This window comes from Meles meles, chromosome 6 (genome assembly GCF_922984935.1).
Source record: "Meles meles chromosome 6, mMelMel3.1 paternal haplotype, whole genome shotgun sequence".
NCBI lineage: Eukaryota > Metazoa > Chordata > Mammalia > Carnivora > Mustelidae > Meles > Meles meles.
This window is the reverse complement of record NC_060071.1, coordinates 127,132,029-127,204,117: the sequence shown is the minus strand read 5'-3', so window position 1 is coordinate 127,204,117 and position 72,089 is coordinate 127,132,029.

The following is a 72,089-nucleotide window of genomic DNA, read 5'->3' as shown; positions in this document are numbered from 1 at the left end:
GGGAGGGGCAGAGGCAGAAGCAGACTCCCTGCTGAGGAGTATGTATGTGTGTGTGCGAATATATATTTACGCTGGGACATTGGACGTTTCATTATTTTTAAGATAATTTATTTTGCAGAACACTTTTCGATTCTCAGAAAAATTGAGAAACTAGTGGACAAACTGCTAATATACCCCACGGTCAATTTCTCCTATTGATAACATTGTACATTATTGTAATATATTTGTTAAAATTGATGAAACACCACTGATACATTATTATCAACAAAACCCCATGATTTATCTAGCTTTCCTTAGATTTAACCCCATTTTATTTTCCTGTCCCAAGACCCCATCCGGGATTCCACATTACATTTAGTTTTCATGTCTACCTATGTTCTTCTTAGCTATGGCAGTTTCTCAGAATTTCCTTATTTTTGTTGACTGAATTTTAAGGAGTACTAACTAGATGTTTTCGAGAATGTCCTTCTAATGAAATTTTTCTGTTATTTTTCTTACGATAAGACTGGGGTTATGGGTTATTGGAAGATCTTGAAAATAAGGTGCCATTTTATTGTATCTTTTGAAGTGTATATAATATTAACATGATATGACTGTTGATGTTGGTCTTTATCACATGACTAAGGTGGTGTTTGTCAGGTTTCTTCACTGTAAATTTACCCTTTAATCACTTCCCTCACTTTCCAAACTATACACTTTGGAAGGAGGTCAATTCTTAGTTCATACCTAAAGAGTAAGAGTTATGTTCTCACTCATTGAAGGTAAATTATCTCCTCTCCCAAATATTAATTTATTTGATCATTATTTATATCAGTACACAGTTGTGAATATTTATTTTATACATACTTATAATGGACTCATTTTTAAAATATTTTATTTATTTATTTGACAGAGAGAGAGAGAGAGAGAGATCACAAGTAGGCAGAGAGGCAGGCAGAGAGGGGATGGAGGAAAGCAGGCCCCCTGCTGAGCAGAGAGCCTGATGTGAGGCTCGATCCCAGGGTCCTGGGATCATGACCTGAGCCGAAGGCAGAGGCTTAACCCACTGAGCCACCCAGGCGCCCCAATGGACTCATTTTTTAAATATGAAAATTATAATATTTCAGCATCCATATTTCAATATAAGAACCCCAGACAATGATATGAAATTCTTTTGGGAGACAGTGTTCCAGGGGTGTTTTGTAATTCTGTATATTTTTCTAGAAAAGACACTAACTTCCTTTTGGTTCTGGATCATATTTTCAGAGATGCTTAGCCAGCAAAGAATTTTAGAAAGTAGCGATAGTGTTTCCTTCCAGAGCTGAGGGTAGATTATTGTTATTATTTTTACTGTCCGATATAAAAGATTTGGGTTCCCTCAGCTCAGGATTGCTCAGATGTGCTGCTAACCCACTGTGAGTGTGGCATCCATCTGGGCTTCTTTGCACTGCCTCTGGAACTTGGCGGGGGCAGAACAAGGTTAACAGGTGCTCATGTTGACTGCTGTGTTGTGAGTAGTAAATTGCTTTGTTTTTGACATAGGAGTCTCATTTCTTATACAAGAATTTATAAAATTGCATTATGCTAACTCATTAGCTTGTGAACAAGGTAAAATATCAGCCCTTCTCAGTTCTTGGTAGCCTTCAACCAAGGACTGTCTTCACACAGGCAAAGTGCTTGCAAACCAGTGTGCCTGCTACACCTATCATACTATGTTACAATTTCTGTTTGGCTGTCAGCTCCCCGTCTCCAGACTGATGGCAACAGTTCTCAGAATCACTATCAGGAGCCTCAGATTTGTCCTGGCTGATGCCCCCATAGTGAGTCAGTGCCTGTCTGAAGGGCATTGTTCCTCATTGCTCACAAATCTGCCATTCCCTGGAGTCAGACCACTGCTGAGCAAAGAGAAGAAGTAAAGAAAATGTCTCCCTTTCTCATTCCAAGTTCCACACAATGTAGTACATCTACTTCAACATGCTTTTTCATTTTGTTGTTGTTGTTGTTGTTTGTTTGTTTATTTTTCAGAGAGACAGAAAGAGGAGGAAGGGGGTTGAGAAGGAGAAAGAGAATCCTCAAGCAGATTCCCTGCTCAGTGTGGAGCCCAATGTGGGGCTTGATCCCTGGATGCGTAGATCATGACCAGAGCTGAAATCCAGAGTCCGACACTAAACCAGCTAAGCCAACCAGGTGCAGCAAACCTGCTTCTTTTATTTAACATTCCCTACAAATCCCATATGTACATGCTTCTCTTTTCTGCAGCAAGATTTAAAAACTATTTGGGAATAGCCTAACAATAGTTACCCCATGATGTTTGTATCTCCTCCTCTGTCCAAGGGCTTACTCTAAAAAAGGAGAAGAAAGAGTGTGCAATTTGATTTCAGATGTGACTTTGTGTATCATTTAGGGTTTTTCTGTTATGAATAGTAAAAACCATGACTAAAATTGACTTAAGTTACAAAATCAATTTACTTTTTTTAATGTATATGGATGGTATACACACACACACACACACACACACACAAAGTCATTTAAGGTTTTATCCAGTAGCTTAAATATGTACATAGCTTGTTGTTCTTAACGTCAGTCTCTTTCCAGCCGGGAAAGGGTCAGCTTCCTCTCAAAGCTGACAACTCGTGTTGTTTCAAGATGTCTGTAAGCAGCTCCTAGGGCCAGATGCTCTCTCTTTTCCTCCTTTATATTTTGTGAATGAAAGAGAACTTGTGTCTCCCTATAAACTCAAATAAAACTGCAGGCTTAACTTAGTTGTATGTGTCCATCGTGAACCCATCACTTTGATGCGGGCATCCTTTTCAAAAGATTATTTTACATCAGTGAGGGGACAGGACAAATTCCACTCAAACCTTTGGCAGGTACACAATGGGAGATGCATGTAGTATATACTAAACAGGCAAATATATTCATTATTGTGATAGAAATCACCGCGGTTAGGAAGCCAAGAGGCTCAGCTCTGCTACAAACTAGCTGTGAGACTGTGGGTACATTGTTCAAACTTAGTTAAATGATCATAGGTGTGAGTGAAGTTTATAATTCCTGAACTTCTCTTTCTACACACACGCACACCACATTTTTTTTAAAACCATTTTTTTAAACCAGAGCTCACAGTGTTATTTTATATATCAAATGATCAAATAAAAGTAAAAAAAAATATTAGAAAATAATGAAGTATTATATACATTTGCCTCTCAACTGGCATTAAAATACCCTCCTCATTTGTCAGATCTATACTTGAAGGAGGCCAACTGCTCATAAATTATCCAGTAATCATCAGTCAGCTTCAAATATTGCAGCATCAAAGTTTTTTTTTGTTATGAATAGTAAAAACCATGACTAAAATTGACTTAAGTTACAAAATCAATTTACTTTTTTTAATGTATATGGATGGTATACACACACACACACACACACACACACACACACACACACACACACAAGTCATTTAAGGTTTTATCCAGTAGCTTAAATATGTACATAGCTTGTTGTTCTTAACGTCAGTCTCTTTCCAGCCGGGAAAGGGTCAGCTGTCCTTCCAATTTTCATGCAATTATCAGATATTTTCTGCTCAGACAGTAAAACCTGTTTCTCAAACTCCAAGGAAACGATTACTTAGAGCTCACCACACACAGAAGGAGACAACATGCTTATGTATGAGATGGATAGAAGGCAGTATCAATCAATATTATAATGCCAGTGATACAGGAGAAAATAAATACTAGGTGATTTGATTACTCTTTCTCCCAAGTATCAAATTCTCTTTAAAGTTTCTTACTGAAATCACTCTTTATCTTTCCCATTAGATAAGGTATCGGTGGCAGCCAAGAAAGTAATGGTTTTGTACGTGGTGTCCGATAAACAGAGCTTAAAAGTTTATTATCAAACATATTGCATGCTGCAATAAAAGTGATCTATGCTCCTGGAGCGTATTCAGCACGTAGAAAAATGCTGAAGGGCCAAGATGGGTGTTTGTCAACCCCTTGGAAAAGCAGCTCTTCACAGAAGGAAACATCATCTTGCCGGAATACATTCTTTCACTCTCAAATACAAAATCAGTTCCAATTGAAAATGCTTTAGAGAACATGCTATGCAAATAGAATGGATTTAGCATTTACCGAATGAATCAAATCTGGGCTCTCTGCAAGGGCCCGGATCTGGATCTACATACTGAAACCTGAAGACTAATTCCATCAATTTCCTAAAAGTTCTTATCTTTGCAGTCCTGTGGCATTCTTCTTTTTCAAATTAGAAGTGGCACTCTGGTTGCCAATGAGGGCATTCTTGTTTAGACGTGTGCATTTTTGGCTTGCACAGCGTTGGTTTTTTTTTTGTTTGTTTGTTTTTTAAGATTTTTTTATTATTTATTTATTTGACAGACAGAGGTTACAAGTAGGCAGAGAGAGAGAGAGAGGAGAAGCAGGCTCCCCGCTGAGCAGTGCCCCATGCTAGGCTCGATCCCAGGGTTCTGGGATCATGACCCGAGCCGAAGGCATAGGCTTTAACCCACTGAGCCACCCAGGCGCTCCTTGCACAGCGTTTTTAAAAAGACCGAATAATAAATATATTGAGAGCTTTTACACTAAAGCTCAAATACGAGTTTCTCTGGAAAAGTCAAAGCTCTGGCTTTCATGGCTCCTTTTCCTCACAGGGTCACAACAGCCTCCCCTCACAGATAGGACCAGAGCCCATGTAGTCTGGGATCCCTGTGCTTCCCGTGGTTTCCTGATGGGAAGCAAAGGTCAGTGGAGATTTGTCCCTGTGCCCACACCATTGCTTTTTCTACCGGAGAAATATTATTGCTCTGTGCGCATGTTCCAAAGAGGAAAGGCATGAGAGAAAATACAAAAGGGAAAGGAGTTGTTTTCTTTGTGGAAATGAAGAATATTTCTATCTGTTTGATAAATAAAATTATTTTTTTTAAGTTAGTGCCTTCAGGAAAAAAGCATAACCTCCAACTTGTTTCTCTAATTTACATCAGCACTGTTGTCCTTAAAGCATCTGAGTTTATAAACTATGTCCTCGTTAAACCGAAATTCATGTGAAATGTGTCTTCCTGCCATATCCTATGTATATCTTGTATCCCCTCTGCCTTTTAATTCACAGAACTCTCAGTTGCTGGCATGACCTCTTCACCCCTTCACCCTCTCAAAATCACAAGTTTCTTCACTGACAGGCCATGCCCCATTTTCTCTTTGAAGCCTATACCATGCTCATGATGATTGGCAAGTGATGATGAGCAGGATGACTTCTCTCCTTTAGGTGACTTACATGTTTAAATTCTTATCTTATCACACCATCATGTTTATAAACTCTAGAGAAGAAGCTCCAGTTGCTGCATGTTTCTTTTCTGCATTTTGCATACCCAGTATTTTTAAATTGATTTCCTAATTGATTCTTATTCGAGCAGCAAAGAGCAGAGAACTTGTCCGATCTCCAAGGCTGTGTCGGCAAGTTTAAAACAGTGAAGCCAAATGGTGTAATTCTCTTCCCCTACCTTCTGTGTGTGTGTGTGTGTGGTTTTTTTTTTCCTCCCCTCTCCCACACAGGCTGAAATAGCATCTAGACACAAATGCATCCTACACCCACATCTTGGACCAATCTGGTAATCACCTGGATCCAAACCTGAATGCATGGTATGAATTTTCTCTTATAATAGACAATACAATGAGTAGTTGAACATGTGTAAACATATAAAGCAACCAGAGAAAAGTGATCCCTAAGGAAACAGACTGCTCAGTATGTTTTGAAAACATTCAGCAGGAAGACAATGCCAAAGGGATTTCACTAGGAAATTCCATTTTATTTCCATGGCTTCTTGAGTAGCTAAAATTTAAATATTTAGGTTTGAGGATTTTACGCTTTGCTATGTGGCTTCTTATGTTTAGTGTCTGCCTTTTCATATATGTCAGATAGAAATGGTCAAGTTCATCCTTTAGCAAAGCACAAGCAATAATTCTCATCTTTTGCTGAAGGTTTTTGTTCATGAAGAAAGCCTGCAAATCCCATAAAATGGAGTATTTTCAAGAACTCCTAGGCCTAGTTTGATGCTTTGATCTGGAGAACAATGCCATCTTTCTTGCCGTATTTGGGTATTTGGGATGATTCCATTCCTGGTTCCAAACAGGAATAATTGACGTGTACAAAAAAAAAAAAAAAAAAAAAAAGGCAGCACCATTGCGGACCTCCCAAAAAGTTTGGAGTTTAGGTCCGTGTGGTTTATTTTTATTCTTGTTTTACTCAAGCTGGTTTGCCTATTCCATAAGCATATGCACCATATGTGACTGAAGATTGTTAAAAGACTTTTAAACAGAAATCCCAGAAAGAAAAAAAAACATGAAATTAAACAGAAAGAAAATGAAATTAGCGGTTCTCTGCAATGTGTGTTTAGAGGGAAAGTCTGACAAGAGAGAATTAATGTGCCTAAATTCTTGGTAGATGCAGTGGTACATTCATAACGGGTGGGGTGCAAGAAATAAATTTAAAAACAATGTAACTCCTTCAAAAACACAGCTCCCTAAATGAGAGCCAAGAATACACACAGAGACCCACTGCCTTGTTTTTTCTGATAATTGGGCTAGACTTTACATCATCGGGTAGAATGTGGAAATATGCGATTAAAATCATCTGACATTTTTCTTTGTTCCTTAACATATGGAAGATGTGCAGTCCATGAACATAGATTCAAAAATCCAGAAGCCAGATTTTTATCTAATAGGCCAATAAATCAGGACTTTTGAATTTTTGTCTTATGGTCATAGAGGCAAGTCAAGCAACTTACTAACTTTAGTTCCAGTGTATTAAAGGAGGGAAGAAGAATCAATACTTAAGGACTCTGTGAAGATAAATAGCACTCAGCACCGAGTAAGCACTCAGCAAGCGAGTTTTGAAATGGACTTTAGATGTGGAAGCTAATATTTTGTAGATGCTTGTCATTTGAGACGAGTGTTTTTTACAGTCATCATTATGTGGTGTGATTAGTAGGCTTGGCATGAAGTTGGAGACTATTAACTCAATGTCACAAAGAAAATTAGAAGGCAGAGGGCAACCTGGGAATCCTGCAAGGTCATACAAGTAAGGGCAGAACCAGTACAAAAAAATAAACGTTGTTCCTTCAATCTATATCTGGTCCTATCCACCAGTTACCTAAGTGCCCCTAAGTACCAAACAAAACAAAACTCAAGTAACAAAAAATTACCCACATGAGATGTGTTTGCGATGCACCTTGCTGTCATCTTTGGCCTCACAAACATCTAAGCCTCAAAGTAAATTGCTGTGTATGTCTAGGATACTGGGTCCCAAGCTTTATCCTTTGAGAGGCTGGTTTTCACAGAGTTCAGAAATGCAAACTCAGAACAGACTGTTGAGGTTAAAATCCATCTTCATCATTGTATTAGTAGTCCTCTATTGCCACGTAATGCTTTTCCATGAATTTTGTGATGGAAAACGCCACACATTTATTATCCTGCACCTTTTGAGAATCAGGAGTCCAGGCTCTACCGAGCTGAATCCTCTGCTCATGGTCTCCCAAGGCTGCAATCAAGGATTTGTCCAGGCCATGTTGTCATTTGACACCAAGGTTTTTCCCCCAGGCTCTTTCAGTTTGTTGGTGGAATTCAATTCTTTATGGCTGTGGAACTGGTGACTTGCTTCTTCTACGTCAGCCAGGAAACCCTGTACTTGAGGAAAGCCCCCAGTTCCTCTTTTAGGGGCTTTCACTAGATTAAGCTGGACCTACCTAAGATTATCTCCTTTTTAATTAAATCAGTATCAAGTTATTGAGTTCCTGAATTAAATAGTTAATCCTCTTCACCATTGCCATATTCTGTTGGTCAGAGACAAGTCACAGGTTTTGGCCACACTTAAGGAAAGAGGGTATATATAAGGGTATATATAACCCACTGGGAGTCACCTTAGGGTGGGTCTGTGCCGATTACTTCTAAAATATATTTTGAGGGGCGCCTGGGTGGTTCAGTGGGTTAAAGCCTCTGCCTTCGGCTCAGGTCGTGATCTCAGGGTCCTGGGATCGAGCCCCGCGTTGGGCTCTCTGCTCAGCGGGGAGCCTGCTTCCCTTCCTCTCTCTCTCTGCCTGCCTCTCTGCCTAGTTGTGATTTCTCTGTATCAAATAAATAAAATATTAAAAATAAAATAAAATAAAATATATTTTGGGTGAACTAACATCTCAGAAGCATCAATTTCCAAATCTGTGAAAGGAAACTAACAGATGAACCTGCCTCCTAAAACTGCTTTGAGTACTAAATAAAAACATATATTTTGAACACTTCATATAATGACAGCATGTTCATAGAATGTGTTAGCTTTGGTTTTCAATGGATGTATTAAGCACAAGATAAACCACTTTAAACAGAGTTTGAGTTGTCTTGAATTATTTTATGTAGGTGTACTAGGTATAACAAATTAATAGAGTACATAAATGTGTATAGATGCGTGTTTATGTATACATATATATTTTATATGTCTATGTGTGTATATAGACATATGAATTATCATATACACACACATGAACAAGTCTCATCAAACCTTTATTCTCAGGTCCTGCCTTAAGAGCAATTATGGGTAGACGTGTATATCGAATTAATAAATTATCTCTGCAACTTCTAAGTGCAAGTTCTTTTAAATAAATGATAAACCTCATTTATAAGATTCTGGTAAATAGAAATATTCCCAAACTGTGTTTCATGAAACTCTTTTATTGTAAGGACTAGATCATGAGAGGATCACACAGTTAAATAAATTCAGAATGTTTGGGTTTAAGTGGTATTTTAATATTTTCTTATTTCAGGCGAAACTTCTAAAATGTTGTTGAACAGGGAACCCTCTCTTCCCTTTTTAGGTATCTCTGCAGCTCCTGTTCTTCAAAGGGTCATCCAGGAAATTCTGGTTTAGATGTTCACACCAAAAGAGAGATCCTCAAACACATATCTGTGATGGTGACCACTTTTCCTTTTTAGGTCCTATTCATTCTTCACAGGATGAATCATTTTTCTTTTAGCACTTACCAGTAGACTCCTGTATGCCAGATTATTATGGACTGAAATTTCACAGTTCCTACAAATTCATATGTTGAGGCCTTAACCCCAACGTGACAGTACTTGAAGATGTGGATTTTGGTGAGATGAGATTATAAAGGTGGTGTTCGTTTGTTTATTTGTTTGTTTGTTTTTGATGTAGTGTTTCAAGATTCATTTTTTATATGTAATACCCAGTGCTCCATGCAATACATGCCCTCCTTAATACCTATCACTGGGTCAAACCATCCCTCCAAGGTGCTGTTTGGTTTAATGGGCTGGGTTATTGCCTTATATGTAAGGAGAGATGCCAGAGAGCTTGTTTATGCTCTTTCTTTACACATACATGTTGAGGAAAGCCATGTGAGCACACAGCATGAACACTGTTGTCTACAAGTCAGGATGAGAGCTCTTACCAGAATGTGACCATGTTGGAATTCTGATCTCAGATTCCAGTCTCCAGAACTGTGAAAAAATACATTTCTACAAAGATGCTTAAGTCACCCAGTCTATGCATTTTATTATGACAGCCCAAGTTGACTAATACATTAATATGTCCCATAAGTCTCCTCACCTCATTTTCATAATACCTCAAGGAAATAAATAATCTAAGCTTCATTTTGTGGAGCCCTAGGAAGGCTAGGGAGCTTTCCATGTTCCACAATTAAGAGGAGCCAAGGGTTGAAGTCAATTCTTTCTAATCTTGTGTACTTTCTATCACATCATTGCACTGTTGCATTTCTAAAGAGGAAAACCATGATTTTTTGTGACCTAATGTTGAGATATAGCAACAGATAAGATGCACAGATAATCAAAGTATTACCTCTTGCTGGGGGAAAAGGGCTTGAAGTAAAATAAGTATCTTGAAATCTTGAATCAGCACCAATGTGTGGGTTGGTAATAATTTGTTATATAATGAATTCTACTAGATAGCCAATAATATTGTGATGAGTTTCTAATAGTATTTCCATATGAATAAGGTTCAGTGTGATATCCCTTACAATAATAAGGAAAGATGGGAAAAAATTTAGTTCACTATGAAAACAAGTCTTCAATTTTCATAATTACTTTAAAGTATGATATCTACCTTAATAATTTTAAATAAAGGTTTTTGTTTGTTTTTAGCTAAGGACTCATGAGAAGGAATACACTTGCATATTTAAAAATAGTCTGCTAATCGATAAAAGAAAGGAGGGGTGCCTAGCTGGCACAGTCAGTAGAGTATCCAACACTTTAACTCAGGGTTGTGAGTTAAAGGCCCACATTGGGAGTGGAGCTTACATGGAAAAAAAAAAAAAAAGAATGAAAAACAATATGAAGAAAAACGCAGTAGCTTGGACATCTTTTATGGGGAAAACCAAAAATAAAAATATAACACACTGATAGGTGTTAACAATGAAGTTATTTCTAAACTTTCTGATACACTACATTTCATCTTTGTGAAAATGTCTTTCTTGGGGCGCCTGGGTGGCTCAGTGGATTAAGCCGCTGCCTTCGGCTCAGGTCATGATCTCAGGGTCCTGGGATCGAGCCCCGCATCCGGCTCTCTGCTCCGCAGGGAGACTGTTCCTCCTCTCTCTCTGCCTGCCTCTCTGCCTACTTGTGATCTCTCTCTCTGTCAAATAAATAAAAAAAAAAATCTTTAAAAAAAAAAATGTCTTTCTCACACTCTTAGGTAAGGAAAATGTGTCACAGACAAACTTCCAGAGGTCTTAGCATGTTGTAATACTCAGGTGTTCTAAGTACTTTGTAGAAAATAAGGCAAGTGACTTCAAATAAAAAGAAAATAATAAAAATGAAAGAGAAAGATAAAGGAAATGAGATTATTGTGACTAAAACCAGTTCTTATATTTTTCACTATCCCTGAATCAGCTGAAACACAGTTGCCCTTCATTAGTTTATTTTACTAACCAAGATATATATTTTAACTTTTATATCTCATTGCCCCCTTTCTTCATTCTTTTCTTTGTATGCATCCTTGATGTTCCCTCTCACCTGAAATAATCAGAGGGATAATTAGAGGAGGGAGCTAGAAGAACTCAGAATTATTTATTTCAGGCCCTGGATCAACCCCTGAAATTTATGTTCGTCCATCCCAGGAATAGACTTGTGTTTCCTGTGGTTTGTTTTCAAACATTTCATTATCTCACAATTTACTATATGTCATTATATTTTTTAACATATTTATTTGGTTTATATGGCTGGGACTCAATATGTAGATACTTTAAAGTTATTGAAATGAAAAACTTTAAATGTCTATTTTGTTGCAATAAGGAGTATCCCAGTTCTTGTCCTATGGATCAGCTCTGCCCAACAGAAATTTCTGTGGTGAGGGAAATATCTACAATTTCTGCACTGATCAATAGGTAGCCACAAGCCGCATGTATTATAATAACACACAATTGTAATAACAGAAATTGAGCTCATAAAATGTGCGAGGGTGACTGAGGAGCTGCATTTTACATTTTATTTAAGTTAAATTTAAATAGCCACATGTAGCTAATGGCTACCATATTGAAACATGTGGAAATGTATTTGTAATATACTTCTATTATTACTCTTATCAGTTAGGGTAAGTTTTGTTTCTGAGCCATAGTTGATTTAAAAAGGCAGAAGATTACCATTTTTCAAGGTCAAAAATTTCAGAGGAAATCTGTTTGAAATGGTATGGAGACAGGATGGTACTGGGAGAGGTTAGCCATCCTTACTCTATATAGCATTTCATTCTGCCATATGAAATTCCTACTCCCAAGACCAAGATGATGGAACTCTTCATTTCAGCCAGAAATTAGGTAGAGGCAAAGAGCAAAACAGAGCCAAGCGTGATTGCCAAGTATGAACTTTTAAGTATGTTTTCTACAACCTGGTCCCAATACTTCTGCTCATATCCCATTGTCTACAGCTAATTTCTAAATTACACTTGATTGCAAGGGACAATTGGGAATGAGTTTTTATTATTATAGGTAATTATTTACCCATAAAAGGGAAATTAGGACTTCTGTAATTTTGGAAGGAAAGGGGAATGTAGGTTGAAATGACTGTTAGCCTCTTCCTCATCATTTAATAAGAAGAAATATACACGTGGATGGAACAGAGGGAAGGATTTATGGAGGGGAAAGGTTGGATGCTGGAAAAAAGCAGCAGGAAAAAAAAAAATAGCTGTAAAGATGAGGTAATATCACTCAGTGACACTTCCCAAGATGGCGTCCGTTCTGTATTTGTAAATTTTACAAAGATGAATTTGGAAACAACTAGAAGTAATTGTTTCTTTTGATGCTAAAAATTCATGAAGATCCCAATTTCCCCCTCAGATTATAGGTTATTGTTTAAAATTGTTCTGCACATGGGCCGTGAGAGCTCACGTGCGTGCACGCATAAATACACACACACACAAATAGCTTTTCAGTTCTGAATTCTACCAACAACTACTGCTTGAGTGCTTGAAGGAAAATTTCTATACTTCTACAGAAATCAGAAAGCAGCCAACTTGTAACTTGCTGCAATTTTGGTTAATGCAGAGAAACAAAGGTAGTCCTGACTAAACTCTGTGTATGTATAGCATTTTTTATTTTTTTTAAAGACTTTATTTTTATTTGACACACAGAGAGAGATCACAAGTAGGCAGATTGACAGGCAGAGAGAGAGGAGGAAGCAGGCTCCCCACTGAGCAGAGAGCCCCATGCGGGGCTTGATCCCAGGACCCTGGGATCATGACCTGATCTGAAGGCAGAGGCTTTAACCCACTGAGCCACCCAGGCACCCTGCATTTTTTTTTTTTTTAAACAGTGTCATTTGCTCTGGGATTTTCTGACTGCTTTCAGAATTCTCTATGGTTGTGCTACTCCAAGTGTGTTCCACTTACTGGAGAATTTCCACAGAATATGAAGAGATAAATAACAGAAATTGTAAGCACTTAGAAACCCGTAGAGTAGCTTGACAAAGGAAAAATCTGTTGAATCTAATAATAAAAATTGGGAGCTTATATTTTGCATGTTTTTTTATTTCATTTTCCAGTAACTTTCATTGGATTCTACAAAAGCTATGATCTTCAACATATTGGAAATTTAAAAGGATAAAAAACCCACAAAAACAACAGTAGTCACTTGCCTCGGGTATTTACACTTTCTTTTCCACCTTGAATTTTTGCTATGGAATGGATTTTTCCCAGCAAAGTTTCAACTGCCACAATCAAAAGGTAGTTTTTTTTTTTAATTATTTTACAAATGTTAAAATGCAGGAAACAAACTGCCAATAATTAAGTACCCAAATACAAACTTTCCTGATTTGAACACAGAAAGCGTGGTACCCCCCTTGCTCAGGCTCCGTCCCTGCAAAGTGTGCCTACTGCCTGGCTGCATTGTTTACTTGAGCTTTAATCTAAAAATTACGAGGGGAATGGGAAAATCTAGATTTGCAGGCCTATGACTCTTGCATGGGTTATGTGCAGTGTTTTTACACATTCAAATAGTGCTAAGGAAAGAAAACTCCCAGAGTTGACTCCTTGCTAAAAGAAGGGACACTATCAATGCATGTCCTAAATTTAGGACCAAATCACAGCCTTTGGTCCACCCTGGTTGACTCATTCACCTCAATTTAAACATATGTAAGCCATAGAAACCCAGCCTCCCCACAGAGTGTGTCTACAATGACCAAATCTCTCATTATCACTCACAGTTTAGAATTTTCTCACTCAAACCCTAAAATAAAGTTTAAAATAGTACAAGAAGCAAACCTGGAAACACTTCTAAACATCAGAAAAGCAAAAACACAATTTAAAACACACCATTTCTCTTAAAATGAAAAAAAAAATGTCTACATCAATGTACAAGGATAATATATTTAGCTGTTTCACAGTCTTTATAAAATCCCTGTCCTCCAAACTCTTTTTTAGACTGTCTTGATCTGTTTGGGCTTCTATAACAAAAATATAAACTGGGTGGTTTATAAATAACAGACATTTATTTCTCACCATGTTGGAGGCTGGGAAGTCCAAGATCATGGATTCTGTGTCTCATGACAGTCCACTTCCTAGGAGGTTTTGTGTGTGTGTGTGTGTGTGTGTGTGTGTGTGTGTTTGTTACCTGGGGAATTATTGGAGGCCTCTCTTGTAAGGATATGAATCCTACCCATGATGTTTCCATCCTCATGACCTAATCAGCTCCCCAAAGCCCCATCTCAAAGTACCATTTTATTGGTGACTACGTTTTCAGCATATGAATTTGGGGGAGACATAAACATTCAATCTGTAGTGCAGATGAAATATACATGGATGAAATTATTTAAAAAGTAAATCTCTTCATGTAGTTTTTTTTGACATTGTTACTTGTTTAGCTATAGAAAAAAGGTAAGAAAAATAGGAGGGAATCAACTTTTTAGTCTTAAATTCAAGTGGTTGTAGAAATTGGTTCCAATCTATTTCTCCCACCTTTTGTCTGCCCACATGCTTGCTGTGCCTTACCTCGGCTACTTAGTACCACACAAGCTCCTCTTGAATGCTTTCTTTCGCTTCTGCCTACAGTTCTGATTGAGTTCTGATTGAGTTCTCATTGAGTTTCTTGAGGACAAGAACTTTTATTTATCATCTTCATCCTTGTGTATACAGATAATTGCACAGGGTCTGGCTCATGGAAGGCACTCAATTTTTTTCATTCTCTTTTTCTATTCAAGTGGTCCGACAATTCCCTCTGGGCTTACTGAATTTGCAGAGAACCTCTTCCAACACCCCCTTTTCCTCCAAATTATTAAAGTAATTAAGCACGCATACACAGACACATGCACGAACAAACCGTATTCATTAGATGTGAGGAAAGCAAAACAAATTAAAATAGCACCAATTTTCCTTCTCTTTCTTGGTATCAGAATATCCTCATCATTTACCCATAGTTTTCTAAGAAAAGGGTTTTTCTGGCAACAAAGCTGATGTTAATGAACTTATTTGTATTAAGGACACAATGGGTACATATCCATTTTTAGTTGCCTTATTTTGTTCCTAAAGGGAAGTTGCAAGAAAAATGTGTCTTAAAGTATCTTTGAGACTGCAAATTGTTTACCACATCAGGGTTAATTCCCAACTTTTATGGTACTTTAACTCCTCTCTTACTCTTGTCGTTGGCTTCAGGCGGCTTTACACTGGTCCATCTCCCCAAACGCTATTAAACCAGACAAAGGAAACTTCTCTCTCCTGTGTTTCATTCCATTCCAAGAGGTCGAAAAAGAACAAGACATGCTGCGAATTTTAGCTCAACTATTTTAACGTGAATAGGGAGACACATTTATTAAATCACACTATCCTTCCTGATGAGTCATTTGCACAAGTTAAAAGATTATATTTGATTCATGATATATTCTGAGTTAAACGAGCGTTTGAACACTGACAGTTAGTTCGATGGTGGATTTTTCCAATCAATATCTTTTTTGAAAGGGAGTGGGGTGAGAAAGAAGTAGTTTCTACCAAAAAATGATCAATTTTAACCCAGCACGAATGAGTAGAATATTCAGTCAAATCTTTATATATTTTTGGAAAACCCATTTTTTCATGTCCAGTTCAAATTCTATTTCCAATATATAATGTTTGAATCACTTCAGTGACTTTCTTTGCTGGCTGGCTTTTCACAAGACTTTAAATAGAGTGTCATTTTGGTTTTGGTCATGGGGTGAGGTTAGAAGACAAAGTGGTCTCCTAAGTCACACAGCCACCTTGAAAGTCAGGGCTCAGAAAAGCTTTGTATTCTGAGCGCCCAACACATAAGAAGCACACGGTAAATTTAATACATAAAATTGACAGAAAAAAATTAAGTTTCTAGTTACCTAGTGTCCTGGCACTCACTTCTAGGCAACATCTCATTCTTAAAGTCATATTACTCACTAATAGAAGGAGTGATTTGGTCTCCCCACACATTCCAGAACATATGAAGATATTGTTATTTTTGTAATACAATTAAAAATCACAGAGGGTCAAAACCAGAGGCAATAGAACCAGACTGCTTAATTCCAAAGCTTTTTTGCTATTGCCAAGTAGCACTTCATTAATCAGTTTCACTTCTCTGTGCCTCAGTTTTATCTTGAAGAAAGACGGAAAAAATTAATGGCATATCCTTCAGAAGACAGTGAGGATTAAGTGGAATGATGCATAGAACATGTGTAGAACAGTGTATGAAGCACTCCCTCCCAAGATGACTACTATTACTGTTGCTGCTGTTACTGTTGTGGGTTTACTATCTAAGGAATTTAAAGCTGTTCTCCGCTCTCACATCTTTAGCTGAATGTAACCATTCTTAGCCTGCAATTCCCTACTTCCCAATTCTTAACACAAATTCTATTGTAAGAAACAGTATTCACAAAGCACTCTGAAGGAGATGCATCCTTCTCCTGGTTCATTATTTTCAAACTGTGCCTTTTGGAATACTGTGAGTCCATGCTCACTGCATTAACTCTCCACTCTAAACCACCACCTCCAATCCTCTCCCTTTTGTAGTTGTTGGTATTATTTTTTGAATTCATTTAATATGACCTTTGGTATGATTCTATTGGAACAACATCTTATTTGAATAGAAACCCTAGGAACAACTACTCAATCTATTCTTTCGAATCCTTAGGTCTTTCTGAAGATTTGCATAACTGAATGACATTTCCTGATGTTTCATAAAACCATGTGTAGGAATTTTGTTCTAACATTTCATCACTATGGTAATGAAGGACATTATCATAAATATCTTATCGCACTTTACTATATGCATTTCAGCAACGTCATTTCGTAGAGCTCACCTGATATATCAGGTGCTGTGCTAATGGTTTCACATGCTTTCATTCAGTTTGTCCTCATGGCAGTTCTGCAGGGTAGGTAGGAATAACATTGACCTCCTCTTGAATACAAAGGAACTGAGGATTAGAGATACAAAGCATCTTGCCTAAGATCTCACAACCAGTAAGTGACGTGGCCAGGATGCAAATTCAACCAGAGTGTACTAACATGAATAGTGCTCTCCCAAAATTCATGTCGAATGGGAACCACAAGATGTGGCCTTATTTGTATTTTCTTCCATCACTTTCATCAATATTTTATGCATTTTAGTGTATAGATCTATCACCTCCTTGGTTAAATTTAGTCTTAATTATTTTATTCTTTTGATGCTATTGTAAATGGATTGGAACAATTAATATTGTTAAAATGTCCATACACCCCAGCAAGCTATAGAGTCAATGCAATCCTTATCAAAATTTCAATGGCATTTTCAAATAAGTAGAAAAAAAAATGTTTAGAACAACAAAAGACCACGAATAACCAGAACAACCTTGACAAAGAACAAAGCTGGAGGCATCATACATCCAGATTTCAAAGTACATGACAAAGCTACAGTAGTCAAAACAATATAAGTTTGGCATAAAAACAGACAAATCAGTAGAATAGAATAAGAAGCCCAGAAATAAACCCTTAAATAAATGATCAATTAATCTTCAATAAAGATACCAAAAATATTCAATGGGGAAAGGATAATATCTCCAATAAATGGTGATGAAAAAACAGGATATCCACATGTGAAACAATGGTTTTACACCATACACAAAAGTCAATGAACAGGATTAAATACCTAAAATCAAAAACAAACTGAGAGTTCCTGAAGGGGAGATGGATAGTAGGATGGGCTACATGTGTGATGGGCATTAAGGAGGGCACTTATGATAAGTCCTGGGTGTTATATGTAAGTGATGAATTACTAAATTCTACTCCTGAAAACAATATTACACTGTATGTTAACTAACTAGAATTTAAATAAAAAATTGAAATTAAAAAATAAAAGACAAAAAAAGCTGGACCACATCAAACCAAAATGCCTCAGCACAACAAGGAAAACCATCAACAAAATAAAAAGGCAAACTATGGAATGGGAGAAAATATTTGTGAATTACGTATCTGGTAAGGGGTTAATATCACAAATATACAAGAAACTCACACAACTCAACAGCAAAAAACAGTCCAATTAAAAATGGGCAAGCGACCTGAATAGGCATATTCAAAAAGACATACATATACATGAAAAGGTACTCAACATTACTAATCATCAGGGAAATGCAAATCAAAGTGACAGTCAGATACCACCTCATACTTGTTAGCACAAAAAGAGGTAACAAATGCTGGTGAGAAGGTAGAGAGAAGGGAAGCCTCATGCTCTACTGTTAGTGGGAATGTAAACTGGTGCAGCCACTACAGAAGACACTGCAGAGTTTTCTCAGAAAATTAAAAAGAGAACTGTTGTGTATTTGATAATCCCACTTCTGGGTATATATACAAAGGAAACAGAATCACTATCTTGAAGAGGTATCTGCACCCCATGTCCTTTGCAGATTTATTCACAATAGCCAAGACATGGAAATACCCAAAGTGTCCAGCAACAGATGAATGGATAAAGAAAGTATGATATATATGTGTGTGGGTATATGTACTTTTTAAAAAAAGATTTCTTATTTATTTGAGAGAGAGAGAGAGAGAGTGATCGAGAGAGAGAGAACACAAGCAGGGGTCGGGGGAGTGAGCTGCAGAGGTAGAGGGAGAAACAGACTCCCTGCTGAGCAGGGAACCTGATGCAGGGCTTGATCCCAGGACCCCAGGATCATGATCTGAGCTGAAGGCAGATGCTTAATGGACTGAGGCACCCGGGTGCCCCTACTTTTGTGTACACACACACACACACACACACACACACATCTATATATATATATATATATATATATATACACACACATGTACATAAATACACATGTATACACACCTATATATGTATATGCACATGTATACCCACACAGATACACAGAGGATGGACTATTATTCAGCTGTAAAAAAAGAAGGGATTCCTGGCATTTGTGACAACATGGTTGAACATAGAAGACATCGTGCTAAGAAAAATATGCCAGATAGAAAGACAAATACAGAATGGTATCACATATCTGTAGAATCTAGAAAGAAATCACATTCATAGAAAAACAGAATGGAATGGTGGTTGTCTGGGGCTGAGGGTGGAGGAAATGGAGAAAGTGATAAACTTTCAGTTATAAGATGAATAAGGTCAGGGGGCTAATGTATTAATATGGTGATTATAATTGATAATATTGTATTGTATAATTGAAATTTGCTAAGAGTAGAATTTAAATGTTCTCATCAAAATAAAAATAAATGATAATATATGAGATGACAAATACATTAATTAACAATTATGGGAACTTTTTTTACAATGTACACTATATATATCAAGTTATCATGCATATTTAAAAATTAAAATTAAAATTATGTGAATTGTACCTCAATAAAGTTGGAAAGAATAAAAAGAGAGAGAGAGAGAATGTGGCCTTATTTGGAACTAGGGTCTTTGTAGATGTAGCCAAGATGATGTCGTATCAGGTTAAAGTGGGTCCTAATCCAATTACCAGTGTCCTTATAAAGAACAAACAGCGACACAAGGACATGTGCAGAGGGAAGATGGTCATGTGAAAACAGAAGCTGAAGAGAGGAGTGATGGAACATCAAGCCTGGGAATGCCAAGGATGGCTGGCAGCCACCAGCAGCTAGGAGAGGCAAGGACGGATTCATTCCCAGAGATTTCAGAGCAAACATGGCCCTGATCACACTTTAACTTCAGACTTCTGGTTTGAATAAATTCCTATGGTTTTAAGCCAACCAGTTCTGGTAATTTGTTATAGCAGCCCTAAGAAATTAATGCACAAGTTTATAGATAAATAAGCATTTTTTAATTATAAAAGTTTCCACTATAGATGTAATTACATCTATGTGTCCTGTCAAATATATTTTGCTGATTTGAGAATTGCAGTCATTCTACTTGCTCAATCCAGAAGCTAATAATAGCTACATTGATTTATCCAATAAGCAAATATTGAGTGTTTATTATCTACAAAGCATGTATCTATTAAGCACTGATGATATAGAGATGACTGAGACACTGAGGATTCCTGACCTCAGGGAGTTTAATATCAGAGTGACGAAAGAAAGATCTGGAACATTGGAGTATATAAAGAAATGAGATCTATTTTGCATTATAAGCAATCTGTTTTGTATTCTTCCATGGACATTGTAAAACCAAGATAACAATTATGACAAAGAAAAAAAATAGTTATATTCCGTTGAATCTCCATGGATTAGTGAGACCCAAACAATAGATAGTGCAATGCATTGATTCCTTTTTCATTTTCAAAACCTCATACACATACTTCCAAAGACAGTGCTTTCTTTTTTTTCTTTTCTTTCTTTTTTTTTTTTTTTTCTTATACTGATGCACAGCATTAGCTTTCCCTTTAAGGAGATGGAGTCCTGCTGTCCACTGTTCTTTCTATGCTAAACAAAATGAGAATAAATCCTACAGTAGTTAGGGCTCCGTTTTTAAGGGACTCATTAAAAATAAACAGTAGAGTACAAGCAATTACTGTTAACAAACACAGGCATAAAAACCACAAATAAAGGGCCATTAACAGGGAAAAATAATTACTCAATCTTTCCTCCAGATGCTTTTGTCAGTTTCATTTGCTGACACTGACTAACAATTTCGTGAGAGGTTGCTGTAGCCTGCAGTTTGTCCGTTCAGTATTTGCCTTTGTGTGCCTCACAAGCAAAGGAAAATGATCAGGAATGTCAGTGAATTCTCACAAACTATTTGAAATGTGATGCTTGTGTCTCTCTTTGTCTTTATTTCTTTGGTGAGTTTTGCCAGATTTTATGTTACTTGTGAGTACAAAGTGATGGTGCAAAAACTTATTATGATAGTTGTTTTAATGAATGACTATAAAGGGAAGGTAAGACAAACTTTCTTCCTTTTTAAGGATAGGGAATTTAATAGAAGAGGGATTTAAGTATGGAGAAGAACACAGAAAATATGTGAGATATATTTTGTCACCAGAGAGAGTATCTTTGCAATTGTTTGTCCTGATATATTTTGTAATTAAGCCTTACTCCGTGTGTGTGTGTGTGTGTGTGTGTGTGTGTGTGTGTGTGTGTGTCTTTGAGGAAGAAAAAGAAAGAGGCAATATATTAATGTTAATACATTTCTAACTCTCTGGAAAAAACAAACAATGTGAAGTTAATTTTCAGGTTCGTGTTTGATCAGTTCAGCAAATCAAGGTCATGTAGATTTCACAGAATGCAGTATTACTAAAGATTTGCACTAATAAGCTCAGGGTTCAACCTGTCACTCCTTACATTAAAATCACCTCCATCATTGCCACATTACACAGTGGAACATCCTGTAAAAATCCAGCTCTTGCACAAGATCCTGAATGATGCTATCTTGAGAGTTCCCAAGAATTGGCTGGTAAAATCCAATCAACCGTGAAGTTCACGATTCATTTATGAAAAAAAAAATGCCAAGAATTGTGATAAAAGTAATAAATAAAGCATATGTACTTCTAGCAAGCTGCTCATCACACACCAGGTTTCAGCATCTGCCTTTCCTAGCTCATGTGACTCCCACCAGTCATGAAACGCGGGTGAAAAAATGAAACAACTTACACAGAGTAATAAGCCTTTTTCTCAGTATCCAGACAACACATCTCAATGCAGATTAGAAAGAGCATTTCACGAGTTGTTCAGTGACCTGAGCTTTGCTCTTAACTTATGATGATGTGGTCTTGAGCATGGCGCACATTGCCTTTCAGCCCTGAACATTCTCTCCAGGATGAGGGTATTCAACAGAGTGATCTTCAACTTCTTTCCAAGTCAGACATTTTATGGTACTGAGACGTCAACATAAACCTGGTTAAGGCTTCGACCTAGTCCTCCACCCACCTCTTGACCTCTTGTTAATGGCTAAGAACCTATTTATGGAGAGAGAGCTGGAGTCTAATCATCTCTGCCCTTGGGCTGCAACTGCTGGGAGAAGCAGCTGGATGAGTAAATCTATATATGACCCAAACTAAATGTTTATAGAGGAAAATGCATGTCACTTTATAGGCCACTTTGACTTAAATCCACAATACATGATACGTGGAGTTTTTAAAAAGAAAAATGTACTTTGCACATGGTTCTACGGAAGAGGTCTCTGCACAGTCAAATAAACACCAGCACTGCCTTGTCTCAACACTTTAGCCACCTTAGCATTGTATGGTTTTGTCAGATATTCTCCGTGGTAGCATGGAAAAAAGAGCAGAAATGGATTTGAATCCTAGCTGAGTAATTTACTGTCTCTATGACTTTGAAGAAATTGTTCTCCCATGTCTTCATCTGCATGTCAGGAATTATAGTACATATTTCATAGAAAGTGATCAAATTAGAGATGGTTGGAGATGACATAGAAGTATCAGAACCTCAGTAAATGACAGCTCTTCTTGGTAGTCTGGGTCTCCAAGGTGGTTAGAAAAATGTTGCCCAAAGATCATGTGTTTCAGTCACAAGCCATGCCATACAAGATTTTGTAGCCACAAAATCTTTTCCTAAAAGTATCTCGTATATCAGGCTATTCTTTTCAACATCATTAAGTGATCACCTGCTAAACAAGAAACTTGAGCATACTTTACTTCAGAATATTGGTATATAAAATAGTCTAGAAATTTCCTCTAAGCAGGGCTTGTACCATATTCAAAACTAAATCCTAGTCCATGTGCATATGATGAGAAAATTTAGAATCTGATGAAAATGAAAACAAAAATCTTTCAACCTAAAAATAATGGAAATCAAGTTGGTAAATTAGTTGAGAGAAGAGAGGATATAACAATTTGACCCAATTCTTGTCCCATTATAACTACCCAGTCATAGGAAGGCAGACTATATGGCTAAGAACAGGTACTCTTTGGTACATGATATTCACTATTTTAACAGGTGTGAGTTTTCTTGAATGCTTCCATTGAGTTGAATTTGACAGGTTATTAAAAGGGGAGGTGATCTTCCATGTACAGAATTAAGAGAAAGAGAAAGAAGGAAAGAGAGAGAGAGAGAGAGGCAGAAACAGAGACAGAGAGAGAAAGAGAAGACATCCAATATAATGTAAACTCCATACTACCATGGGATTCAGAAGTAATTTTTATATTGAAACTGTGACTATTACATAAACTCAGAGAGACGTTATTCAAGGAACACTGTGCGTTTGTTCAGCAGGATTTCGGTGAAATGGACAATTCACTGAGCTTAAAACCTTTTGGAAACAAGAAATCATCAGGCTGTCATTTCCACTTAGAGCTTTCAGTTCTGTAGCTGTATCACCTGTAGTAGTTCATTAAAAACAGTTTTAAAATTCTTTTCACTATTTTCCTTAACACACTGGCAGAATAGTAATCGGTATCCTTTTCCTCAATTATTAGGCATAACGACATAACTAGTAAAATTATTTTAAAAGTTACTTAAGAGTCTTTTTCTTAAGAAGAATTTCAAGTTAATCTTCTAAAGAGGCAATTATTCAGAGCAGAGGCCAGAGAGGAAAAATAGTCATCTATGTCTTACAGATCCTCTGACCAGGCTAGAGTTCTAAGAGACACTCAGATATCCTCAGTAGGTCTCCTTCAGCCTAAACTAAAATTTTATATTATTTTCCCAGTGACCAGATGGTTCTTTAATCAGTACAAGAGCCAATGTCTTTATCTGAATGCTGTCTGGAGCATGGATATTCAGCAACTGACTCATGTGGCTCTGTCCACATTAATAAAGAAATAAGAGTGTAAAAATAAATTGATTTGGCCAGGAAGTGCAAAAAAAAAAAAAAAAAAGAGAGAGAGAGAGAGAGAAGAGAGAGAGAGAGAGCTATAGGGGCACCTGGGTGGCTCAGTGGGTTAAAGCCTTTGCCTTAGGCTCAGGTCATGATCCCAGGGTCCTGGGATTGAGCCCCGCATCGGGCTCTCTGCTCAGCAGGGAGCCTGCTTCCTCCTCTCTCTCTCTCTCTCTGCCTGCTTCTCTGCCTACTTGTGATCTCTGTCTGTCAAATCAATAAATAAAATCTTTAAAAAAAGAAAGAAAGAAAGAAAGAAAGAAAGAAAGAAAGAAAGAGCTATAGATACTCTTGCATCAGGTAACTTAAAGGGCCAATTCTGTACAAACGTTGCTTCCACCTACATTCTAGGACGACCACTGTCTATGAATACACCGACAGTGAGGAGAATGGAATAGGTAGGACAGTTATTCCCTACAAGAAGGGAAAAAGATCAGTGAGCTTCTAAATGGTCTCTGCCAGCATTGTATTCTCGTTATGTCTTTTATTCAAAGCAATCACTGACTGCTGATGCCAAAGATCCAATACTGAGCGGACCACCCAATTCTTTCCTTTCCTGAGAACTCAAAGAGAAAAGGTATAAAAACTCTGTATGAATGTTCTCAGATACTTGGGTGTCAGGAACATGTAAAATTTCATAATATTTGACAAGTTTCAAAAAAATACTATCATCTGGAATCACAAATACTTCATTAAAATGGAAAGGGCAGCTTAACCATTAAATATAGAAAGAATTGAATCTCATAATAAAAAGCAGTCCTTGAAATTAAGTATACCTGTCTTTATAGAAAAGTCACTCTTTGGGGTGCCTGGGTGGCTCAGTGGGTTAAAGCCTCTGCCTTCGGCTCAGGTCATGATCCCAGGATCCTGGGATTGAGCCCCGCATCGGACTCTCTGCTCTGCGGGGAGCCTGCTTCCTCCTCTCTCTCTGCCTGCCTCTCTGCCTAGTTGTGATTTCTCTCTGTCAAATAAATAAAATATTAAAAAAAAAAAGATTAAAAAAAAAGTCACTCTTTGTTTTTATTTGTTGTGGACTGAGGACACTTTATCATAGCACAATTTACCATTTGAATCAACACTGCAGAGCCCCTCCTGTGACAGGGAAAACACTGTCTCCCCAGAAGCTCACTGTATTTTTAGGTATCTCACTTAAGTTTTCTTTATAGTTAACTGATAATTTAACTCTCAGCAGAGCACTTGATCAGTCTAAATAAAACACAGGCTTTGAGCATGTAACAGCTTTCTAGAAACACAGTGATTCTCTGAGAGAGCCCTTTTACTCTCTTACCATAGGGAATCAGTTATGATGTCCTTTAAACCTTATTTTTTGGCATAATTTTTTTTTTGAATTATGTCCAGTCATATTGCCTTATGGTTAAAAAAAAATGGTGACCTGTAATATTTCTTCTTTGAGTTATTCATTGAAACACACCTTGTTAAGTTCGTGATTAATATTTTTGAACACTCCATGATACTTAAAAAGGAACTTGGAGTATACTAATGTTCAAAAATATAATCTGTACTACCTTTCACCTCTAATCTGTACTACCTTTGGAGAATTTTACTCCCCTGCTTCATTGATGTTGAATTTAGTCCCATGACTTGCTTTAGCTAAAAGTGTGTAGAGTATGCATACCTTTATTCTTGAATTGGGGACCAACCTGTCTTATTTGGTCAATGGAATGCAGATGGAAATGACAGTGCACAAGTTACAACATTAAGTCTTAATAAGTATTAGTTTCCACTTGCCACTTATGCTACTACCATTGCCATGAAAAAAATATGCTGACTAGCCTGTGGGTCCAAAGAGACTAAGAGACATATGAAACAGACCTGACTCCAGATTCTTCTTCTTTCTTCTCCTTCTTCTTCTCCTTCTTCCCCTTCTTCTTCTTCTTCTTCTTCTTCTTCTTCTTCTTCTTCTTCTTCTTCTTCTTCTTCTTCTTCTTCTTCTTCTTCTTCTTCTTCTTCTTCTTCTTCATTTTATTTTATTTTATTTCTTTTCAGTGTTCCACAGTGCTCCATGTAATATGTGCCCGCCATAATACCCACCACCAGGCTCATCCAACTCCCACTCCCCTCCTCTCCAAAACCCTCAGTTTGTTTCTCAGAGTCCACAATCTCTCACGGTTTGTCTCCCCCTCCAATTTCCCCCGTTCACTTCTCCTCTCCATCTCCGAATATCTTGTTATTCCTTATGCTCCACAAGTAAGTGAAACCATATAATACTTGACTCTCTCTGATTGACTTATTTCACTCAGCATAATCTTTTCCAGTCCTGTCCATGTTGATACGAAAGTTGGGTATTCGTCCTTTCTGATGGCTGTTTAATATTCCATTGAATATCTTCTTTATCTATTTGTCCATTGAAGGGTATCTTGGCTCCTTCCACAGTTTGGCGACTGTGGACATTCTGCTATGAACATTGAGTACATATGGCCCTTCTTTTCACTACATCAATATCTTTGGGGTAAATACCCAGTAGTGCAATTGCAGGGTCATAGGGAAGCTCTATTTTTAATTTCTTAAGGATTCTCCACACTGTTTTCCAAAGTGGCTACACCAACTTGTATTCCCACCAACTGACTCAAGATTCTAATCTCAATCAAGCTTACCCTAAATTTGCTGACCCCCAACCAACCTCCAGATGTATAAAATGAGTACAGACAAGATTAACACAATCATTCCATGTGATCTGAAGACATAAGAAATAAATGTTTATTTTTATATGCTGTGAGATTTTGAACTGTCTGTTAGCCATTAGCAGCTGACTGATACAGTGTCAGAATGCTCTATTTGTGGAGTACAAAGTTTTACACATATATTAAATGAAATATGCTAATATGATATGAGATTTTCTAATTATCCTCATCTATTTGATCTGTAAGGGCTAAGAAAGGTATCTAAAGATCTTACATGAAGCTAATTTCATATTTCTAATAGTTTTGCACTATGTATTTTTATGCCCAAATATAATCTTTTAAAGGTGTTTCAAAGATTTTGGCCAATTTTAATTCTGTAAGAATCTCCCTCGAGAGATACTGTATAATTATTATCCAAAATCCCCTTCATTGTTAATTGTATTTTAACAGTGATTTTTGAAACATGAGGACTGTAAGTAAAGGATACACCTGAAATAATGTAATTTCACAGACTCTGGAAGGCAGATGGAGGATTTATTTTGAAAATAATGTCTTTCGATACCAGATCTCAAGTAATATTAAATATGCGACCACTTAGCTTACCTTTTGGGATAGTCTTGATAATGAAATCTGGAGACATATGTGAAATGGGATAACTTTGGAAGGATAAATTCCTTTAGTGGGTAAAATGAAATTCAATTTAGTGAAGTACATATTGGAAATGTGGGCTTTTTTTTTTTTTAATGGGGGCATTAACAGAGGATGGTTGTTTTGTTTTTCACATAGGTGTCTACCTATTTTTGCTTTGTGTATATTTCATTGTGGCATTATAAATTAGGAAGGGAACTGTCCTTGTAATAAAAACTAAAATTCAGTGCTACCAATTTGTTTTCCTAGCTGGAATTTTCTCTTTAGATCTGAGTCTTATTATTTAATGCAAGTTTTCAAACATTTAAAGTATATATATTTATTTATTTTCTTCTGAACTTTTGGCTTAAATGTTTGAGTGTATCTCTTTGGCATCTTGAAATGTTTTCTGGCTCCTTGATTTATAATAAGCACAACTTTGAGAGAAGCTAAGACACTCTACATGAATAATATTTATTGAAACTTCATACAATTGCCACAGTTTTACCTAATTGAATTTTGGTTGGGATTTGTTTTAGCTTCAAGTTATGTAAACATCCCATATTTGTTTATAATGGAAAAGGATTATTAAAGCACTCACTCATGTAATTATATTTTAGCACTGGAAAAATAGGTATTAGATTACTGTGACCCAAAATGGGAACACAAATTTGACTATGGTTCTTATAAATAGCGTATTTCTCTTCTTTTAGACACAGACAAATGTCAGGAGTCAATGTTTATGACTATGTAAAACTCTAGTTAACCATTACCCCTTACCTAAGAAAATCAAGTTTGTCTTACTTATTAGCAAGTTAATAGCCTTTTAAAAAATATTCTCATGTAGTGATATATTAAAATTTAATAATTCTTATTTCTAGATTTATAGTACTTATTTAAATTTAATGGGATGATTTTCCAGTGGACTTCCTTATGTGATATGCAGCTCTTTAGCATAGTAGCAATAATGTGGGATACTTGCATGAACATTTAGAGTTGCTGAAGTACACCTTGTGCTTGTCAAATTGTAGGTATTTCTAGAAAACTAGATCACTACCCAATTTTAGGTACTACTCTTTGTCTTTTTTTAAGGCAGAAGATATAGAATGACCCTAGACCCAAATTTCTCCATGATCCACCCAAAACTGTTGGGTGGGAGAGTTCTTTGATCACTACAGCTTGTGAAATCTGCAGCTTCTTCAGCACAATAGGATTACATTACCTGTCCTAGTTGTAGCTATGTACTGGCAAATAATGGGGTTCTCTTCAGTGAAATGCAGGATTCAGTCAATGGATTGGTTAAAACTATACTTTTGAAAATCACAGGTTTTAATCCTAAATTAAAAATAGTGATATTTTTTTATCACTTTATTTATTATATTTATTTATTATATTTATTATATTTATTATATTATAATTATCACAATATTTATTATATTTATTTAAATAAAAATAATTTATTAAAAATAAATTAAAAATTAAAAATAGTGAGAAATCTTATTATGTCAAATAATTGAGCTTTGAATTTTGACAAGTCTTGGTTCACTTTTGGAATTGGGTTTTAAGTGTTGAAATTATCATTTATCAGACACCATTATTATCTTAAATATAGAATGAAATTTCTCAAAATAATAGAAAAAATGGAAAACAAATTTGGACACTTTTAGGCCTGTCCCATGAAAATCTGTCAAGCTCTATCATACATGTATGTCATACATACAGTCTACTTGGATGATTCATGTTTAAGCTTCATGTTGAAAATGATGGAGTCTCAAGAAAGAAGAAGCCTCTATCACCCTTGGAGGGAGTCTCAGCTAATCATGAATGCCCATAGCAATATTGGGATTTGCATAAGTGAGAGAGAAACTTTTGCTGGTAGATTGTTTCCAAATGTAGGAGGGGGTCACAATAATTCCTCCCACCTAGCATCTCCCACATATAGATGCATACCAAATATAAGAGACAATGCAAGGAGATTCCTTGTGCATTTTACGATTAACCCAGTGGTTCCATTTTGCTGGAGTGTAGTGTAATATTACAAAGAGGACCCTGGTATCTATATAATCCACCAACAGCGTTTAAATTCAACAGTTTTGCTTTTGTGTGTGTGCATGTGTGTTTAGTTGTATGCATTTTATCATATGTGTAGACTCATGTCACCACAACCACAGTCAAGATTCAGAACAGTTCAATCACCTAATGTTGTCCTTTTTATGACATACTCTCCTACACTTTCCCAATTTTGCCCCTAATCTCTGAAAACCACTAATTTGTTCTCCATCGTTAAGTTTTGTTATTTTTGTTAAAGATTTTGTATATTTATCTGAGAGAGAAAGAGAGCCTGAGGGAGCACAAGCAGGGGGAGCAGGAGAGAAAGCGTGTCCTGGGATCATGACCTGAGCTGAAGGCAGATGCTTGACTGACTGAGCCACCAGGTGCCCCTGAAGTTTTGTTATTTTTAAGAACATTTTACAAATGGAATCATACAGTGTATAACCTTTTGGAAGTGGCATTTTTTGCTTAACTTAATTCTCTAGAAATAGATCCACATTGTTGTGTATATCTACAGAACCCCCCCTTTTTTTTTCATGCTTAGAAATATCCCATAGTCTGACTATACCAGGTTTAACCATTCATCCATTGAAGGGCATTTGATTGTTTCCAGTTTAGGACGATTCTAAATAAGGCTGCTATGAATATTTCATACAGATTCTTGTGTGAAGATAAGTGCTCATTTTGCCAAAAGAAATGGGCAGGATTGCAATTGGTAAGACATGTAGTAGTTGCATGTTTAGTTTTTTTAAGGAAAATGTAAAAGTTTTTCAGAATGGTTGTATCATTCTATTTTTTTTTAAGATTTTATTTATTTATTTGACTGACAGAGATCACAATTAGGCAGAGAGGCAGGCAGAGAGAGAAGAGGAAGCAGGCTCCCTGCCAAGCAGAGAGCCCGATGCGGGCCTCGATCCCAGGATACTGGGATCATGACCTGAGCCAAAGGCAGAGGCTTAACCCACTGAGCCACCCAGGTGCCCCTGTATCATTCTATTTGCCAATCAGAAATGAGTAACACATTCTCTGCATTCTGACCAGGATTTGATGTTTTCATTTAATTTTTATAATCCTGATAAGTATGTAGTGATATCTCATTGTGGTTTTAATTTGCATTTCCCTGATGGCTAATGACATAGAACACTTCATATGCTTATTTGCCATCTGTATATCCTTTTCAGTAAAATGTTCATTACTATTGGCTTTTGAGAGTTGTTTACATATTTTACACATTAAACTTTTGGTGAATATATGGTTTGCAAATATTCTCTACCAATCTAGATTGTTTTTTCATCTTTAAGCTTTTGCAGACCAAGTGTTTTTAATCTTGATGAGATCAAATTTATCAAACTTTTCTTTTATGAGTTGTGTTTTTGGTATCAAATCTAAGAACTCATTCCCTCCTTTTGCTGAAATACTTTCTTAAATTTTTTTTTCTAAATGTTTTATAGTTTTATACTTTATATTTAAGTCCATGATCCATTTTGAATTAGTTTCTGCATAAGGCATGAGATTTTGGTCAAGTTTCATTTTTTAAACTTATGAATGTCTGGTTGCTCCAACACATTTGTTGATAAAGCTATATTTTCTAAAGTGAACTACTTTTGCATTTTTGTCAAATCAGTTGAGCATATTTGTGTGATACTATATCTGAATTCTGTATTCTGTTCCAGTCATCCATTTGTCAGTCCTGCCAACAGTAGCATACTCTTGATCACTGTAGCTATATAATAAGCCTTCACATCAGGTAGAGGGATTCCTCCCACTTTATTCTTACTTGCCAAGATTGTTTTTGCCACTTCAGGGCCTGTTCCTTTCTATATGTATTTTCGAATAAGCTTGTCTATTTCTATAAAAATTCATACTGGAATTCGGTAGGAATTTTATTAAACCTAGAAACAAATGAAGGAAGAATAGACATTTTTACTATGTTGAGTTTTCCAATTCATAAACAGTATTTTTCTCCATTTATTTAGGTCTTCTTTGATTTCTTCCATCAGTGGTTTTGTCATTTTCAGCATATCGATCCTGTACATGTTTTGCCAAATACAAATTTCAATATTTCATTTTCTTTGGAGAGGTGTATATGTTATTCTGTTTTTCATTTTGGTTTCCACATGTACATTGTTCACGTACATAAGTATGATTGATTTTTGCACATGGGTCTTGTGCCCTGCAAACTTGCTGAACTCACGTATTAGGTCTAGAAGGTATTTTTGTTCAGTCCTTGGAAATTATTACTTATGTACACAAGCAGTTCATTTGCCAAGAGAGACACTTAATTCTTCCTTTTCAATATATCACTTACTTGTTTTTCTTTTTTATCAAAGTGGTTGGAATTTTCAATACTATGTTGAATAATATTAGTGAAACCAGACATCCTTTCATTGTGCCTTATGTTAGAGAATAGTCTGTTTTTCACCATCAACTATGACGATAGGTCTAGGTGGTTCATACATGCTTTTTATCAAATTAAGGCAATACTTCTCAGTGTTCTCAGTGTTTTTATCATGTTTATGTTTGGAACTTTATCAGTGGATAAGATCATTGAGTTTTCTTCTTTAGCTTGTTGATATGATGAAATACATTGATTGGATTTAGGATGTCAAATCAGCCTTGAATATTTGGAATAAATCCCACTTGGTCATACTGTATAATTCTTTTTATACACTGTTGGATTCAGTTTGTTATTTTTTCCATGAATTTTTGTTTCTAAATTGATGAAAGATATTTATCTATAGTTTCCGTTTCTTTGTACTATTTTTATTTGTTTGTTTGTTTAGTATTAAGGTAACAATAGCTTTATAAAATTAATTGGAAAATGTTCCTCATTGTTATATTTTCTGGAAGAGATTTTATAAAATTTGTAGCAATTCTTTACATTTATGTAGAATTTGTTTATAAAAATGTCTGAGCTTAGAGATTAATTTTTGAGGAGACTTTTTAAAAAATTTATTTTATAGGGAGAGAAAGGGAGAGAGAGAGTACACACACAAACATGCAGGGGGTATGGGGAGGGGAAGGAAAGGTAGAGAGAGTCTTAAGCAGACTCCTTACTGAGCTTGGAGCCCTATGCAGGGCTCTGTCTCAGGACCCTGAGATCACTACCAGAACTGAAACCAAACCAAACCAAACCAGAACAAATAAACAAACAAACAAAAAAAGGGACTATGACTCCTGGGTCCCCATAATTTTTGAGAAGACTTTTATGTATTCCCCACTTAGGACCACCTTTGCTGTATCCCATAGGTTTTGGACTGAAGTGTCTTCATTCTCATTGATTTCCATGAATTGTTTAAGTTCTTCTTGTATCTCCTGGTTGATCCAAACATTCTTAAGCAAGGTGATCTTTAGCTTCCAGGTGTTTGAATTCCTTCCAAACTTTTTCTTGTGGTTGAGTTCCAGTTTCAAAACATTGTGGTCTGAGGATATGCAAGGAATAATCTCAATCTTTTGGTATCGTTTGAGTCCTGAGTTGTGACCCAGTAAGTGGTCTATTCTGGAGAAAGTTCCATGTGTACTCAAGAAGAATGAGTATTCTGTTTTTTTTAGGGTGAAATGTTCTGTATATATCTGTGAGGTCCATCTGGTCCAATGTGTCATTCAATACTCTTGTTTCTTTATTGATTTTCTGCTTGGATAATCTGTCTATTACTGAGAGTGGTGTGTTAAGATCCCCTACTATTAATGTATTCTTATCAATATGACTCCTTATCTCGATTAACAGTTGTCTTATGTAGTTGGCTGCTCCCATAGTGGAGGCATAAATATTTATAATTGTTAAATCTTCTTGGTGGATAGACTCTTAAGAATGATGCAGTGTCCTTCTTTATCTCTGACTACAGTCTTTAGTTTAAAATCTAATTTATCTGATATGAGAATTGCTACCCCAGCCTTCTTTTGAAACCCATTGGCATGAAAGACGCTTCTCCATCCCTTCACTTTCAGTCTCAGTGTATACTTAGGTTCCAAATTGTTCTCTTGTAGACAACATATGGACAGGTCCTGTCTTTTCATCCAATCTGCAACCCTGTGCCATTTTATGGGACTTTTAATTATAATTCAATTTCTAGAAGATTCTAGGGCTATTCAGTTTATGTAAATCATCTTGTTTAAATTTTGGTACTTTGTGGATTTCAAAGAATTAATCCATTTCTCCTAAGTTGTCAAATTTATAAGTGTGAAATTACTTTAGTATTCTTTTGTTATCTTTTTAATGGCTATGGACTCTGAAGTGCTATACCTTTCACATTCCTAATACTGATGATTTATACCTTCTCTCAATTTGTTTACTTTAGTTTTACTAGAGGTTTGGCAGTATAATAGATGTTTTCGGTTTTATTAATTTTCTTTGTTGTTTTCCTTTTAATTTCATTCTTTTTCTGATATTTGTCATTACTTTGTTCTGCTTATATTGGGTTTATTGTGTTCTTTTATTTATTTTTCTTTTATGTTAGGGACATAGATTATTAAACTGAGAACTTTCCTTATTTCTTATTTATTTATTTATTTATTTATTTATTTATTTATTTGAGAGAAAGAGAGAGAGGGTGCCTGGGAAGGGAGGAAGAAGAGATAATCCAAGCAAACTCCCAACTCAGCATGGAACCTGAGCTGGGGCTTGATCTCAGGACCCTGAGATTACTTAACCAACTTAACCCAGGTGCCCCAGAGAATTTTCCTTATTTCTAATGCCCAGTCGTGCCTTTTTGTAATGTGACTTTGCCACTTCTACCATCAAGAAGTAGAATCTCACCTTGTTTTGCAAATTTATTTGGTGAACAAAAGATAAAATAATTTATCCTTTAGGACATTTAATCTAAGCCTTATAAGATTAATAGTACTGTGTTTTTTGTTTGTTTGTTTGTTTGGTTTGGTTTTTGTTTTTTTAATTAGAAGGTTATTTGACACACAATGTTATATTAGTTTTATGAGTATAGCATAGTGCTTCAGCAATTAGATACATTACAAAATGCTGACCTAAGAAATGTAGCTACCATCTGTCATCATACAAAGTTATAATATTATTGACTATATTCCTTATGCTGTACTTTTCATCCCCATAATTTAAATATTTTATAACTAGAAGTTTGTACTGCTTAATCACCTTCACCTATTTTGTGCATCTGCCCACCTTTCTCCCTTATGGCAACCAGCAGTTTGCTCTCTGTATTTATGAGTTTGTTTTTTGTTTGTTTGTTTGTTTGTTTTTGAAAAGTGAAATCATATGGTATTTGTCTTCTTCTGTCTGACATTTCATTTAGCATAATACTCTCTAGGTTCATTCACATTGTCATGAACAGCAAGATTTTGTTCATTTTTGATGATGACAGCTTTGTAATAGAGCTTGAAGTCCGGAATTGTGATGCCACCAACTTTGGATTTCTTTTTCAATATTCCTTTGGCTATTCGAGGTCTTTTCTGGTTCCATATAAATTTTAGGATTATTTGTTCCATTTCTTTGAAAAAAATGGATGGTATTTTGACAGGGATTGCATTAAATGTGTAGATTGCTTTAGGTAGCATAGACATTTTCACAATATTTATTCTTCCAATCCAGGAGCATGGAACATTTTTCCATTTCTTTGTGTCTTCCTCAATTTCTTTCATGAGTAATTTATAATTTTCTGCGTATAGATTCTTAGTCTCTTTGGTTAGGTTTATTCCTAGGTATCTTATAGTTTTGGTTGCAATTGTAAATGGGATTGACTCCTTAATTTCTCTTTCTTCTGTCTTCTTGTTGGTGTACAGAAATGAAACTGATTTCTGTGCATTGATTTTATATCCTGACACTTTACCGAATTCCTGTACAAGTTCTAGCAGTTTTGGAGTGGAGTCTTTTGGGTTTTCCACATATAGTATCATATCATCTGTGAAGAGTGATAGTTTGACTTCTTCTTTGCCAATTTGGATGCCTTTAATTTCTTTTTGTTGTCTGATTGCTGAGGCTAGGACTTCTAGTACTATGTTGAATAGCAGTGGTGATAATGGACATCCCTGCCGTGTTCCTGACCTTAACGGAAAAGCTTTCAGTTTTGTGCTTAAATAATATTCCATTATGTATGTGTGTATATGCGTGTGTGTATCACATATTCTTTACACATTCATCTTTATCTATGAATGTTTAGGTTGCTTCCATATCTTGGTTATTGTGAATAATGCTACAATAAAGATAGTGCTGCATATATCTTTTTGGATTAGGTGCTAGGATTCAGTATTTTTTTTTTAATTTTCTGAGAAACCTGCATATTATTTTCTATAGTGACTGCACCAGTTTACATTCCTATCAACAGTAAATGATGGTTGCCTTTTCCACATCTTCACTGACACTTGCTATTTATTGTCTTTTTGCTCTAACCATTCTGTGAGGTGATAAAATGTTGTGGTTTTGATTTGCACTTGCCCTTTGATTAGTGATGTTGAGCATTTTTTCATGTGCCCATTGCTATCCATATGTCTTCTTTGGAAAAGTGTCTATTTAGGTCCCCTCCCCATTTTTTTATTTTTTTTTTAATTTTTTTTTAAAGATTTTATTTATTTATTTGACAGAGAGAGAATACAAGTAGACAGACAGGCAGGCAGAGAGAGAGAGAGGGAAGCAGGCTCGCTGCTGAGTGGAGAGCCCGATGCGGGACTCAATCCCAGGACCCTGAGATCATGACCTGAGCCGAAGGTAGCGGCTTAACCCACTGAGCCACCCAGGCGCCCCCCTCCCCATTTTTTAATCAGAATATTTGTTTTTGTTTGTTTGTTATTGAGTTGTATGAATTCTTTATATATTTTAAATATTAACTCTTATCAGACATATTATTTGCAAATATCTTCTCCCATTCAGTAGGTTGCTTTTCATTTTGTTGATGGTTTTCTCTGTTATTCAGTTTTTTTTTGTTTTTTAATTCCTATTTTTTAAAATATTTTTGCTTTTGTTTTCTTTGTCTGGGGAGACAGAAGTAGAAAAATATTGCTATGGCCAATGTCCAAGCATTTACCTTACATGTTTACTTTTAAGAAAGAAGAGACTGTCTTTGTTGTTGAAGAGGCTTTGTTGAAGAGAGTGTCTTTTCCTCATTGTACATTCTTGCCTCCTTTGTTGTAGATTAATTGATCACATGTGTATGTGCTTATTTCTGGGTTATTAATTCTGTTCCATTGATCTATGTGTCTATTTTGGTGACTATACCACACTGTTTTGATTATTATAGCTTTGGGGTATAGTTTAAAACCTAGAATTGTGATTCCTTTGGTTTTGTTCTTCTCTCTGAAGTTTAGGACCACTATCTTACCCTCCTAGAAGCCAGGCACCATGTAAAGAAACACGAGCTGATACTCTGAATGATGAGAGACCATGTGGAAAACAAAGCCACAAGGAGGAGAAACAGAGTACCACACTGGTAGCCAAAAACAGGGCCATAAAATGTAAATAGAACACCCTTGATCTTCTAGTTCCAGCTGCGTAGAACAGAAATGAGCCCTGCCTCTGAGACTTGCTGGAATTTGTGGTAAGAATGTTGAACAATTCACTGTTTGTTGTTGTAAGCCACAAAAGTATGGCATTGTTTTTTATACAGTAATAGACAAACATTTTTATTTGTGAAGAAACTAAAATTTCTGGTTTGGTTGTTAGTTTATCTAGCAGTACCTAAACTCCTGCAAAAAAAACAAATCCTCCAAACTGAAGTATTTTTTTAAAGGTTTTATTTATTTGAGAGATTGAGAGAGAGAGAGAGAGAGCGCACAAGTGAGGAGAGGGACAGAGAAAGAAGCAGACTCCTCTCTGAGCTTTCTCTGGGACGGGATCACAGGACCCAGGACCATGACCTGAGCCAAAGGCAGACATTTAACTGACTGAGCTACCCAGGTTCCCCCAAATTGAAGTTTTGTTATAGATAAAACGAGTATGTAATAGGAGAGTGATTTACATGTACTTACTGAATTTTAAATATTTTTATTTATATTGTTGATAAAAACTGCACTAGCCATAATTCCCAGGTACTTCAGGTATCTTAATTTTAAATTAAACATAAAATGGTGAAAATATTATTGTAGCAAATCTTCAAGTTCCACATTTTTTTAGGGTTTTGGTACATTTTTGGAATTGAATTTCAAGTGCTCAAATTAATTTTGTATTTTAGGTAGTGACATCATTATTATTTAAAGATAGAATGAAACATCTCAAAATGCCAAAAAAATAGAGAAAAAGTTCACAAGTTTTAATGATTGAGCAATCTGCTGATCTCATGTTTTGAGAAGCAGTGTTAGGAGAAAGGGATCTGAGAACTAGTATTCTAATACTATCAGTACTGAGGCAAGGTTCCATAGGTATTATTAATTCCTGAACTATTGATAGTTCTTTTAACTCGAACAGAACTCACGGGACCCAGGTTACAATCTGAGATCTGACATTAGTTCATTTTCATCCAGTTGGTTAACCATTTTGACATGATTATTTTAATGACTAAAGCTTTTTAATAGTATACTTTTAATGATTTCCTCCTATCCACCACAACAGTCACACATCTGTAAAGTTTACAGAAACTAATCTTATTGCTCATAATTTATGAGATATTTTGAAAATACCAAGTGCTGTGAAAGCTTGCTGATTCCTTTTACACTTGTGATTCTTACCAATAATAGCTTTTTAAAAAGTTTTCAAGTGCTCAAAATATGTATATTTCAGCTTTAATAAAACATTAAAGTCCTTTTAATCTATGGCACGATACCATCAATATTTTCTAACTTTTTGTACCATTTAAGCCTCATATTCCAGCATGCTTGTAACTTGATAAAATGGATATAGATCATCTCACCTAAGAAAATGGAGACCCATCTGTTATATTTTAAATGCATCTGTTCATCTGTTAAATCCATTTGTCAAATTCATTTAGATTAACAGAGATTTCTTCTAAATACATAAAATGATATGTGAGAAAAAGAATTAAGGCAAATTCCAGCTCTACCAGATACCAAGGGTGGGGGAAAAGAGAAGCTTACCCAAGACCCTTTTTCCAAATGTTTTAAAAATGTTTTTAATATATTTTACCTGAATTGTATAAAGCACATTTGATCTGTTTTGAAATTTTTCCTTAAATACATTAGTTAGACAGGATCACTTTAGATAATGGAAACATTTTTTTTTAAATGGAAATATTTTTTAACTTGTCTTTTTAAATATATAACTGCAAGGGGAAATTAAAACACATTTTGTATTTAGATATACAAGAGAGAAATGATGGAGAGCATAGTTTTTTTCTGAAGGTAACCTAGACTTTCAGTAGTTTGACTTGGAGAAATTTTATAAAATAATATGCATTTATTGTGAATGTCATCTGCTCTGTTTAAACATTGAGCTCTATATAGGATAAGTATTCTACCAAGGTCCATGGGATTTTAGAAAAGATTGATAAGGTAGACCCAGAAAATTCTAGACATAGGGAAATTGGTTGTTCAGAACATATCTTGGACATTAAGAGAATGGCCTTCCTTCCTGTGTCAACATTGATCTCACCTAAAATGAGCTTCTTTCATGTTCTTATCCAATTTTCTTAATATAACATTTAATTTGGACCAAATAAACTCTTTCACATCTTATCTGTTTGCTATGTTTTTCATAATAAATATGATTTTTACCATTTATTAACAATGTAAACAATTTTGTGTAACTATCTGAACCTCATTTTTCTTATTTGTGTGATGGGACAATGCTATGTACTATCATATTACACTACTACAAAGACTTTACAGAAAAAGTGTAAAGTTGTAAAAGGACTAGTCATGTCTAAATTTGCCATATACAAATTTAAGGGATTATCTCTAATTCACATAATTCACCTATCTACTGTCATTCCAGAAGTTACCATAGATGTCACAATTCTGAAATTTTTTCAAACATTCTTTTCTGTTTGGATGATCCTCACTCAACACTTCTCTGTTTTTCATCTATGTAATTCTTACTTCTCTCCAAAGAACTAGATCACCTGTTGCCTGGAACCACCTCTCATCTCACCATACTTTAGCACTTCTTCCCCTGGTCTCCTTCACCATACCACTAGTAATTCCTCGTTACACATCCATCTCTCCTCCCACCCCTGCTCTGTAACTCTCAAATGGTAGAGACCCTTTCTACCTCAAATTTTTATCCTCAAAGCCCAGCATTTAGAAGGTATTCAAGAACTGTTTTCTGAAGGAAGTGGTGGAGGAGGGGATGTATACTATTAGGCATTTTTTTTTTTAAATTTTAAATGTTTCCAGGATCTAGAATATTCTCACTACATTTTAAGATGTGTTTTCTTGCCCCTTCTTATATCAAACATGACATGATTTCTCAGGCAGGAAGGGAAAGGCCCTCTTTTGTGTGCTCATAATACTCTATTTATAACTTTTGTTGTCATTGCTATAGTTTAATCATCTCCTCTTTCCCTGTGTTTTGTGTCTTTTAAAACTTTATAGTCCCAAAAATAGGGATACCAAATTCAGATGTCAAGTAGGTGGGACAAGCATGAAAATAAAGTGCAAGAGGGTAGTGTCATAACAGTTACTGTTTGCTTAACTTTTATTGCATCCCCAAAATGGAAATCTATTCACTCTTATGTATTAAATAATATTTTTATCCCATTAAGAAATTAACTGAAGCAAAAAGAACTTAAGTAGCTTGCTGATGTGAAGGAGACAGAGTTTGAACCCAATGTCTGCTTCAGAAGCCACAATCTTAAGCACTGGAATAAGTAAGCTGTGAAGTAGAAGAGAAGGTAGGGGCATGTGTTACTGAAGGACAAACACATGTTCTAAACAGCCCTTGGGAACTCATTGACTTAATACAATACACTATATTAATGTTCAAGCAAAGACTATGGTGCTTGGCTGGCTCTCCTAGGGACTTGTAAGGCCATCACAATGACTAACACACAGAGAATAACGTTTTATGAGAAAGAAAACCTATTCTGAACTCAGTCTTGTACAGTTTTTGGTAAAGCACGAGCACCATACCTGACCATCTGTAAATGCTCCCATTTGTATGATACATAACACTGAGAATTCAAAGTTCCTCTGTTTCTACATAAGAAATCATTCCACTGTTTCTTTTGTGTCTTTTTTAACAGTTTCTGATTCATAGCAAGTGTTAAAAAGTTCTTGAATGAATCAAGAAATGACTGAATAAGTAAAAGAGGAATATGTATGTGTAAAATGTTGCTAGTAATGTCGTCTCTACTAAAATATTTGCTCATTGGGGCACCGGGGTGGTTCAGTCGGTTAAGCAAGCATCCAACTCTTGATTTCAGCTCAAGTCATGATCTCAGGGTTGTGAGATCCAGCCCTATGGTGGGTTGCTTTTGGAGCTGGAGCTTGCTCAAGGTTCTCCATCACCCCCACCACTCTCTCCTGTTCTACAAAAAAAATAATAAAAATAAAAGTAAAATAAAATGCTTGTTCATCAGATCATCTTTAGGAATATCATATTTTCCTAGATTTAAAGAACAACTGACAAAAGACTTTAGAAGGTAATATATACATGTATGTATATGTATGTATATACATATGTATATACACGTGTATATATAGATCTCTTTCTCTCTCTCTCTCTCTCTCTATATATATATATATAAAATCTAAAAAGTCTTCAGAAATCTTATTGAAATCTTATTGGAGGAGAAAAATGTGTATATATATATATATATATATATATATATATATATATATAATTTAAAAAGTCTTCAGATGTTTAACCCCTGATGATCTCCCTGATATGAGGACATGGAGAAGCAACATGGGGGGGTAGGGGGATAGGAGAAGAATAAATGAAATCTTATTGGAGAAGAAAAATGCTTTCCTGAACTTATTTTATACAAAGCAATGATGAAAATTAGGACAGTTTCCTACTGCAAACACTAAGACTTTCAATAATAGTTCAGCAAATGTAGAAATACTGAAAATCAATTAATTTAAGTAAATTCTTCAATCATCTGAAAAAGTGTCAACAATTATACAGTCTAATTCTAAAATAAACACATCGTCCAATAATTATAATACCCAAACATTTTTTGGTTCTAAACTCACTGTATCAATAGCCAATTCTTATGGAAGGCAGATTAATAGACTTCTTCCTCATTCTGGTTTTTAAAAAGCATCTTCTTAAAGTCATTTTTAAAATATTTACATGTGTTCTTCCTTCAAAACATTTGAAAGAATTCTATTTCTAGTAATATCTACAACTAATTATCTTGAGAAATAGCATTCCACAACAAATTCTATTCCATGTGCATGAGGGGGGAAAAGACAAAAAAAACAAACAAACAAAAACAAAAACAAACAAAAATTATAAAAAATAAACAAAACCCGAAACCCTTCCCAGCTAAACCAAGTAATCATCTTTAAAAAAAAAAAAAAAAAATAGGGGCGCCTGGGTGGCTCAGTGGGTTAAAGCCTCTGCCTTCAGTTCAGGTCATGATCCCAGAGTCCTGGGCTCGAGCCCCATATCGGGCTCTCTGCTCCGCAGGGAGCCTGCTTCCTCCTCTCTCTCTCTGCCTACTTGTGATCTCTGTCTGTCGAATAAAAAAAAAAAAATCTTAAAAAAAAAATAGACTTCATTTTTTAGAGCGGTTTTGGTCCACAGCAAGTCAATATCTTTTTGAAATCATCTATAATATCACAAGAACATAAAGAAAATGTTCAACCACCACCAAGAACAATATAGTGAACAGAAGCTGAAATTAAGGTTTTTGTTTTTTTTTTTAAGATTGTATTTATTTATTTGACAGACAGAGATCACAAGTAGGCAGAGAGGGAGGCAGAGAGAGAAGAGGAAGCAGACTCCCCGCTGAGCAGAGAGCCCGATGCGGGGCTCGATCCCAGGACCCTGAGATCATGACCTGAGCCAAAGACAGAGGCTTTAACCCACTGAGCCACCCAGGCGCCCCAAAATTAAGGGTTTTCTGAGGGCTATTATCAATTTTAGAAAATTGGGTCTTCTGTATCAAGATTCATATAGAGGACAGAATATAGAAACTTGGATCCAAACAAAAATGTAAAGTTGGAGCTAATTTTCTCCAGTTTTCCACCAAACACACACAAAAACCAGGGGCATTAAATACTGTACCATCTGCGAAAGAGAAGTCTAGACAACATTCTCCGATATGTAAAAGTAGACACTGAGGAAATACAGTATTTTTGCCTCATCCTCTGATCTAGGTGAAAGAAAGGAAAAAATCTTCCTGAACACACATAACCTCAAGTTGACAAAACCAAAACAAAACAAATAAAAAACAACTGAAACAAACCTTAAAAGTATTCTGGGAGAAGAAATGCAAATTCTCCCTATAGAAACAAACTATAATCTATAGCTCCCAGGAGTCCTATGTTAAATCCCATTAATCATGTGTTCAAAATTACAAAACTGATAGGACAGCTAGTGTTGCTGAGTTGAGATTGGACAGAACTAAGAGAAAATTAGTGAACTGGAAGGTCCAGCTGGGAAGAAATGAAGTGCTATGACTCAGAGAGGGGCAAAGGGATGAAAAGTATGACAGGGTAAGAGATATAAAACCTGTACTATGTATCTAATCCGAGCTTCAATGGAAAGAAGAGAGGGAATGTAAAAAATTCAAAATTTAAAGGGACAGGGCTGATAATTCTTCTAAATAGGTGAAAGGCATGAGTCCTTAGATTCAGAAAACACAATGAATCCCATGGAATATAAATAAAACGTAATCTACATGTACTTATATAAAGTTTAAACTGAAGAAGTGGTAGAGTTGAGTAGGCATAAAAATGCATGCATGTGTAGAAAGACCAGATAAAGAAAGAGTGAGAAATGGGAGGGAAGAACAAAGGAGGGGACCGTATTGAATATTAGAAGAGAGGTTTGGGAACAGGTGTCTGACTACATAATTATTTCTCCACTCCTCTATTTTGTGGCTTTGTACACTTTCATTATGTTTGAGCCTATCCCATTTGTGAAACATACTCTTCTTCCATATTATATGGTTTCTATGAAGACTCATTCAGTTCTTTCTTAGACCAACTCCTCCTTGACTAATAAAAACGTGAAAAACCTAGAATTGCAAAACTGTTTTGGTAAATTGGATTTTTCTTTTTCCGAATCTAAAAGGACACATTGGCAGCACAGCATTATCCAGTTTTACTCCATCTTGTTTCAGCACCTGAATCAAACCAGTCATTGGCTCTGTCATTCAAGCTGTTTTTAAAATTATTATTATTTTTGACATTTGAAAGGAAATAAAACCCCTTTTGTGACAGGTCTAGAAAATCAAGTACATTTGGACATTCTGAACTGCCCTGCTGTTAAATCTTACCTAAATACACTGTCTTACATTTCCACACCCAACCTCCTGGCTTTTTTCTCTCTCAACCTGTGAGGTGGTACAATGCCCATCAAACACATCAGACTTGCCCTAGTCAGTAAACTCCAAAGCAACTCCAGGTGGGAAGGGTAGATGGGGATGCCTCTGGGGAATGGTCCAACATTTATGTTGTTGTAAGGAGACACACAACAAAAGCATCCATCCGTCCATTTCTAAAAATGTGATGCCTCTTGACTATACTTCCTATGGTGATGTCTTCTTGCTATTTAATGGCTGCACAGCCCTGGAAAGCATGACAGGTTTTATCAGCTTTGACAGCTGTCTGGAAGAAACAGCAAGCAACCTAAACTTCAGCCGCCATGCAACAATCTGGTCGGGTCCTGCCAGATCCAGCAAAGTTGAATTTGACCAGCACTCGAATAGAAGCCCTCCCTGCTGTGTGTGTACAGGCAACTTCAGAGCATACTCTTTTCTTGCAGGGAGTGAGGCTTTCAAGTTATGGGTAAAACTGTATTAATTGGGACCTGTGGGATGACATTTAGGGCTGTTAAATATCAAGCCCAAATTCGTGTACGTATTCTTGGTATCTCTATGGCACTGTCATATATTCCTTTGCAGTGGGATAGCCCCTCCAGGAAATGCAAAAGGAAATTGGAAAGCAATCAAAACTATTAAAATGTTTGGAGTCCAGGGTGTTCCATCTCTCGTACCCGTAAGCTCTTTCCCTACAGGACAGTCACATACTCAAGCCTTTCCCACCCTCTCCCTCACCCTGACAATCTTCCCATCATCCTTTCTTCAATTTCACCCATGACCTGCTTTTTGCTCTGCAAACTTTTGGAGGAGATAATTAAATTGAATATTTCTGCTACAGATGAAATATTTGCATCCCTTCAAAATTTGTATTTTGAAATCCTAAACCCCAAGGTTGTGTTGAGATCCTTTGAGGGTGATACAGTCATGAGAGCGGAATCCTCACAAATGGGATTTGTGGCTTATAAAAATGACCCAAGAAACGCCCTTCACCAATTCCACCATGTGTAGACATGGCAAGTGGCACCATCTGAACCAGAAGTGAGCTTTGGTCAGAACCCAACCATGCTGACACCTTAATCTTGGGCTTCCCAGACTCCAGAACTATAAGAAATAAATTTCTGTTGTTTATGAGTTACCTATGTATGAGTTTGTGGTATTTTGTGATAGCAGCCCAAGTGGACTGAGATAGTCCCCATACCTTCACCACTTGATCTTTCTAACTGCAAAACTGCCTTTTGCACCTGTCATTCTGTGAAACAGCTTTTCCTGCAAGAATCATCTCCCCTTCCCAGCCAAATGTTCTACTTACTTTACTATTCCGAGTCTACTCTAACCCTGAAACCTCAGCTGCCCTGGCTCCTGAGATGGTTCTCTAAGTTTTTCCAGGGAACTTTTGTATAATAGAAATGACCAGAAGTGTAGAGTTAAGGAAGGTGTGAGGATTTCCAGATCCTATAAGGAACCTATATGACTTAATACCCCCGAATTTTCCCTGGGCATAAAAATACTTAAGATATCCCCTTGAAGGATAATGTAAGTACACTGAGGATACATTTAAAATATGCAGTCAGGGGCGCCTGGGTGGCTCAGTGGGTTAAGCCTCTGCCTTCAGCTCAGGTCATGGTCTCAAGGTCCTGGGATCAAGTCCCACATAGGGCTTCCTGCTCAGTGGGGAGCCTGCTTCCCCCTCTCTCTCTGCCTGCCTACCTCTCTGTGTGCATGTGATCTCTCTCTGTCAAATAAATAAATAAAATCTTAAAAAAATAAAATAAAATATGCAGTCAATGTCACATATTGTTTATAGGTTTTCACATGTTTTTATTTTTCCTCTTTTTGTCTCAACTGTGTCCTGGTCCATTATCCACTCCTGATCTTGGAACAAAATAGAATGTGTTATGCAGACAGGAATTGTGCTTCAGAGTCAGAGGAAACAGGGTTCCCACTGAGCACTGTTTTTTAAAAATTGTATTTAGACTTTTAAAATTTTGTATAGTTTAAGACATTCAAGAAGTTGTAAAAGTAGTACAAAGAGATCCTATGTATCCTTTACTGGGCTTTCCCCTGTGATAGCACCCTACATAACAATAATACACAACTCAAAACTGGGAAAATGACATTGGTTCAATCCTATTCAAGCAACGCAACTACAGACCTCATTTTAATTCCACGAGCTTCTACATGCATCCCCAGCATTGCTATTTACTATTTTTGTACCTATGGGAATTTTACTTAACCTATCAGAGCTTGAGTCTGCAAAATAGGATAATTTATCAGCACTTACCTCATAGAATATTTCTGAATTTTGTGGAATGTCCCAAATGTAAACTCACATACACCAAAACTACTGTTGGTTATAGTTAAAACCTTTACTTACAAGTGGTGTTCTGTGGTCAGTGAGACCACAGACTCTAGAGCTAGAGGGCCTATCTTTGTATACCTGCTGTCCACTTCCTACTTGGTAACCTCTGAGATCTTGTTTCTTCATCAGTTCAATAATAGTACTGTCAATCCTAGTTTCGAAAGACTTTGGAGGTAATATTTGAAAAGGACTTCAGATAATGCCTGACATCTAGAAATTATTGGATGTGTTAGCTCTTATTATCTTTATAGTATCTAGTACTTAATAAGAGGACAATAAACGTCATTTTGTATTTGTATTTTATTATCTTTCACGCATTCTAAATGTCGGTTTATGGGATTCTAACCTCAGCTGTCTTCCTTATTGAATACAGAGACATTCTATAAATCCCCACCTTCTCTCGGTATTTCAGGGATTCTGAGGTCTATACCTTTATCTTACATCCCTATCTCTAAATGAAACTCATGTTCTTTTTCTCTGAAATACTGTGGCCTTGGTAAGAGTTCATTAGGAATTAACTTGAAGGCAAGGAGAGTAATTTCTCCACAGGTAGGGTACAGTGAGCTCTTCCCTTCCAATTTCTCACCTCACCCTACCCATTCCCACCCCTGGCCCACAGCCCCACCTGTAGCCACCCACTCTCACAGTCAGGGAGGATCAGAAAAGTTGGATGAAAGAAAAGGTGAAGGGAGGACTAATCAATTCAGACAAAAGTGTTGGTAAGACATAAGATCAAGGACTTCTGGTCAGCAGGAATTTGTGGGGAGCAGGATATGAGAACCCAGGGTTTGTTGTGTGGTTGATGATGCTGCATTAACAAGATGCTTTTCAGTCTGTCCTTGAGGGAGAGTGTATTTGTTTTCTGTCATAATAACCACAAACTGGGTGGTTTAAACAACGGGCATTTATTGTTACACAATTCTGTAGGTTAGAAATCTGAAATCAAGGTATTGGTATGGTTGGTTCTTTCTGTGTTCTGTAAGGAAGAATCTATTTTATACCTCTCCTCTACCTTCTGCTGACTTGCTGATGATCACTGGTATTCCTTGGCTTGTGAAACATAACCTCAATTTCTCCCTTTATTTTTATAGGGAATACTTCCTGTGTACATATCTGTCACCAATTTCCCCCTTTAGAAAAAGACACCAGTCATATTGGATTAAGGTACATCCATTTTAAATTGATGGCTTCTGTAAGATCTTAGCTCCAAATATGGTCACATTCTGAAGTCCTAGAGGTTAAGTCTTCAATATATGAATCTGGTGGGAGACACAATTCAATTCATAAAAAAGAATGAGCCACCAGGTAGAAATGAATGTGTTTCTTGTAGTTTCTTCTCCTTCTTTCTAGATAGGGGAGGCTGGTATTTGTCGTTACCCTCTAGGGGGAAAATATTATTACCCAGAGATAATGTAAGTAAGTATTATAAGTGTTAGAACTCCTTTTTGACAAGTCTTAATGAGCTTCAAACAGCAAACAGTTTTGTGTGAGGAAAAAGAAACATTAAGCTTTTGGTTAATAAAATTGTAAAGAGGTAGTTAAAAGGAATAGAGATAGAGGAGGAGATTCAAGGATATAAGTTAAGGTTCAGCTATCCAGACCCCAGAGTGGGTCTGTTGTCACCTTGTAATCCTGAATGTGCAGAGACAAGGAAAGACTCCTTGTGTGACCAGGAGGTATGATAAACTAAACAATAATCTCAAGCAAATCGTATATATGACTTCCCAGGGAAGACTGGAAATTATGGGGAACGGACAACTGCCCTGCCTATAAATGGCATAAATGAATAAATAATAAATAAATAAATATTTGGCTTTGCTCTAGGTACCTCTTTTGAATCTCCTCAGTGTCACTAATGCTTTGAGGAGTTCCCAAATGCTTTGAGGAGTAGACTGGATGTTCTCTTACCTTTCATTTGGAACTCTTTTTAGATATCCAAAAAAAGGACACCAGGGTGATATTGGCATTAGACGGTCTGCCAGTGACAAACAATGGATTTTATCAGAGTGAATACAAGGGACATAGAAGCGACGTTAAACACTGAGGGAAAGGACTTATGGAATGTGGGTGACCAAATCAGAAACTTCCCAGTTAGAGAAGTTTAAAGCTTGGTTCCATCTTAGAAGAATTTGATGGATCACCAAAAAACTGGGGCTTATGACAAACCAACAAAGGGCAGTCCAATGCATGGAAGAAATAGTAGACCTATGCTCACTAACATAGAAGATATCACCTTCTGCAAATTTATAATTATCTTTATCCCACAGACACCTTGTGAACTGTATCTCCACAGCACATCGGTTCTGTTTTATGTTAAAAAGTATTATATGAAAACAGAGTTTAAAGATTAAAAAATAAGTTTCTGGGTTAAACAGATTTCTTTATTGCAGAGTATCTCACAATTTTTGGATGTTGTAGGGTTGAATTCATATATTGCAATTAAAACATGCAAAAAATTACTTTATTTTGAACACTCGTTTTACTTTATCTTGAGTTTTTATTTTTGTAGCAAATGGGTAGGTGAGGATTAAAGTAAAATGAGTAGATGAGGATTAAAGTAAGGTACAGAAAATATAAGTAAATTTCACTCATTCTCTTTGAGAGGCAGACCTAGGACTAAGCCTTGTCTTGCATTCTATTCACCAGAATCCACTCAAATGACCAAAACTAAGTGCAAAGAAAGCTGGAGAATGTAATTTCCTTCAGAGCCTTGGTGAAAGAGGAAATGGGTTGGATAAATATTTATCCAATCTCTGACAAATCTTCTCTTTGAGGTATCAAATATCTTTAACCTTCTCCCATACAGAATATACTCACTCCTTTACCCAACAGAGATAAGCCAAAGTTCCATTCAGCTCAAAGTCCAGGAGCTCTGGGTGACTACAAAACGCATCTCTTTATCAGGTCCAGAAGTGACTCTTCACAGTCCAGCTTCAATGATATAAGTAGACAAATTGTCTATAACTTCTCATTCTACAATACAAGAAGGTACAATGAAGACAGGGCAAATATAACTAATACTCCCATTTGGAAAACAAAATTAGTGATAGATACATGGCGGCCACTGTCTTGTAACAAGATGAACCTGTGCCAGGTAGGCATCACAAGATCTCTGTGCCCTGGTGACGAGGGAATTTCCAGATTAGATACTAATTCTACACTCTGGGAGGAAATCCTCTGTCTGTTTTTCTCTGTGGGCCATGCTCCACTCTCCAGAAAGTTCTTTTTCCTCTTTATTCCACATGCCCATACCTGAGGTGGTAATTTGTAAGTATCTTCCCTTTGAGTGACATAGAGCTTTCATACCTCACTTCCTAATACTATAAATCTGGACATGCAAAAAGTTGTTTTAATGATAAAACAGTTACTAGTTTTTTTAGTTTTTTAACTCATGTTCAGGGACCTTTTAGAAATACCATTCAAAAATTTATATTCTTTTATCTATGTGCTTGCACTTGGTACCTTATGCCAGTGACAACACCACAGTTCTTTCCTATACATTATTCTGAAGGCTAATTTATTTCTATACATTATCATCTCTATGAATCTCTTTCAGGTTAATATAGCTGAAGGTGGCTGGGGACACTGACACATAGCAGGGAGACACAGTTAATTTGAGTTTTTCTATAGGACAAAAATCTGGAATTGTTTTTTTGTTTGGTTTTTTTTTCCCAATTTGATATCTACTGTTTGGGATGTAGAATCAATTCACTTTTCTGATCCTTTGAGACCTTCAACATTTAGGCTTGCTCTATTCCCTTTACCTCTGCTTTCAAACTGACCAATTCTTTCCTGGTTCCGCATTTTCTTATTATACCTTGTGATAAAAATTAAAATAAAAAACACATTATCACTAAGATGCTTTCTATCTCTGTACCTAAGAAGATAGACTAGTAGGTAAGTAATCTTCCTTGTAGATGTTGGTGACCCAAGTATTTTGTCACTGTATGATATGGCTCTCTACCTGTTTAGCCCCAGAAATCGTCATTTTCACTGTCTGCCACTTGACTATTAAGTCACTAAACACTATTTCTAGTGTCCATTATGTCAGCACCCAACTACTGCAAGGTATTAATTTCAGTTTATGAGGTAACCCTGACTACTATAATAGATACACCCCCAAATTTGTGACTTAATAGAAATTGATTAAACACATGAAATTTTAAAACAGGTGTTCATGATCAATATGTGATTATCCTTTAGGTGGTGATGCCAGGATTCACCCACACATAGTTTCCAAGAAAACAAAACAAAACAAAACATGGAAAATTGTGCCTAGTATGTTTTTATGAGCTAAATCTAGAAATGTCTTAGTCAGCTTGGGCTGCTGTAATACAGTATCATAGGCCAAGTATTTCAACAACAGAAATTTCTTATCTCAGAGTTCTGGAGGCTGGAAGTCTGAGATCAGTGTGCCTGTATGGCAGGTTCTGGTGAAAGCTCTTCCTGGCCTCCATATGGTTGCCTTCTTACTGTGACTTTACTTGGTGAGTGAAGAGAGAGAAGACAGACTGACAAGGACAGAGAGAGAGAGAGAGATCTTTCTCTTCTTATAAAGCCACAATCTTATTGGATTAGACCCCTACCTACCCTTATGACCTCATTTAAACTTAATTACCATCTAAAGACTATTTGTAGATACAATCACATTGGGAGTCAGGGCTTCAATGTATGAGTTTTGAGAGGACATAAATACAGTAAGTGGAAATGGTAAACTCCAAGATTTCTTATGTTCAAGAAGAAACCTCTCTATTAGGAAGTCATGGATTTTTAAGCTAACTCCAGTAAGTGCTTGTAAAGATTTATTTTATCATAGGTTAGGTCAAATATGAGTGTAATCTATCACCACTAAAAGAAATCATTGACACAGTGTTGAGGAAGAGAATTAGACTTTTGCTGTTAGCATTTGGTTATGTGATCTCATACATAAAATTTAAACTCTACAAGTTTCAGTTAGTTTGCTTGAAAAAAGAAAATGACTTAAGCTACTAAAAGGTGATCCCATTTAAGGTTCATTCTTTATTCCTGCTCCTCTATTTTATGTTGATACAGTATATAACAGTAATTGAAATGGAATCTTTAATATATTCTTCATCATATTTGTCTTAGTTTTGATTCTCACAAAAGCAGATATGCAGCAGGAACTGGGGTGAAGAATTGAGATTAGCATATAGGACACCCTCTCTTCAAGTAAATAAATGAGTTATAGTATAAGCAAACAGAATTTTAATTATTTACTATCATCCAAGGAAGAACATTGTATAGACAGTTTTGAGTAGTGTATCACCAGGAAAACTAATGTGCAATATTTTTTGCTTATGGGTTGGACTCAAAAGTTCTTAGGGTGGGGAGCGTCTGGGTGGCTCAGTGGGTTAAGCCATTGCCTTCGGCTCAGTCATGATCCCAGGATCCTGGGATCGAGCCCCACATTGGGCTTTCTGCTCAGGAGGGAGCCTGCTTCCTCCTCTCTCTCTGCCTGCCTCTCTGCCTACTTGTGATCTCTCTCAGTCTGTGTCAAATAAATAAATGAAACCTTAAAAAAAAAAAAAGTACTTAGGGTGGGACATGAGAAGGTGACAAGTGATTGTATTGATTCACTTCTTAAGATAGCTGTCTGGTGCAAGCCAGGCAGAAAGATCTAAACAAAGAAGTATGTGTATGCAAGTCAGAAAACATTCTGTGGTTTAATTTCATAACTGATACGAGTGATTTTTAAGTTTTCAGTCTTGCATAATCAACAGGACTGGTTGTTCTGGTTCTCACAAGGAATGGAAGGAAACCAATGAAAGATGGGTTAATGCATAAATTAACCACTGAGAGGCAAGAAAACTTGGGTATCTGTCCTCCCCTCTGTCACTGGTTAAGGATTGTTTCTGAGGTATTAGCTCCCTGAAAATTCTGATTGCCTCTTGCAATGACCTTTCAGGCTAGACAGGCCAGAGAACATTCTTATCATTCTCATTCAGAGAGACACAGGAATCTATGGACATATTTGGGAACTCTGTATGTCCTGCGCAAGTTAGACTGAAGAACAAAAGATTGGAGAGAGCACCTTTACCATTTGCTAGAGCATTTAAGAAAAAGTCTAAAAAAAATTAAACAATTTAGTTTTTATATTTCATTATGACCTAAATTTTGTATTCCGTCTTAGATTGCATAACTTAAAAAATAAAGTGTACTGACTCGGGATTAGTGAGAAATTATCGTGTAGTAATCACAGAAAAATGTGGAACTCAGTGTTATCTGAGCTTATCCCCTGGTCACTGTTAAATAGTTTACCACACACACACACACAAAACAGAACTTTCTTTTTATAGTATTAGTCAAGGGATAATAACAACTAAGTTTTGCATAATGGTATCCTTTTTTATAGGCCTCCTAAACCCTTTAATACTCCAAAACATAATTCTAGGCTGTATTCTAATGCTTAATCAAACTGAGAGGACTTAAACTGGGATGTATACTAAACATTACTATGCTGCCTGTTAACTATATCTGGAGGTCAATCCACATTAGAAAAATGTTGATTCACCAGATTGTTTATCTAGTTGATTTTTTCATGATTTGGATTTTGCTTATTGCATTTCTACGTTATAGTATAGCACAGACTCCTGAAAAGGCTTAAAAATAATAGTGATCAAGCTGGTAGCAATAAATATTCTACTGGCTCTCAAATTATAACCTTGGAAATCCAATTGAAACTAAAATAAACTAGTGATTTGTAAGAAAATTAGTAATGTTATGTCTGGATTATAAAATGTACAAGATAATCTTGGGTCACTTTCCTTCACCAGACTGCAAGGAACTGTCAAATGCTATTAGAGTCATGTCAAAATGACTCAGGAATCGTTTAAAGAGGCTCCCACCAGCCAAAGATGGAAATTATATGAATATCAGTGCAGATATAATTTCAGTGTATTTAAATCCATCAATTGTATTTAAATTCCATGCTTTCATAATGATACTCACTATCACACATAAAATCTAATGGATCCCTTTGGAAGGTATTATAAAGCCAACCCTATATTTTGAAACAGATAAATAAAGAGAAGAAATAAAACATTTAATCTTTCTTACACAAATCATGTCATTGGTAACAAAATAGTAAATATGAGAAAATTTCTATTAATAAAAGTGTTTAACAAATAAGAAGGAAAAATCCTATTTGCCATCCCTTGTTTTGACTATCCCTTGCTCTTGGTTCTAACATCCCAAAAGAGAGGCAACCAGACATTGCACGCCACGTGATGAAAGACATGCTACTATATACGAAATAGTCTTGTTCCCTAAATATCAAACCTCAATATGATTAAGCCTCTAGATCCAACAACCAATTTACAGGAAATATCAAGGACAGAGGAATACTCTTGATGCAAAATATTTCATGTTTTACCAAGAATCATCATTTTCTTTGACTTCTGTACCTGTTTTTTATTCCTTTAATGAGCACTACCAATGGCTTTTTTTTTAGAAATATTTTCAAAAAAACAATGCTTTGTTTTTTGGTTTTTTGTTTTGTTTTGTTTTTACATTATATAAGCTACTGCATAAGCTACAATAACCAAGAAATAACAATTCTTCTTTGAGGTGTGGTTGCAATATATTCAATTGGACTCCTTCATTAGCTGTATTACTCACCAGTCTTTCAAAATCCTTGATTCACGATTGTGCCATAGCTCAATCATAAATTACTGCAGGTCATGGACATCTGGGGTCATACTGTGTTAGTAGAAATTGTGAATGTTAAGTCAACAAATCTAAATGGTCTAATTTAATATCCGATGAAGTTATAAGGCAAAAAAAAAAAAAAACCATGATATTATGGGTGAGTATTAATGGGTTTTTCCCTCCATCCCATAGACAAAATCTGCATAAATTCATCACTCACATTACTATAATTCTTAGTAAATTTCATGGAAACAGAAGAAAAATGAATGATTTAAAAAAATAGCCTACATGTGGGTATTTTTCTTGTAAATCAAAATTTCAGATTAACCATGTTTTCCACTAGCACTTGCTGTTGCCTATTCTCTTTTCATATTCAAGTGAATTTCCTCTTTGGAGATTCTTTTAAGAAGCAAAACAAACAAACAAACAAAAACAGTATTTTTAGGTCTATATTTTAAAATACTCAAAGCTCAGATATTTTCCTTGAAGGGAATGCATGTGATTTGCAAAAGCCAGTATTGGAGATTCAAAATGATGTTTCAAGGGGATCAAGTCTTAAAGATTTAAACCATAAATAACAGACCAGAAATGAGAACACTCAAGTTTCAGGAAAGATGGAAAACAGGGGAGCTCTGAGTGAATCCACAAAAAAAATCTATGGACATTTTTTCCTAGGACTTTGTCCCATTTTGCAGTTCCTTCTGTCTTTACATACAAATTCTCATAAATGGGAGACAGTGTGACTGACTGCTGGAGCAACAAATCATTTTCTTTCCTTGGTGAAAGATGGAATAGAAAACAGCCCAGTCTATTCCTAAGTAGAGAAAAACCCAGTTCGTCCTGCCTGTGTTTCTCCTTTACCACACACACGTAACACTTCACTTCTGACACTGCTGGTCACCCAATGTGTGGGTTTTTTTTCTTCATGCCAAGTGATTTTTCCACAATGCCAGCTGGATGTCCTACAGTTTAACTCAGTTCTGAAATCATCTATTTCAAGGTGGTGTCAGATCCCACAGGTGAAAGGCTCAGGCTTATGAGACTGTCCCCCCACTTCAGATGCTAATCACAAGTGGTAGGTCTCATGTTACCCTCAACTTCTGTCTGATTTGGTTATAAATCGGAGGTTCCAATGGCCCCACTCCTAAAGTTCAATTAATTTGTTAGAGGAACTCATGAACGTGGGAAATACTTACCTTTACTAGCTTGTCGAAGGATATGATAAAGGATACAGATAAAACAGCCAGATGAAGAGATACTTAGGGCAATGTCTGGGAGTGTCCTCCACGCAGGAGCATTTGTCCCTGTGGAGCTGGGGTGTGTCACCCTCCCAGTGTGGATGTATTCTCTTATCTGAGAGCTCTCTGAACCCACTACTGTTGGGATTTTATATGTGAGGCTTCTTCAAGTAGGCATGACCAATTAAACTCCATTTCTAGCTCCTCTTCTTTCTCTTAAGAAGTATATAGAGTGGGGCTGAAAATTCCAACTTTCTAATCATGGATTGGTCTTTCTGATGACTAGCCCTCATTTAGGATCCACACAGCTCCTCACCTCATAAGAAAAAAAGTGTTCTTATCACTTAAGAATTTAAAAGGGTTTTAGGACCCCTGTATCAGGAATATAATTAGCCAATAAATGAATGGGCTAAAATTTCTAACTTCAATTGAATGAACCTGTTCAAGATGAAGAAACTTCCCTACATGAAACAATATATCTAATTTTGATTGGTACTATTTGTTTTTAAGTTCCTGTTTTTATTGTTAGTATTGTTATATCCCCATAACTACCTTCTACCTTTCTTATATCTGTTCTTCCCCATCTACCGGTGCTATATATAGCACATCTAATTCATTCTATATTACTCTACATTAGAATATGTAATTCACTCTATTAATTTGTTAAAATTGATATTGACCACTTAATCAGCACTATTTGGAATGTCTATTAAAACATAAATATTCCTCTAGTCACTGTTACACAGAGCTCATTTATCTTGCACGTCCATGAAATTAGTCTGTGAAAAATAGTAAATGATTTTATTTACAAAAAAAAAAAAAAAAGGTACTTTATAACTATGGGATTTCCTTGCTCTACTCTTCTAACAAACTTAAAAAAAAAAAAACAACTAGTTTAATTTGGGATATTTTATTCCTACTAAACTCCTGCTGGTTCCAAATGCTTGCAGCTTCTTTTATTAGTTGTTTATAAATAGTCTTATAAGTCTTCATAATATCTCTCAAGAAATTAATATCAGGGTCTCTTGCACACAGTGTGACATCTAACTAGTTTCTGTCGTTCCAATGTCATGAATCCATTTGCATCTCTTTACCTTTCTAGGGACTCTATAGTTTCCACTATTACCAAAAGATCAACAATGATCCAGTATTAAACCTGCAAAATCTCCTCATACCGTGGATTGTCATTTGAGTTCACACAGAGCTTTGAATTTATTCAGAGCATTTGGGTGACGCTTTGCAATTTCTTCAGAACATATTTTAACATATTCTACTGAATAGTTATTTTTAGCATAATAGTAACACTCCAAATACACTTAATGAGGAGTGAATAAAATCATTACACTAACTAATTTAAATTTTCTTTTTAGAATCTCTCAAAAATGGGTGTGCAATTTGTTGTTAAATTAATGAGAAAAATATAAAGTATTAATGGAAACTTCAATGCCATCATTTGAAACATCCCTATTCTTTATTCACAGTTTTAAGCATATTTCACTCTTTTTATAATCTCTTACAGCTACTCATATTAAGAAACAAAGATAAGTTTAGCACATAAAACACTGTTAAATCTTTTTGAACAAGGATCTGCTTGACTAGTGAGTTCAATTTCATTTCAAATCTTAAAATAAAAAAATTCAAATGAAATTAAGGACTCAGTACATAGAAATTACTTACTGAAACAAATACTTTATTTATTTAAAAAATAAGCTGTAATTCTTCAGTTTTTGAATATTTGCCACAACCATGCCATAATACTTTTGCTTTATTTCTGATAAAGCAATAAACATGTTTATATAGGTAAACATTATTATATAGGTAAACATTATTATATAGGTAAACATTTTTAAAAAATAGTCTCCAGTTACACAGAGGTTTTCCATCACCTCTAAAGGAAGGTCACACATTTACTCCCCCATTTCTTAAACTGTCATGTTCAGTGACAACAATAGATTTCAAATAGTTCAAGAACTCTTTCTCCCATAAGGCCAGGTCTTGGCACCCAAATGGTGTTCAATGAATATAAACAGAATAATTGATGAATGTTTTCATACAAAACAGTACCAAAATATAAAGAGTGAAGATTTTAGAGCAGTTTTTCCTCTGTAAGCAATTGTATTAAATTCTGAACTATAATCACAACCAATTCCTCACACAATTGTCCATGAATCCTGAAAGCAAGCTACAGCATTTCCATAGTGTTCAAAGGAGTTCAACATACATAATAATAAGTCAATCATATTGGATTAAACTTCAAATAATATTTTTAAACTTGGATTACTAATACATGTAAACCCATATACCAGATGGGGGCTCTGGATCAATGAGGTCTCAGGTACAGGGCTGAGCTAACTGGCGCTGCCTGAGGATCCTGACACAAATAAACTTGAACTCACTATTCTCCCAATACTTAAGGTAAATCACCTATCTAGAACAAGCCACACAGTATTATAGTAAAATAAATATTATGACAAGGTAGCTGTAGTGGAAAGAAAATAAATAAAGAGAAATAAATAAAATAAAGTAAAACAAAGAGAAATGGATAAGAAGAAAGAAAAGTAAGGGAAAAGAGGGGAGGATTAGGAAGGAGAGGTGGGAAGAAAGGACTATGGGAAGGGTGGGAGAGGAAACAGTTAATAAACACAGTTTTTCCTCAATGGCTTTCCTACAGAATGGAGACATCATTCAAAACTTCCATACTAAATATGAACTCAGATAAATTCTATGTTTCCGCCAAGAATTGTACGTTCCATCCCCCGAAATATGGCCCCCAATTACAGCAAGTGGCATTTGGACCATTCTTTAGAAGACATTGAAATACATAACTGCTTGAGCTATTGTTTCCTTTACAGGTTTTAAGAATTTTGCAGCATTTGATATGCATTTTTCCTCAAAATAAAAGAGCATAAATTAGATGAGTTGGCACAACTTTCTGTCCAGTCTATGAACGATATATTGTAATTGATGTTTGAGATTGTATCTCATTTAAACACATATAATTTCTCTTTTTATCTAGTATTGCTTAAGATTATGTTCAACTGCATATAACAGAAAATCCAAATAACAAATAAGGCTTTGAAATAAGCGCTCCATCTAAAATATCAGAGCATGGTTGCTGAAGTTCCAGCCACCATGTATGCATTCTGGGAAAGGGGAAGAAAGGTGATGTCATGGGCATAGTGTCTGCTACTTAGTTTATTTTTAATCTGAGGTAAAATTACAAGAAATGAAACATGTAAATACAAAATATGCAATTTGATTAGTTTTGAAACATGCATACATGAAACCTTGGCTTTCATAGGAAATAGATTATTTCTATCACTCTAGAGAATTTCCTCATGCTTGGTTCCTATCAGTCCCTACTCTAGATAGCAACATTCTTTTTATTTCTTACTCTATAGATTCATTTTACCTATTTTGTTTGTTTGTTTGTTTTTGTTTTTGATCACACAGCCGGCACAGTATTTTAGGTACTTCTTCATGTTGCATTTATCATTACTTCTTTGCTTTTTATATTGCTAAGTAATTTCCCACTATATAAACATATCAAATCTTTTTTTTTTTTTAAGATTTTAGTTATTTATTTGACAGAGAGAAATCACAAGAGAGGCAGGCAGAGAGAGAGGAAGGGAAGCAGGCTCTCCGCCGAGCAGAGAGCCCGACGCGGGACTCGATCCCAGGACCCCGAGACCACGACCCAAGCCGAAGGCAGCGGCCCAACCCACTCTATTCTTCTATTAATGGACATTTGGATTGTTTCCAGTTTGGGTCTATTATTTAGAAAGTTGCTGCAAACATTCTTGAGCAAATACTTTTGTGGACGTTTGGATAAATATCTAAATGTTTGGCTAAACTTCATTTTAGAGTGAAAATGCTAATCATAGCATGCTTAACTTTATAAAAAACCGCCAGAGTTTTCCAAAGTGGTAGCACAATTTTTTACTTCAATCAACAATATTCCAGTTGGTTCACATCTTTGCTGATGTTTGGTTTGGCAGGTTTTAAAATTTTACTCTTTCTAATGTATCACATTGTGATTTTAATCTGCAATCTTCTGATGATGAGTGATATATTTCATGTGATTTTTAGCCATCTGTACACTTTCTGTGAAGTTATTTAGTCTTTTAACTATTTTTTAAAGTGAGCTATTTGGATATTTACTTATGGATTTGTTGTAGCTGTTTATGTATTTTAAATACAAGTCCTTTGTTAGATATGAACATTTCAAATGTTTTTTCAAGTCCTTGGCTTCTTTCTTCATTTCCAGAAGTTCAGGTTACTTTTTGTGAGGCTGGTGTATTTGTTGTTCAACAGTTTTATTCTGCCATAAATTTGCAAAATAATTTTCCTGTGGTTTCCTTTACAAAATCTAGGTTCCTTTCATTTCCCTGCTTTAAAATTAATTTGTCAAGTTTTGAAAAAACAAAGCAAAACAAAACCTAGCCCACTGAGATTTTTATTGGGGTTTAATTCAATCTAGATATCAATATGAAGAGTATTGACCTGTTGCCATGTTAAATTTTCCAATCTATAAACATGGTGTATCTCTCCATTTTTAAGATTGTTGTTAATTTCTCTTGGCAATGTCTATGTGTGTGTGTATGTGTGCATGTGTGTATATATATATTTTTTTTTCATTGTACAGAAATCTGGCATACATTTATGCCAAATGTATTGATATTCATGAAGGATATGGTCTTACAGTTACCTTTTCTTTCTTTCTTCTTTTCTCCCTTTTCCCCCTTCCTTCCTTCATTTTTTTTCCTTCCTTCCTTCCTTCCAAATGTTAGAAGTATATTTTCTTCCTCTATATTTGAAAGATTTTGTGTAAGATTGCTATTGCCTTTCTTTAAATGTTTGATAGAATTTCTTATTGAAGCCATCTGGGCCTGGATTTTTTCTGGAAGGTTTTTATTACAAATTCAATTTATTTAATAACTATAAGGATATTAAGATTTTCTATTTTTATCTTTGCAGTTGAGTAGGTTTTAATTTTCAAGAGTTTGCTCATTTCATCCATGCTCTTAGGTTGACTGCCACAAAGTTGTTTATAATTTTTTTTATTACCATTTTAATGTATGTAGAATCTGCAGTAATCTCTTCCCTTCCCCTTCTCTCCTTCTTGTGCTCCTTCTTGCTCTCCTATCTATCCTGCTGGTGCTTTATAATCCCCTTAGCCTGTTTTAAAAAATACCTTTCATCAGTCATTTGTATCTTTTTCTGTTTCACCAATTTTCCATTTCCATTATGGAACACATTTTCCTGCTTCTTCATATGACTAAGAGCTTTTTATTTTGCACTAGATGTTACAGGTGTTTGGATTGTGCTGCTAATCTTCAAAAGGTGTTAACTTTTGTTTTTATAGAAAATAAATTACTGAGAGACCCTTTGATCCTTTATTCTTTGTAAGGGTTGGTCTAGTCCATCTCAGTTTTGTCCTGCGTCCCAGGGTGTGTCTCTTATTCTAGAGAATGGGGTAGTCATCTCCTGTGTTCTCTTCTCTGAAGGGTAACATCCCTGCTCTATCTGTTGCTCAATGCATCAGAAAAGCTGTCTGCCACATTTTATAATATATCAGTTTGTGGTACAGTGGGTTTACAGTTTAGAGTAGCAAGAGGATAAGTCCACTCACTACCAGTTAGTCACAGGCAGAGTGGAAACTTCAGTGAGACCACTCTTAAAGAATTTTCTCCGAAATCCCACTCATGGTTGTGCTTACATGTCATTGGCCACTCCTACCCAACGGAGGAACAGAAAATGATATATTTAGGCTTTTGGTCACCTCCAGCAACATAAAAGTTTGTTCCTAAAGAAGGGAGACTGAATTTTGGATAACTAACTGGCCATCTCTGGGTATAAATCAGTTACTACCCTCAGGGTGTTTTAAAACCGTAAATGACAACTGTAAATTTTAATTGTAAATGACATCAATGAATATTGAATTGACCATGACTAGTATGTTTGTAAGATCACATCACTTAGAATAAGCAAATATTTAGAGAGCAAGGAATCCTCACCTGATTCATTTTTTTTTAATTGCCTAAAGGTCCTAACATTGTATTATATGTGTATGTGCCTTAAATAGTATTTTTTACTCACTTGATCCAAGCACTGACTGAGTTCTATACAATATTTAAAATATGGTATGAGTTAGTATTCTCACGTGAAATGTAATGCAGTAAAGAAACAAAACAGAAATAAAATGCTTTTCCTTTTTGATGGCATTTAAATTTAAATGAGTTAAAAAATCTTTGAAAATAGCAAAGAAAACTGATCTAGAGTAATTTTGCAATTTATAAAATATTATGCTGAAATACGTACTTTTGGAGAGTCCATTTATTCCATAAATACCTGTGGTGAGCTTCCCCCTGCTCTACACCATAGAAACAAGAGCTGGTCATCACATTTCCTGTGCATAACCCTGAACTTTCCTTTACAGGGAAAGGGAAACATGGCTGAATTTGGCCAATCATAGTTTTCCGTGCAAGTATGTCTTAAATGGGGTTCAAGAATGCTACGTCGGCCTTTCTGATTGGTTACTATCAGGGTCTTTCCTGCAATCACATCCACAGAAAGTAGAGAAAAAATGGTCATCAATAAGAGGAAGCAAAGCAGACATAAAAGGTGATCAGAGCTGAGTTTTGTCTCAGATTTAATTTTAGATTTCCTGTCCTAAGATTATGTTAATAAAAAAGACCCATATGTTCTAATGTTTTTCTTTTTTTAGCATAAACCACCTGAATCAGTTTTTTTCTTGCAACAAAATGTTTTTGATTGAACTAAATGCTCAGCATTTAATCTATCCTTATTTAATTTTAGATAAAGTTTAATTAAGATGATATGTCTTTTCTTTCTTGATAACTTGTATTTAGGTTTTCCATGATTTAATATGGATGAGACAGATAATTCAATTTTTTATAGAACTATTTATGAAATCCAGTTACAGTGAGTATGTAGTAATCTCCATGTGTAGAGCACTAAAGAACATCCTGCTATAAGAATGACTTTCAAAAAAATGTTACTTTTCTAGTCCTTATTAAAGTAAAAAAAAAATCAATTTGAAATTAGACAATCTATCTTTACCTCTACTGACCGTATCTCTTATCATAAGCAAATAACAAAAGACTGAGAATCAGTTTTATCAAATAAAATACCAGCTATTTCCACCTCATATGGTTGATGTAAAAATCATTCAAGGTAATATATAACATGTGAAGTCATTTGCACAAAAGAAAAATACTTTTGATTGATTGGCTGTGTGTTAGGATGGCAGGCCTTGAGTTTTTCAATTTACATACATGTAATCTTAACTTTATAATAATTCCTCCCTGAATACAAGGAAAGAATAAATCTAATACATTTGGGTTTATTCTGCCTTAAATGTTTTTGTAATTTGTTCTTGCAAATAAAGTTGGTATTAATATCTCCCCAATAAGAAAGCTATACATTTTAACTATCCACTCTGGGGGGAAAAATAATCTATGATATCATAATGAACTATAATTGTAAGTAATCCCTTTGAATAGTCTTAGAAAACTGCCTGTAATTACATGAAAGAGCGTAAGGCGTCTTGGGGCCTTTTACCAGCTGTTTCCCGTCATCATGTCAGTCCTCAGAGTTAGAAAATTTTAGATTCAAATGGGTTTGATCAGGCAAGGCCATCATGAAGCAAATGAAGACATTGATAGACTTCTCTAGTGGCAACATGATGAATTTCATTCTTGCTATAAGATCTGACCCAGTTATATTCCAGACAAGCTGTGACAGGAGGACTCAGCTTCCTGTGCTACAGGCTGATGAATATCTGCAAGCATAGCTTTGTTCCCAAATTTATTTTACCATAAGTATAAATTAGGAAAAAGCAGTATTCTTCCCAAAGTAATGAAACACATTTATGTAAGGTACACTTTGCTGGATACAGCAAAATACTAACCAAATAATCTTATTTCCTCTTAATTTTGAAAACACTGTGAGAGCTTAATGGGACTAAGACAAAGTATTGTCCAACACATGCAAGTCTGAAGACTTCTGACCATTTTCTGTCAACCCCACATATGTGAATTTACACACCTTTCCAAATGACTGAGGTTACTAAAATGAATGTGTAGTCTCATTCCGTGCCTTGGATTACCTCAGGCCAAACTTTCAACACTACTTCTTGGATCAGATTCTAAAGAGAAAAATACCTAACACCATCGATCCTCTGGTACTACTTCTGTTAAAAGCTGAATGTGGGCATTGCAAAGCATTAGAAAGACATGAGTTCAATTTTTTAACATTAATTTTTAAGAAATGATTCTACTTTCTTAGTTATATTTCGCCACTCTGTTACAATGTATATTCCCAGTTCAACAGCAACAGAGTCATATAAGGTTTAGTATTAAAAATAAAGAACAGAGGGGTGCCAGGGTGGTTCAGTTGGTTAGGCTGCTGACTCTTGGTTTTGGCTTGGGTCATGATCTTGGGGCCCTGGGATTGAGCCTCATGTTAGGCCCTGCACTCAGCAGGGAGTCTGCATGAGGATTCTCTCTCTCCCTCTGCCTTTTCCCCTACTCATATGTTCTCTCTCTGTAAATCTTTTTTTTTTTTAATTGCTTGAACATCTTTTATGGTGCTTGTAAAGTAGCATCTGTGCAATACACATTTGCAGAAGGACCAGAAGGAAAGAATAAAGACAAAGAAACGGGGCACCTGGGTGGCTCAGTGGGTTAAGCCTCTGCCTTCGGCTCAGATCATGATCTCAGGGTCCTGGGATAGAGCCCCACATCAGGCTCTCTGCTCAGCAGGGAGCCTGCTCCCTCCTCTCTCTCTCTCTGCCTGCCTCTCTGCCTACTTGTGATCTCTGTCTGCCGAATGAATAAAATAAAATCTTTAAAAAAAAAAAAGACAAAGAAAGAATAGAGTCTGTGAAGGAGGTGAGAAGAAAGAATAGACTGATAAAACCAAGATTAGGTCAATCATTTCTTCTGACTTTCTTCAGAGCTTTAAGCATGATGACAGCAAGAAAGAATGATAGATGCCAGGGTTTTGAAAATAATGGCATTAAAACTATGATTTAGTGAGAAAAATAAATATGAAAAATATGTAAAAACTAAGATAGTTTTATATGTGGAGTTGTATGATCTACCAGGTGGGGAAAATTTTACCAAAATAAAGCAAAATAGAAGCAGTGTGTTCTCATGATCAAAGGTTTTCAGAGCTCACATAGAGTCACCAAAATTTGAAATTCAACCATGCAGCTGAAGCGGGAGTTGCAGAATCTAAACCTGAACAAAGACATGAATGAGGCATGTAAGCCATGCAATCATACAAGATCCTTTGCTGAGTAGCGTCCTACACTTGGGTGAAAGCTCTGTTCTCACCAACTTGGTCTTGAAGTTCTTTGAAAAAGCATCCCGCACTTCGATCCCACAATGAACTCCATGCATTTTGCAATCAGCTCTGGAGTGAACTACACAGCTATGTGGACAATGATATCACACCACATGAAGTAGGATTTTCCACCTCATTGACTCTCCTTTAGGCCAGTTGTTTCCATTAGCATTGCCAGCAAGAAATCAAGCAAAATCTCAGCTGATAGCTCTGTTATCATGGAGCCTATCTGCACAGGCATTGCCCCAAATACTTAACAATAATACAATTATTTCTTTAGTACTAAGCATCTTTCAAACAGGGAAGATGTAGAATTAAATATAGGAATTGAGATGACCAAAGAGTTGAAGGAATTTGCTTATTTGATCATTTAAATACATATTATATTTGAGAGAACTTAGTCTGTGATTTATAATTATTTGAAATTTTTAATTGAAAAAAATAGTTCAGGCTTGAATCACCATGCTAATTTTATATACAATATTGAAACATTTAAAAGCACATATTTATCAGTGTATCTATAAATAAATCTGGTTTAGATTCCTTCAATGTGATTGTTAATATTTGGTAGGTTTAGAAGTAAAATACAAAAGTTTATGTAGAACATAACAATTTTTAAAACAACCAATTTATGAAAAAATAGCTTTATTAAACCACATGTATTAATTTGAATGACAAAGTAGGCATTTGCAAAATCCTTTCTAAAGACAAAAAAAATGAGAATATAGCAATAAAAACTAACATTATTGAATACTTGAAATGGAGTAATTGTATCTATTTATTCACTCATTTATTTAACAAATATTCACTCATCAACGTGCTATGTATACAATAGTGAAATAGTGAACAAATGGAACTGATCACATCCTGATGTCAGTTATGTCTGTTGGTTTGGAAAGTTAACGGTTCTCATAAACGTGACTTACCAGCTAAATGAGACTATGTCCCTGATTGACAGTCTGAACAAATAGAATGTCAAGCGTTTCATCTCATATTGGATTCATGTTGAATAGAATGGAACCCCTTGTTTTTAATTTATGCTTGTAGTTCTTGTATGTTTACATGATTCTGCTTTTACACTCAAAATGTGAATGGTAAATTTGAATGTATGTGACTGTTTCAGTGATGGGTTAATCATCTCACCTAGAAAATGACACAATTGCACACACATTCTTTATAATCTAATGGAACCATTCCACTAGAGATAATGTAATTTTAAATTTTCTAGTAGCCACACAGAAAAGAGGAAAAATAAGTAGGTAAAGTAAATTGTAATAACATACTTTATGTAACTCATATTTCCAAAGTTTGATCTTTTAAATATGTAGCACTAAGCACATTTCAGATACTCAATAGACACAGGTAGCCAGTGGCTGCCATATTGGACAGCACATATGTAAGTCTTTGTTTTCTCTGCCATGCCTTCAACTTGTACATCAGCAGGTCACAACACAAAAGCACCTTTGTCTGTTGATAGAAACATAAATCTCTTATCAGTTGTCTTCAGCAGATAGAAAGGCTGGTCCAGGAGGCTTTCTGTGGCTACAAGAGTTAAATGGGTTTCCATTTTGAGGTTCTCCACGAGACCCTGCTGCACAAACAGTTCTTAACACAGCAGTGTTCTTTGTGAGGCGTGTTTCCATCCTGTTCAACAGGGTATATAAATTCCTTGGCATTCAAGTAGATGAGGCTATGCGAGTTAGCTGAGTTGATGGAGGTTCATGAACTGAGTCGGTTGGTTATGGATGTTCTCACTGTGTTGACTTCTTCACTGAACGAATGACTCATTCAGGGATGATGTTTAGAAATCACTTCAGTCCATGGCTGTAGTTTTAAGAACACCTTGGTATAAGTTGCTTATTGTTAAGCATAATTTATATCAATGGTCTTTTGTTCCTGTTCACATGTCCCACTTCTAGTCCCTGAGAATGTTGTTAAGCAAAATGTAGCAGCAGCACCCAACATACAGGAACAACAGGCTCCAAAGTAGCTTCAGAAGGAAGTAATCAAGATAATCTATTTTCAGTACTTCTCTTTGCTCTGACTGAAAGTATGAGATCCTGGCAATAGGAAGCATATCCCAGCATCTCTGACTCGTCTTTCCCAAAACAAACTTTGAAAGACTATTCAATATTTGAGGTGCAAACTGCTTGTGTATATATGTAACACTTCAGTCCCATGTTGTATCTTGTATTTAACCATCAGAGAGTACATTTCTATTTTTTATTTTAATAAGAGACAATATAGTAGAGTCAGTATTCCTCAAATTATTCCACAGAAGGAAACTGAATGACAAAAATCTATGAATATAGCTTAGAGGAAATAGATTGATGCCAAAAATATATGAAGTTTCCTGTCACATCTTTAAAATATTGAGTTAATTTGCATCATGCTATATATCTGTTGTATTTCTTATACCCATATATTTGATATAAGATATATCAGATATATTTGTATTTCCCCAAAATGTTTGAGAAACAACCATCCCAAAGCAACGTGCACTGTATCTCCCTGTTCAGACTCACTTGGATTCTTGTCCTGGTGCATGAACTTAGATAAGTCACACCAACTTAATGAACTGGAGTTCCTTCACAACTAAATTTGGAATAATTCTGAAATAGGGCTGCTGAGGGATTAGGCAAAGTTTTACACACAAAATTTCCTTCATGACAGAGAACAGAGTTTTCGTTATGTCTGCTATTCCTTCTTTCTACCTTACCTCCTTCAGCTACACATTGTTTTGGTATAACAAATGATTGTGGATCTTGTCACAGGCCCTGTGCCACTTACTAGAAAACTGTGTTATTAGAAACATATCTGGTCCCTTTCTTTGTAGAGATTGCATGAGTTTATCCATAAAACTGATAGCTCAATACTCCTATCAAAAAGATATATTATAAATACCTGCTGAATCAATGAGAAGAAAATAAAAAAAGAGTTAATATACAGAAGGAGTGTAAAGTTGTGTCATTTTAACCACTCTCTCTGGAATGTCTTCCTAATATTAGAATAAAGACGAAGGTAGCAAGCTCTTCCTCTATCCTTTGAAGTGGTTACTTATTATGTGACATCCGTGTTGCTGCAATGATTCCCACAGAAATGCATCCAAGGTAAATCCAGGGCCTCCCATTCAGGATGATGCCAGAGTTGACCAAGAAAGGGCGAGAGGTTTTCCACACCTCACGATTCAGAGAGTGATTATCATGTTTTCCATGAACATCAACAATAAACAACAAGAAGGGATCTTGACAGCCCTTGGGGACCTCAATGAGCAAGCAGTCTAACATCAGAAGATAAGATAAATGAAATAAAAGAAAATATTTAGGAAGATAAGTGTGAAAAAACTCTGAGACTAGCACAAGTCTTGATGCTTGTAACTAAGAATGAGAAAGGCCGGACCATGGTGATGGTTTTCACAATGGATTTCTCTAAAATTCTGCTGCGGGTCACAGTCTTATGTTAAACATAAATATCCTCTGTATAATGGGGCTCTGAATAAGATCTTATTTGTAAAAATAAATATTTCTACAGCTTAAAAAATGGAATCTACATAGATGACTTTCAGTTTTCATTTTATGCTAAAAGTCTACATTTCTGATGATGAAAAAAGCAACAGACACTTTCTACCAATCTTTTGTTGAATTCATAATTATATGAAAAAATGTTTTTTTTAAGTTTTTAATTAACAAGAGGAAATTACAGCCACTCATTAATCTGATATAAATCACTGGGTGAACGATTTCAAGTGACTAAAAATACCCACTAGCACAGTCTTAAGTGTTGAAAGCAGTTAACTCTATAAAGATAGGTATTCATTAAACAAACATTTAGCCTGTCTACACTGGAGTTCTTCCAGGATGAGGTGTGACTTTCTCCTTAAGTCAAACTTAATTATTTAATGGGGCAATTAAAAAGAGTGGATGTTTTAGATTATGATTTATGAGGTATGAAATTACATTACTGTATAGCTACGTACCTTGCAAGTCTTCTTGAGTCCATTAAGGGTGATGAAATTTTCTTATAATTTCTCTATTGAAGAAAACTTACTCATCCTTCAGAAAACAAAGTCATTTCTTTTGGATCATGTTAAAATTTTATCCGTTTATCTTTCAGCAGCAATAATCTCATATTTTAAAAAGAAAGTCTTCATTAAGGTAAGGGAAATAAATGAACTATCTTTTCCTGAGATGTCAAGTTGAATGACAAATTGACTTGAAGTTGAACTGAACACCAAACATTGACAGAATTCAAAACAATCAAAAAAGAAAAAAAAAAAAATATGTACTCCAGGGTGCCTGGGTGGCTCAGTGGGTTAAGCCTCTGCCTTCTGTGCTCAGGTCATGATCTCAGGGTTCTGGGATCAAGCCCCACATCGCTCTCTGCTCAGCAGGGAGCCTGCTTTCCCCATTCTCTCTCCGCCTGCCTCTCTGCCTACTTGTGATCTCAAAGTAAACAAACAAGTATGTTTTAATTGAAAAAAAAAGATTAATTATAAAGTAACTCATAAAGTACCAAATAGTATTTTGAGTATGTGCCATAAGTACATCTATAAAGAATTGATATATACAAATTTGATGATTTAATTATTCACAAATTGTTTGATTATTTGTTAGATGATGGCTAAAAAGAAGTCGTAGAGTATTAATACAAATTTTAAATATATGGTTGTACACATTTATAAAGACTTGAAGTGTATACACCAACAGATGATAATAAGTTATCAGTGGTTGGTTATATTATAGTCAATTTAAGTGTTGAATCTTAAATATATTTTCTTTCCATAATGGTGTCTTGCCTTTTTATTCCTCTCTCTAACTCTGGTTAGGGCCTTAATAGCTTTCTTACCTCATCAACTGGAACAGAGGGTTCCATTATCCTCCTGCACCCTCTTGGAACATCACACAGAGCCCACTCCTCATGGTAACCTTCCTACTTCCTGCTCACACTTCCAACTTATGTCACTTCTGCACTCCATGCCCTGGAGATATGCCATACCAGAAGCAGGAGCACCAGTGCCCCTGGGTCCCCACACTCCTGACAATGATCTTAGCTCTCACGTATTGCTCCTTTCTAAAATGCTTTGCTTATATTTCCCTCCTGCAGTTTTATCCTTCCTGATATTACAGGTACTTCTGTGTTCATTTTTTTTATCTCTAAACCTGACAATTCTTTAAGAACAGGAGCTGTGTTTAAATACCAAATAAGTCTCCCAAAGCATAGATTCTTTATTTATAATTATATATATAATTATACATATAAATAATATATCTATCTATCTATATCTATAACTATCTTTAGAATATATATACTCTCTATATACTCTAAAGATAGTATATAGATAGATATAATTATACATATAAATAATATATCTATCTATATCTTTAACTATCTTTAGAATATATATACTCTCTCTCTCTATATATATATATATATACATACTCTGAAGATAGTATATAGATAGATAGATATAGATATATATATTATACATATAAATATATATCTATATCTATAACTATCTTTAGAATATATATACTCTCTCTATATATACACATACTCTGAAGATAGTATATATAGATAGATAGATATAGATATAGATATAGAGAGAGAGTATATATATACTAAAGATAGTTATTCACCTAAAATGAGTATTTATATAATAGCTACAAATAAGATTAATAATAGATTGATGGTAATAATAGCTAATGCTTCTTGGGTATTTGCTTCACCTTTGGTACTGTTCAAAGGATTAAATCCACACATTCTCATTTAATGTTTAGAGCAGTCCATTGAGGTAGGTGTTGCGATTGATGTCCAGCCATTCAGGTTTGCTTCTAGCACTGGAAGTCCCATGTCTTCAGGGCAAACCAGGACAGTTGATCCCATGCAGTGATCCCATTTGGGATTGTTGATGGAGAAACTGGGCTTAGAGAATTAAAGAATGTGTGTTAGGTCCTAAGACTGACAAATGGAAGAGTCAGGATTCAGAACAGACAATCTGGCACCAGAGAACCCAATCTTAATTACTGCGTGTGTCACAACAGCATAAAAAGACCAGAATCGGAGAGAAGAGGTAGAATTAATAACTTGGTTTTGAAGAGAGTGATTTTTTTTTGAATAAAGAATGGAGAACTTCAACTGTTATTTTGTCACTTTTCAGATGTAATGACTAAGCCTTAGGTTGGTTAATATGTCCCCAAAGTCACACATACGCGAGGGGCAGGGGGCATTCTAGCCTAGGCTATTGACTCTTCCAGCTGTGTGCTTTACTGGAGTCCCAGAACAGGTGATTGGTGGAAGAGGACAAGGCTGCCAACTGCAACACTAGTTACATTGTGCCACCACCCTGTCCAGAAGAAACTTATCTAGGGGTAGAGACACCTAACAACTTGGGATATTCAGATTCTCTTCCCTGAGGATCTGGGGTTTGCTTGGAAGGACAGAGAGCCCAAAAAGTTTTAGAAACCTGTCCTCTTAATAGTTCTCTAGAGAGAAATCGCCAAAGCACTGCTTCTGTGGTCCCTGGAGAGATTCCTGCTAGTTTTGGCTCTCCCTTCCTCACATGAGTTACACCTCAATAATTCTCCTGAGAAATTCTCATTTTGGTGAATGTAGTCAAGATGGCGCCTACTGCTCACAATAAAAGAAACCTTTATTAACACGAATGATAAAGATAAAGGTTCTGATGTAGGGACAAACCAACCAGAGGGAGATATTATGAAACAAAGAATGCAAACTTTCAAGAAATAGGCATCTATTGTCTTTAACACCAATATATCCCAAGAATCTAAATTTTACCTGTACATTAAGATTTTTTGAATGAAATAAGTCAATTCAATTCCAGGTATAAAGGTTGTGATTGATTCAATCCAGCTCAGGACCCTTGGTCAGATGTAAAGTCAGTCTAATCACACATGGTCTTTGAACAGTGAATTATGCTCATGGGGTTTCAGAGTTTTAGACAAAGGTAATGGGGTCCCTCTCCATGAGAACATTTGCCATGGTGTGTGCAATCCACTTTCTTTGTGGAATAAGATCTGAGAGACCATGTACACTTTGCAACTTCTGTACTACTCAGATTTTCCCTATTAGCCATATTTTTAAAATTTTACTTGTGGCTCATCAGCAGTGTTTCTTTGTGTTACACTTAGCTTAGTGCAGTGAGATGATACAATGAATTTAGTATGAATTTCTAAAATTCACTACCAATAATTATTATGTGATGCCAGTTATTAGTAGCAAATTATGCCTTATGTGGTGAGAAACAATGTTATTTTAATCCATGTGAATATTTTCTACTTGGAGAAACAGTAGCAGCGTGATACTGCCAAGTATCATAAGTCAAGCCTATGGACTTTACTGCTACCATGACCTGGTTCAAACTTCATTTCCACCAGTTATGAGTTGAGTCGCCTTGAGGAGGATTCTTAACCTCTCTGAGCATCTTTCCTTATGTATGAAACAGTGATGATAATTGTGCCTACCTCCAATGATTGCTGTATTAAGTAGATGATTAGAAAGCACTGTAAACATTGCCTATACAGAGTAAATACTCAATAAATTATCTATTAGGATTTGAGAAAATTCATTTATTTGAGAGATAATTACTAAGCACCCAGTATGTTCTAGGCAACTTAAGTTATGAAGGTATATGTGATTGATACAGACCCATTGTTCTAAAAACAGTAAAGTTAAATACAAACTCATAGGCAGAACCCAAAGATATGAAAGGAAAGGAAAATTGAAGCTCTACTAGGTTTGGTAAAGGATTGTTTTCTAGGAAATCAATGGTAATATTATAGAACTGTTTTTCCTTCAGAGAGTCAGTTAAAAAAAATCACTAAAAAACAGAAGATTCCTGCCCAAAGAGCTACAGTAATGGAAGATATGGAAGTCCACTGTGCAACATTAACCACTGGGTAATGTTATTAAATGCCACTGTATAGAAGCCATCGTTTATACTTTCTACTATCTGAACAAATCTCTCTGATCCTTGATATTACCAGTGGTAGAGGGGGTGCCGGGGTGGCTCAGTGGGTTAAGGCCTCTGCCTTCGGCTCAGGTGATGATCCC